The sequence below is a fragment of the Brassica rapa genome, unplaced genomic scaffold (assembly GCF_000309985.2).
Source record: "Brassica rapa cultivar Chiifu-401-42 unplaced genomic scaffold, CAAS_Brap_v3.01 Scaffold0363, whole genome shotgun sequence".
Classification (NCBI taxonomy): Eukaryota; Viridiplantae; Streptophyta; class Magnoliopsida; order Brassicales; family Brassicaceae; genus Brassica; species Brassica rapa.
The window spans coordinates 1-57,206 of NW_022610305.1; the positions used below are offsets into that span (position 1 = coordinate 1).

General features: G+C 31.9%; 2 protein-coding genes and 5 long non-coding RNA genes across 10 annotated transcripts; 5 read left to right on the forward strand and 2 right to left on the reverse strand.

Moving 5' to 3' along the window:
- The first annotated feature begins 3,584 nt into the window (after positions 1-3,584).
- Positions 3,585-4,160, forward strand: LOC103833573 (agamous-like MADS-box protein AGL80). Its single transcript, XM_009109656.2, has one exon. It carries the CDS (start codon positions 3,585-3,587, stop codon positions 4,158-4,160), a length of 576 nt encoding a protein of 191 aa, XP_009107904.2.
- A 10,412-nt stretch (positions 4,161-14,572) lies between these two features.
- On the forward strand, positions 14,573-16,706 carry LOC117130218. 2 transcript variants are annotated; one of them, XR_004453660.1, is made up of 3 exons: positions 14,573-15,847; positions 15,918-16,007; positions 16,091-16,706. It is a non-coding gene; the product is annotated as an uncharacterized LOC117130218 (long non-coding RNA). The 2 variants fall into 2 exon arrangements; XR_004453659.1 differs by having other exon boundaries at positions 14,573-16,007.
- A 484-nt stretch (positions 16,707-17,190) lies between these two features.
- Positions 17,191-21,209, reverse strand: LOC117130220. Its single transcript, XR_004453664.1, has 4 exons — positions 19,969-21,209; positions 19,705-19,889; positions 18,064-19,631; positions 17,191-17,982 (listed from the first exon to the last, which is right to left on the reverse strand). It is a non-coding gene; the product is annotated as an uncharacterized LOC117130220 (long non-coding RNA).
- Positions 18,871-46,153, forward strand: LOC117130221. The gene is made up of 2 exons (XR_004453665.1): positions 18,871-19,073; positions 45,891-46,153. It is a non-coding gene; the product is annotated as an uncharacterized LOC117130221 (long non-coding RNA).
- LOC117130219 lies at positions 41,015-43,667 on the forward strand. Of its 3 annotated transcripts, none has more exons than XR_004453663.1 (4): positions 41,015-41,145; positions 41,216-41,305; positions 41,388-41,456; positions 41,534-43,667. It is a non-coding gene; the product is annotated as an uncharacterized LOC117130219 (long non-coding RNA). The 3 variants fall into 3 exon arrangements; XR_004453662.1 differs by lacking the exon at positions 41,015-41,145 and having other exon boundaries at positions 41,534-41,579; positions 41,668-43,667; XR_004453661.1 differs by lacking the exon at positions 41,015-41,145 and having other exon boundaries at positions 41,668-43,667.
- On the reverse strand, positions 44,152-48,673 carry LOC117130217. Its single transcript, XR_004453658.1, has 4 exons — positions 46,897-48,673; positions 46,633-46,817; positions 44,992-46,559; positions 44,152-44,907 (listed from the first exon to the last, which is right to left on the reverse strand). It is a non-coding gene; the product is annotated as an uncharacterized LOC117130217 (long non-coding RNA).
- A 5,722-nt stretch (positions 48,674-54,395) lies between these two features.
- LOC117130222 (agamous-like MADS-box protein AGL80) lies at positions 54,396-54,971 on the forward strand. Its single transcript, XM_033283226.1, has one exon. It carries the CDS (start codon positions 54,396-54,398, stop codon positions 54,969-54,971), a length of 576 nt encoding a protein of 191 aa, XP_033139117.1.
- Positions 54,972-57,206: the final 2,235 nt, after the last annotated feature.

Genomic DNA, 57,206 nt, shown 5'->3' on the forward strand with positions numbered 1-57,206 from the left:
TTTTTTTCTTTTTAGCATTTACATTAAGACTACAAATTACTCAGTATCTACAATTTCAAGAGATTTTTTTGAGTGTGTGTGTCCTATTTTTGCAGACGCTGGTCTTTCTAGGGATGGCAATTGGTAACCACCGCCCCGCTGCGGTCTCTATCTCAGTGGATCTTTGCGGGTCAGCCTGCCATGACCCGCGGTACCCAAACCCGCGGGTTAGTAAAAAGATGATGTTTCGTTGTGGTGAGAAGATTATGTTTCCACATGTTTTCTTGAACGAGGACGGCTCTCAACTCAATACTGTAACTTAATAACAGCATGTGCACTACTAGGACTTAACAGAAACGAAGCAAACAAACTTCTTCCATATAAAGTAGGACTTAACAGAAACGCATCATTGCCCACAGAGAAAGGAAGGTAAATTCTATCTCCTACATTCAAGGACTCCTTTCAAGGCTGCCACCTTCAAACAGACAACATCAGCTTCTTAAAAAACAGTTCTTGTCCTAACCAAGAATTAACAGAAGAGCTATTTACCCTTTTAAGTTGGCTTCTTTGTAGTTCATCACCGTCATAAGTCACATGCCCTTCTCTTTTTTAACCTGAAACACATTTACAAATCTCTTAATCATGTAACTCAATGGTTCGATCGAATCATCAAAATAAAATATTTTAGCTGAAGAGATCACGGACCTGTCTTAAACGAAAGAGTTTCTGTACGAGGTTTCTAGGTAAGTCCAGACGAAGAATCCACCTCAGCTCCGGTGGTGGGATCTCCAAGAAGAGAAGCTATGGGGGTGGAAAGAAAACGGAGAGAAGCTTCACTGGTGGTTCGACGAAGAAGAGAAGCTCCGGTGGTGGCCTTAATCAAAGAGAAGAAGAACCGGTTGGTGGTGATGCTCCTCTGGTGCTCGACGGTGACTCGGTGGAGTCGTGGAGAACATGAATCGCCATTTTGTGATCTCTCTTTTTTTTTCAGGTGGAAACAAAACAAAACAGGAAGTGGTGCGGGTTCTTTCTGCCCCGCAAGACCCGCGATAGTCCAAACCGCAAAGGCCCAAACCCACATGAGACTTAACCCGCGACACCCGCTCACAAATGGGCCTCAATATCTCTACCCAAACCCGCCCCGCATGGGTCTTCTACGGGCCCAGCCCGTGGGCTGCGGTTTATTTGCCATTCCTAGTTTTCCCATAAGTGTCCAAGTTATTCACTCCCACCCATTAGTCCAACGCTTTCAGTGTAATGATAAAAGAAAGCCAAAGTGGAGAGGGATAGAGAGAGTAGAATTACACCCCAAAGATTCCAATAGCATTAATCTTCTTAATCGCTTCCCTCATCGCAAAACCTTCTGCCATTAGTGGTGACATAACAAAGTTAGTGGAGATTGAAAATCTCTGAGTCTCTCTTGAAGTTTTGATAGTCCATCCCAGTCTAGCAGCCCCTGATGTTTCAGTCTTGAAGCACGATTTAACATATGTTTTTAATAGGAAAGAAATAAACCACATGTGGAACATGTGCTAGGGGAAAACAATGTCCCTGTAAAAATGGACTAGACACCACGTAGTGGCAGCTGATCAAGCTCAGTTACTAGCTCCGTCAACTTAACCTGATTTTCATTCCTGCATTGAACCAACTGCCTCCTTAGATCTTGGACCTGGTAATTAAGCCTTTGAATCTTATTTTCTTGTGAGAAAATTCTCTGCCATAAATAGAGATAGTCATATCATTATTAGATCATACTATGAAGGCATATGTGAAACTAAGAGTGGGTGGTTTTCAGATAACTATGGTTAATGTAAGTTTCCTCAGAATCAAAGCAGCTAAAGAGAAGTGAAACGGATAAAGACAAACCTTTTCTTGCACAGACTCTTTGCCATGTAGTATATGATGTTGCTCTTAATCTGATTGAATCAAGGAACGACTAAAGTTTTCTTATATGGAGAAGTTTTCTTCATCGTTTATTGCCATTCTTGATTTCCCTCGAACGCTGGATCTTTCGTTGCTTGTTACGGATTTTCTTGTCTCTGACTAAACGTGCGTGTTATGAAAATAGTAACCTACTAGGCAGTAACTCGCGATGTGAGCGGAGTAAAATAGTTTATTAGATTATTTATAGTATGTTGTACTAAAAGATTTGTCATATAGCTTTTTTGGAATAAATATTCATATATATGTTCGAATTCAGTTGATCTATCGGGATTTCACACTTTTAGAGTTAGATATTTAAATCTTATTCAGATATTTACAAATTTTGGTTTAGATTTGGTTTCGAATCTTTGCGGGTTCAGTTCGGATTCGAGTTCGGATATCCATTTTAATCAGGTATTTTTTAACAAAAATATAAATATACTTAAATGCTCAAAATCCAAAAATAAAATAATATAAAACATAAAAAATTAATAATGTAAGACTAACTATTTAAATTTACATAAAAATTCATTCAATTTAAATATTTGGATGGAGAACAAATAAATATTATCAGTATTTTTAACATTTACTGTTATTTTTAGATATTTACTTGTGTCTATGTTGATAATTTTGAGATACTTTCATATTTTTGAATATCTAATGAATATAAAATTTAAAATAATTAATATATTTAAATATATAATTGAGATTTAGATATTTTGGTATCCAAAATATTTTATTTTGGATTAGATTCGATTCTGGTTATCTAGATATTAAACTTTTAATCCATCTGAATATACTGAATCGTTTTAGTTTGTGTTTAGTATTACTTTCAAATCTAGTTCGATTCAGTTTCAGATCCAGATGAGTTAATCAAATAAATAGTGTGTGAGCACATTAAATTATTTGCGGTAGAGTTAAAAAAATTAGTGTGTGAATGCATTAATTGTTAAATGATTGTGAGGCCGACACGTCAGCATACTCAAATTGAAATCAATGTGAAGCTATAACATAGAAAATATAGTGTGAACGCATTAATTACAAATGTTTCTCTTTTAATATATAGGAGATACTAAAATACGATAATAGAAAAAATAGACTTAATAATTAGAAAAATCAATATATTTAATATACTACCAGAACAAAATATTTAGGGTCAAACTGGTAACCACTATAGGAACACTAGGAATGAGTAGGAGAAAAATGTAGAGAAATAAAATTATAGGAAGAAAAGAAAGATTATTCCTTACTGATTTTAATGAGAAACAAATTTGTTCTATATTCCTCTAGAATAAAAGGAATTTGAATAATAAAAAAGAAAAATTATTTCTTATAAATGGTAAAAATAATTAGAAATAGTAATAAATTCATCATTCCCTTTCATTCAGTGGTCACCAGTTAGACACTCAGTATAGTCAAACTTTTTATTCCTAGACTACTAATTTGAGATATATTCAAAATTAATGGTACTTGAACAATTACTAAAATAATACAGTCAAATTATTATTTACCATACTACTATATGAAATATGTTGAAATTTAATGGTAATTGAATACATTCCCAAAGTAGTCCATTTTGTGTTCTTGACTCTTCCTCTCGACTCTCTCTATATATATAAGATTGCAAGTGCATGACTATATTTCAACATCACAAATAAAAGATAGAACTAAAAGCGACAGCCATGGGAAGACCAAAAGTGAAGTTGGCTTGGGTCGAGGAACGAAAGAGAAGAGCTACTGTTTGCCAGCGGAGAATGAAAGAATTGATTCAAATGGCTGAAGAACTAACCATCGTTTGTGATATGAGTGCATGTTTGGTCTTTTACAACCGTAAAAATGGTAAGCTGGTGGCGTGGCCATCTCTGGAGGAGGCTCAATCTCTCATCGACTGCTATAACGCATTACCGGAAACCGAGAGGAACATGAAGGCGGATGATGAAGAGTCATCATTCATCAAGACCATTACCAAGGAGATCGAGAAGAAACTAGAGCTTTCTCGGAAGGCTATCGAGGAGTTGAAGATGGATAATCTCATGCTCCAAATCAAAAATGGTAGTAGAATGATTGCTGATCTTTCTCAAACCGAGATTGAGAAGTTAAAGTCATATACAAGTAAGAAAATTGTGTATTATGATAGAGAGTTACGTAAGCAACATCCGAATACGAGTGGCAATGAGCCATTTCTTGAGGATGACGATGGGGAGATGAAGACCTATGAAGGAGAGAGCAGCGAGTCTGATGGTGCGGACAATGCCTAATGAAGCAGCTAGCCGTCGAATAATAAAATTAATGTGTCTTGGAATAAAGTTGTTACTGTTGTGTCTTTGCATTCTCGTTTCATATTTCTAGTTTTTGTTGCTTTGGTCATGTTTCTTGTTTTTTTTTGTTTTTGTTTCTTGTTGTGTCTTAAACTTGTGTCTTTGTTTGCATATGTTAACCTAAATTAATGCAATGTTTTCCCTTTCAATCATTGAAGAGCTCATCTCGTATGTAACACTATATGTTTTCTAGGGTTCAACATAGCAAATTCTTTAAGAATAAGCTATATTTTGATAAAGCATCGTATTTAACTGAGATTATCATTGGCATGCATGTCAAACTATAGGTACATTAATTTTCATGAATAATTTGATATGGAAAAAGTTTCTCCAACGTTTCTTTTATGATGCTTAAACCTTAATTTCACACGTAAGATTCATTGTTGTCTTTCTTGATTTTCCCCGACCGCTGGATCTTTGGTTGCTTGCTACGTAGTGAAACTTTTTTAAGCATATACATGAAGAATACAAATTACTCAGTAACTACAATTTCAAGAGATTTGTTGAAGTGTGTGTCCTGTCCAAGTTATTGACTTCACTCATTAGTCCAACGCTTTCAGTGTAATGATAAATGAAACCAACGAGAAGAGAGATAGAGAGAGAGTAGAATTACACCCCAAGATTCCAATAGCATTCTTAGATACACATACTTGATGTAGTACACCTATAAGGACATCTATAAGGACCACTCTTCTTTGATTGCTTCTTCAAAGTACACAGAACTTTCAAGTGCGCAGTGTTTATAAACAAGGCTTTTGGGGTATTAGGTTGATTAAAGAATCTTGATTAACATTTCAAGCCTGTGAAGTGTGTGAGAGAAAGCTTCAATCTGCACACACCAAACATGTGATTCAGAATACAGTACTCATGAGGATTCAGTAGGGTGAAAAAAATGCCCTTCTACTGTAAAACCTTTATGCAGAGAAAGCTATGGGCGTTCCCCAGTCAAAAAAAAAATATGCTTCTAAAAAAGTTTCAGAAGGATATTGCAACTACTTACCTATATCTACTGAGAGATATTCAGAGACAGACACAACATAATGTGTTCATGAAGGTTTATATATAAAGTGTCCACTGAACTTCGACATGGATATACTTAGGAGAAACGTTTCATCTTCTAGCAAATTCGTTCTTCCCTTTATAATATCTCTAGCCAGACTATGTTCAAGTTTTCAACTACCTCTAACAGTGTTCCCGGGGGAAAAACCAAATTCTCCAATGTCCAAATCTATTGAAATCTCTAAGGTAAAAGGTCGAGACAGCAAGCAAGCACTCAAGAAAAAAGTATGCATGTGGCTCGGATCAATAGGTATGATATTCATATGGAAAATTCATTTTGATAACCCTGGACCAGATATTAATTTAGAAACCATGCTGCCATATTCTGTCAATCATATCCAATAAGATCAATATCTCATAGTGCATCAAATTAGTTGGCAATTGATTCTAGCCATCAAATAGGTAATTCTTGAAGCATGATTTTTTTTTTGGAAAGCAACTTCATTGATTAAAAACAAAATTGATTAAATCCGTTGTTACATGGCGTAAGGCCTCCTTAGCTAAGAAATCAGCATCATAATTCCTCTCTCGAGGAATCCAACAGAAAGAAATAGCATCAAAAGAGCTAGCATCTATTCTAATATCTGAGATTATCCCACAAATCTCCAAAGGCTCAGTAGATATTAATTAAGTGCTTTGGTCAGCTGTGAGGAGTCTGATTCGCATCTTAGTCACCGGATCCCCAGTTCCTTGCTCTTCCTAATAAGTGGTGACATAACAAAGTTAGTGGAGCTTGAAAATCTCTGAGTTTCTCTTGAAGTTTTGTTAGTCCATCCCAGTCCAGCAGCCCCTGATGTCTCAGTCTTGAAGCATTATGATTTAACATATGTTTTTAACTGGAAAGAAATAAACCACATGTGGAACATGTGCTAGGGAAAAACAATGTGCCTGTAAGAATGGACTAGAGACAACTTAGTGGCAGCTGATCAAGCTCAGTTACTAGCTCCGTCAACTCAACCTGATTTTCATTCCTGCACTGAACCAACTGCCTCCTTAGATCTTGAACCTGCTCATTAAACCTCTGAATCTTATTTTCTTGTGAGAGAATTTTCTACCATAAATAGAGATAGTCATATCATTATTAGATCATACTATGAAGGCATATGTGAAATTAAGAGCGGGTGGTTTTCAGATAACTATGCTTAATGTAAGTTTCTTAAGAATCAAAGCAACTAAAGAGAACTGAATCGGATAAATTTAAAATAGGTTTGTGAGTTTGTAATAGTTTCCTAGTTTCTATTTCTTTTCCACACAAACGATCCATTGATTGTAAAATAGGTTTTTGTGATGAATAAATTTAACATTCATTCAAAAAAAAAGTGAAGCGTAAAAAGACAAACCTTTTCTTGCACAGACTCTTTGCTGTGTGGTATATGATGTTGCTCATCTGACTGAATCAAGGAACGACTAGCTTCAATTTCAGTCTCAAGTTGCTCGTTTGGAAACAACAAGCTATACTTAGATAAATCGTCATATTTAACTGGATTATCATTGGCATACACGTCAAGCTATAGGTACATTAATTTTCATAAAGTTGATGTGGAGAAGTTTTCTTCATCGTTTATTTTATGATGCTTAAACTTTAAATTCACACGTACATTTATTTATTGTCTTTCTTGATTTCCCTCGAATGTTGGGTCTTTCGTAGCTTGGTACGGATTTTCTTGTCTCTGACTAAACATGGGTGTTATGAAAATAGTAAACCTATACTAAAATACGATAATAAATAAACATTAGACTTAATAATTAGAACAACAAATATATTTAATATACTACCACAACAAAATGTATAGTCTAGTCAACCTTTTTATTCCTTGACTACTAATTTGAGATATATTCAAAATTAATGGTAATTGAACAATTACCAAAATATTACAGTCAATTATTATTTACCATACTACTATATGAAATATGTTGAAAATTAATGGTAATTGAATACATTCCTAACGTTGTCCATTTTGTGTTCTTGACTCTTCCTCTCAACTATCTGTATATATAAGATTACAAGTGCATGACTATATTTCAACATCACAAACAAAAGATAGAACTAAAAGCGACAGCCATGGGAACACCAAAACTGAAACATATATATAACTAGAGTCGGCCCGCCCGTATTTTACTTGTAATCTAGATTATTATTTTTTGTATGATTTTTTGTGTCTAGGATAGAAATTAACGCCCTACAAACTTTCAATTTTGAATTATTGCCTATACACTATCTAGCCCTTGAGTAATTTGCCAATAATGATTTCAAGAATTTTAATCATATTTTTCTTCCTCCCAACAAGCTAGGCATTTCGAATCGTGACTGTGACCAGTTTTACAAGTGCATCACATCCGTCTTCTCGAAGTCCATGCCTCTCCACATTTGCCTTGCATAACTACCTCAATGTTTCCGTTGTAGAAGACGCTCTGGTATGGATTCCTTCCACGGGGAAGATGATATAACCCACCAGATCAAATATTCCAGGCTCTGCAACAGGGAGGAGTTTGATCAATTGCTCTGGTATGGCTACGCTTTCCATTTTCCAGTTTTTCTGTATATCACTCTCTCCTGCCGTGAACCACAAAACATATCACTCAACCTGAACAACATTAAAAAGCTGAACTTTAAAACACATCGAAAGATCACTCCTTCTCTACACAGCTAAAGTCAGAAACATTGGATAAAACAGTAAACTTTACAATTTAAAACGAAGTTTGTCTCCTAAAGAAAGCTATTAAGTAAACAGAATAAGATTCAACTTTCATGGCAAATCCTTTCCATCCACTTCATCTACCAAAAAAAGAGAAAAAATCAGAATCAAACTTCATGGCAAATCCTTACCATGGTCTTTTTCTAGCCTATATAAACTATATATAACCCATCATCTTCAAATCACAAACCTACAAAAATAGAAATAATATTCATCAAGAGTTTCAACTAAGAGCAAAATTCAGATCTAATAAAACTCAAACAAAACCCAGATTTGTCTATTCGACGGTGGTAATCCTCCATACAGCCTCTCCTCTCTTCCTCCACACTCCTCTCTGCTCCTCTACACCGTATCGATCCTCTGGTTCGTCTTCACACTTCGATTATTCAAACTTCACCAAAATCAAAGCCACACAGAAGAGATGATGAGAAAGTAAATAATTTGTAGATCTAAAAAGGAGGAGGGGATTCATTACCATTAATTGATAGAAACGGTAGTGGAGATGGAGAGACATGAGAAGAGATCTCCTGATGGTGGAGAGACATGGAGCAGAGATCCGAGGGAATAGAAGAACAGACGTGGAGAGCGAGAGAGAGAGACGGGAAGAGTAGAGACGTAATAGCCGGAGAGGAGCGGAGCTGTCACGAAGTAGGAGAGGAGGCATCACGGTGCTTAATAACTTCACGTAGGAGAGAGGCAGAGGAGGAGAGGAGGTGTCACAAAGTTATGATCTGTAACTTAAATGAAATGCTAGTTTTTGGGATGGTTGGACACGTGTCGTGCTCACAAAGCTCGACTTATCTAGGTGGAATCCTAGGTGTCCTAAGGAGAAGAGAACAAACTGTTTCTTTATATATAAAAGAGTGTTTTGCTCTCTCCTGAGGCTGCCACCTAGGATTCCACTTAGGAAAGTCGCTTCACGAGGAGTCAACACGTGTCCCGCCTCCTCGAAACACAGCGTTTCATTAAAGGAATCAGCGATCCATATGGGCTAAGTTTGTGAATGGGCTTTTCCGCGAAAACCTAAAAACTATTTTTTTACGCCAAAACCTCAAAAATGCATTTTTCCGCAAAAATTGCAAAAACGTGTTTTCCCGTCAAAATTGCAAAAACGTGTTTTTCCGCAAAAACCGAAAAACATGTTTTCATGCCAAAATCACAAAAAAACTTGTTTTCACGCCAACACTCCAAAACACATTTTTCGGCCAAAACACAAAAACACGTTTTTCCACCAAAATTGCAAAAAACGTGTTTTCCCGCCAAAACAAAAAAAAACGTGTTTTCCTGCTAAAACCGAAAATCTCGTTTTCCCGCCAAAGCTGAAAAAACTCATTTTCCCACCAAAACCGAAAAATCTCGTTTCCCGCAAAAACCGCAAAATACGCAAAAAGGCGTTTTCTTGCCAAAAACGTGTTTTCCCGCTAAAACCGCAAAAACAAGTTTTCCCCGCCAATAACGAAATATCTCATTTTCTCGCCAAAATCGAAAAATTTTATTTTCCCGCGAAAATCGCAGAAACGTGTTTCCCTCCAAAACCGCAAAAACGCGTTTTCCTGCCAAAAACGTGTTTTTCCGCCAAAACCGCAAAAATGTGTTTTCTCACCAAAATTGAAAATTTGTATTTTCCGGCCAAAACCAAAAAAAATCTCGTTTTCCCGCCAGAACCGAAAAAATCTTGTTTTCTCGCCAAAATCGAAAAATGTGTTTTCTCGCTAAAACCAAAAAAAAATCTTTTTTTTTCCCGCCCAAACCGCAAAAAGAAAACTCGTTAATTTTGAAATAATTCAAATGTAAATATATTAAACTAAATAATTAAATGTAATATAGTTAAAATTAATATAAAACATATGATTAAATCAACACAAGAGTATTTTTGTAATTTGTTTACTAAAATCATTTGAATGGAAATGAAAATAAAAAAACAAACATAAGATCCATTTAGATGATTCATCTATAAGAGCTATGTGGATGGACAAACAAATAATCACAAAAATCTGAATGAATCATTTGAATAGATCATACAAATGAATCATTTGGATGGAGATGACAAATGGTGAAACAAACAGCCCCTATGTTATTACAAAATGGGTGGAGAATATTAACAATTCTAATAAGTAAATATACAACATAAGAAATAGAAATATTACATTAAACATTTATAGGTAAATATACAATATAAGGAAAAATAAATGAAAAGTAAATATACGTTATAAGAAATAGAAATATTACATTAAACATCTATAATAATTTATCATCTAATATAAAAGCAAGAAAATTAGAATAAGTAAATATATAATAAAAAAATAAAAAAAATATATTAAACATCTATCTGAAAAATGTATCTATACTAATAAAATGGAGCTTTTGAGGCTCAATAGAGCGTCCACATCAGCGAAAAAAAAACATTTTGTGAAAGATGACACGTGTCATTAGTAAAAAATAAAAAATAAATATACATATAAAGAAAAATAAATAATAAGTAAATATACAATATAAAAAATAAAATTATTACATTAAACAATAATAAGTGAGGCTCCATAGAGCGTCGACATCAGCGGTAAAAATGTTTTCTAAAAAATGACACGTGGCATTAACAAAAAATAAAAAATAAATATACATATAAAGAAAAATAAATAATAAGTAAATATGCAATATAAGAAATAGAAATATTACATTAAAAATAATAGGTAAATATACAATATAAGAAAAAAAATGAAAAGTAAATATACATTATAAGAAATAGAAATATTGCATTAAACATCTATCATAATTTATCTTCTGATATAAAAGCAAGAAAATTAGAATAAGTAAATATATAATTAAAAAATAAAAATACTATATTAAACATCTATCTGAAAAATGTATATATACTAATAAAATAGAGCTTTTGAGGCTCCATAGAGCATCTACATCAGCGAAAAAAAAAACTTTTTCTAAAAGATGACACGTGTCATTAATAAAAAATAAATATACGTATAAAGAAAAATAAATAATAAGTAAATATACAATATAAGAAATTGAATTATTACATTAAACAATAATAAGTAAATATACAATATAAGGAAAAATAAATTAAAAGTAAATATACAATATAAGAAATATAAATATTACATTAAACATCTATCATAATTTATCATTTGATATAATTAAGAAATGAGAAAAAACTAAATTAAAATCTATTTGAAAAATGTATAGTGTAATAAATAATAACTAAATACACAACATAAAAATAGAAATATTATATTTTATAATTATCGTAATATTAGAATAAATAAATGAAAATATAAGAAAAAAATAAATATTAAGTAAATATAGTATATAAGAAATAAAAATATTACATTAAATATATATCGTAATATTATCATTGATATAAAAACAAGAAATTTAGAATAAATAAATATACAAAATAAGAAAGATAAACAATAAGTAAATATACAATATAAAAATGGAAAAACTAAATTGAGCATATATCTGAAAAATGCATAGTGAAATAAATAATAAGTAAATATACAACATAAAAATATTAGATTAAACATTTATTATAATATTAAAATAACTAAATATAAAATATACGAATCTATACTAACAAAAATGAGCTTTTGAGGCTTCATAGAGAGTCTACATTAGCAAAAAAAATCTTCTTCTAAAAGATGACACTTGACATTAATAAAAAAATATATACGTATAAAGAAAAAGAAATAATTAGTAAATATACAATATAAGGAAAAATAAATTAAAAAATACAATATAAGAAATAGAAATATTACATTAAAAGCAAGAAAATTAGAATAAGTAAATATACAATTAAGAAATGAAAAAAAAAACTAAATTAAACATCTATCTGAAAAATGTATAGTTAAATAAATAATAACTAAATACACAATATAAAAAATAGAAATATTATATTATATTATACAATTATCGTAATATAAGAAAAAATAAATATAAAATATAACAAAAAAATAAATATTAAGTAGGAAAATTACCACAAATAGCACATTCATAGTACCACTTTTCATGTTTACACTAACCACTTTTACCATCACTTTTAATGAAGGGTAAAAGACAATTATACCCTTAGTGTTAACTAATCTAGATTTAGGGTTTAGAGTTGAGGGGTGGGGTAAGGTTTTTGGAATGTGAAATTTAGGATTCTAATAAATATATAAATAAATACTTAAAAAATATAAATAAATAGTTTCAAAGATAATTTTCGTTTTTCAAAAAGAAATTTGAAGAAAAAATAAAAAAAAATCGAAAAAAAAATTTCAAAAAAAAAACGTTTTATAGAAAAGTTCGAATTTGAAAAAGTATAACTCAAAAACAAAAAAAAAATTTACTTTTTTTTAATTTATTTTTTTATTTAAATAATAATTTATTATATATATGAATAACAAAGACATAAGAGTCTTTTGCCACTTAATGAAGAAAGTATTTTTGAAAATGTCTTTTTAGTAGTGGTAAAAATGAAAAGTGGAAAACATGTAATTTCCCCTGTTAAGTAAATATAGTATATTAGAAATAAAAATAATACATTAAATATATATCGTATTATTATCATTGATATAAAAGCAATAAAATTTAGAATAAATTAATATATAAAATAAGAACGATAAACAATAAGCAAATATACAATATAAAAATGGAAAAACTAAATTAAACATATATCTGAAAAAATGTATAGTTAAATAAATAATAAGTAAATATCCAACATAAAAATATTAGATTACACATATAATATAATTTTGGAATATGTAAATATAAAATATAAAAAAATAATAATAAGTAAATATATAATATAAGAAATACACAAAATACATTAGACATCTATCTAAAAAATCTATAATAAAATAAATAATAAGTAAAATAAAATATAAGAAATAAAAATACTACATTAAACATATATCGTAATATTACAATTTGATATAAAATAAAAATAGTTAGATAAGTAAATATACAATTAAAAAAGTAAATGCACAAGATAAGAGACAGAACAACTACATTAAACATCTATTTGAAAAATGTAGATTTTTTACATTTTTATGACTTTCAAATATTTTTATAAGTAAATATACAATATAATAAAAATAAGCATACAATATAAGAAATATAAATTTTACATGAAGCATCTATTATAATAATATCATTTGATATAAAAGCAAGAAAATTAGAATAAGTAAATATACAATATAACAAAAATAAAAAAATAGGTAAAATACAATTAATAAATGAAAAATCTAAATTAAACATCTCTCTAAAAAATGTATAGTAAAATAAATAATAAATTAGTATACAATATATTAAATAGAAATATTATATTAAGCATCTATCGTATTATTAGAATAAGTAAATATACTATATAAGGAAAATAAAAACAAATCTGAGAAACATACAATAAAATAAATTATAAGTAAATATAAAATATCAGAAATATAAATATTAGATTAAACATTAATAAATAATATTATCATTTGATTTAAAAGTAAAAAAAAAAATAGAATAAGTAAATATACAATATAAGAAAAATAAACAATAGGTAAAATACAATGAAGAAGTGCAAAAACTACATTAAACATCTATCTCAAAAAGGTATTGTTTTACATTTTCATTATTTAAAACTACAATAAGTGAATATTAATGCTAAATATTATAATAAGTAAATATAAAATATACGAAAGAATAAATAATAAGTAAATATAATATATAAGAAATAAAAAAATATTACATTAAATACATATCGTAATATTATCATTGATATAAAAGTAAGAAATTTAGAATAAGAAAATATAAAAAATAAAAAAAAGATAAACAGTAAGTAAATATACAATATAAAAAATGGAAAAACTAAATTAAATATTTATCTGAAAAATATATAGTTAAATGCAAAAATGTATATTTAAATAAATAATAAGCAAATATAAAGTATAAGAAATATAAATATTACATTAAACATCTATCGTAATATTATCATTTGATTTAAAAACAAGAAAATTAGAATAAATAAATATACAATATTGAAAAATTCCCTTGGATAGCCATTTTTAAGTTTTTGCTACAAAATAGCTATAAATGAGAAAAATAATCAAAATAAGTCTTATTAAAGAGTAAAAATACATTTATACCCTATGGTTAACTAACATAGACTTATGGTTTAGAGTTAAGGGGTGGGATTTTGAGGATAGGATTTCAAATTTTTAAAAATTAAAATTAAAAAATTAAATTTTTTAAAATAAAAGAGACTATTTTGGTCACTTTCTTTATTGAATACTATTTTGTGACAAAAAAACTTAAAAGATCTATTTGAGAGAATTGTCTTACAATATAAGAAAAAATAAATAATAAGTAAATATACAATATAAGAAAGGAAAAACTATATCAAACATCTATCTTAAAAATGTATAGTTTTCTGATTTTTTCTAAATAAATATGTATTCACACATACATACAATTCAGAATTTGTTGTTGTTCAGAATACAACGTTCAAAAAAATAACTATATGGTTAACATTTGAAAATAAAAATAGCCCCGCACGTAGCGCGGATTAACTCCTAGTCTTTACATATAAAAGATGTTTTGCTCTCTCCTGAGGTTGCCACCTAGGATTCCACTTAGGAAAGTCGCTTCACGAGGAGTCAACACGTGTCCCGCCTGCTCGAAACACAGCGTTTCATTAAAGGAATCAGCGATCCATATGGGCTAAGTTTGTGTGTGGGCTTTTTTTTAATTTGGCACAAGAAAAGCAGCCCGATAGCAGTCAACCCTAATAGCACAATGTTCATCTCCGTTCTTTGTTCTTCGTCATCTGATCTTCTTTTTCATCGACCAAAAACGTTACCAGTTACAGATTCGTCTCATTAAACCTCTTCTTAACTCCATCAACCACGATCTGGTCTTGAATGTGAACTTCTCTTCTCCGAGGCGGTGTCACTGCGAATATAAAAAGTTAAGCCTTCCTCTTATCAAAACCATCTTCTTGATCTGTTGAACCAACAAAGTAAAGTTATTTTCACATAAATGGCTAACTCGAAAGTTCTTATTTCTCATTTGAAATCTGGTAAATTTTCTTCTCCGGTTGAGGTTAGGTTGATGCGTTGACTTCCTCTGCCTAGAAAAGGGAAACATGAACGGTTAGTGGCTACACTCAGTCAATTCGTCTGGACTTCTTCTTAAATCGTTATGGGCGTCAATATGCTTCTCCTTGAAGCCAAGGTTGCTCCGGCGATTTAGAAAACAAACTCAAGTTTTTTCTGTAAGATTTACAAGTAACGTGATCTTAATTAATTTGTGATCTTAGTCATACGATGTTTGCTTCTTCATTTTGTTAAGCTCCTCGGTCTTTTTAATCTGACAATGGCTCGAACAAATGCAGATGATGATTTAAAGTCAAAGTCTTTACAAGCTGAGTTTGGCGAAAAGAGGAGCTTTGGTCGCGGTTTCTGTATTACAGTCAAGAGATTGCAACATATAAAAAAATTACTAATGCTCTGCTTCATAGAAGGTATGAAGCTACATATGGAGAAATTCAATGATGGTATTGTACTAAGATAAAGGCTCCTTAGTATATTGAAACGAGAGTCTATAGTGGGGACATGTAAAGTTCCTATGTTATAAATACCATTTGAGTCAAATATCATATGTAAATTTTTTCCTTGAGTCGATTTTAGTTTTCAACAATGTTTTTGTTTTAAAAAATAGATTATTGTATGATAGTTTTAAGCAATCTGCAGGATATTACTGAAGAAAACAAATCTCCTCCATGCCCAACAGAGTGGTTATTCCGTGTTGATATTGTTAATAAATGGAAAGAGTCTAACGGTTTCAGTGCTACCCAGATGTTTAGAGAATATCAAGATGTCTGATACGGCCTTACTGGTGAGAAGAGCATTGTCTTTAAGCCAATATACTTTGTTTATGGATCTTCCATAGATTCTTTTGTGAAAAGGGGGATTAGAAGTCTTTTGGTTCAATGGAAAATTAGCTCAGCAGTCCAGTGAGAAAGTGTTGAAGGATGCAATGAAACCATCACAAAACAGTAAGTAAATTGATAAGTTTCTGACAAAAAAACTGTGAATCAAAAATAAAATTAAATAACTGTATGATAATATGACGTATCAGGTTCTGCTTATGTCTATGAAAGCTGGCGTCGAACTGAATCTAACCGCTTCTTCACACGTCTTCTTAACGGTACAGTTTATCTTTACGATTACGTTTAAGTTCCAAATACGTTCCAACTAAAAACTCTAACAATGTGATTTCACCATTTATTTATAATATCCCATAAAATAAAATAATAAAATCAAAAAGAACTAAAAAATATCCTAACAAACAATGATTTTAAACTCATTTTCAAATGGAAATAATGTTTCATAAGCTCAAACCAACGAAAAGATCTAATCTCACAAATATTTTTTCTTTTGTGTTACCAAACTCAAAAACCAAAAAAATAATATGAAAATTAATGGAAAAGCAAAATGAGGAATTATACATAATCAAACATATAGTTAAAAAAGAGTAACACTATCTAATAAATAAAATAAAATACAAATAGCATACATATTACTATCTCCCAAATATCAACACACTTTTAAATAAAGCAAAATGGCATCGTAACATCGTCTCTTGCATTTTTTAATTAAAGAAATTAATTACAAAGTTTTGGCGAACCGCAATACACAAGAAATCTAAAAATAACATATGATAATGGATTACCTCAAATAAATAAATTTAAAAATAAAAATAAAATACATCGTCGCAATAAAGATAAAATATTATATCATTCCAAGAACCACAACAATATAATTATGCAATTTGGTCAACAACAGCTAATTCAGCTCTATATATCATTAGATATTATATAAATAAAGATCACATGTAAATAATGTTTCACAAAAACAGAAAATTATGCTTTTGAAAATAAAAATATGTCGATCTAAACACTTAATTACGTCAAAATCCCGCGCGGTGCCCTAGTATTGCATAACTAAGAGTTTAATTACTTTCTCGCTTTCAACCTACATGAATTCTTAAGTTGGTGCATAATTACTCTGAAACTTGTTTTTATCTAAAAAGTATTATTAAAATATAAATTGAAAATTGTTCATTCAATAATAAAATAAACTACAAAATATCATTAGTTATGAAATTTTTGATAAAAGTAAAAATTACATTGAAAAAATGGAAACATCTTCTATTTTTAAACATCAAAAACTTCCTTGTTTAAAACAGATGGGGGTATAACTTTATTACATTATATTAAGAAAACAAAGAAACTTGTCCTATGATAGCATCAAAACTTGGAAATGTGTAATACAAATATGACAATGGCCAGCCGAACAAATTAGTTAGCAGGCCCTCTTCGTAGGGCACAAAAGCATGTTTTTGAGAGTTCAGAGACTAATCGAAACTGATACGACGCATCTTACAAACAAGATTACCCGTAGGGAAATCAAGTTCACTACCAGCGTCTGATTTCATCACATCTTTGAGCTCATCTCTTGGTGTAGCCACACACGTCTGGAAAGTTGCAAGCACAGGAGGAATCGGCATGGACAAGGCTGCAAGCACATTGCTCAAGTACTCTATATCTATACACAGTTGCTGTGCTCCTCGGTCTGAAATGTATTGGATTCCTCTCAGTTGCTCCATGTACAGAGCCGTTGCGCCTTCTGCTACCTTGAACATCCACTCGGTTGCAAAGAACTGTGCGTCCTCGTTGTTTGAATCACCATTGGTTGAGATTCCTTCAGCTAGAGGCTCAAGCTGCTGAGGTAAAGTCAGGAGATATTATCCAACGCTTGTAACGTAAGCCTGAGGGTATGAGCTGAAGTTTGGTAGAGCAAACGCAGTTTGTTCCTCCACAGAAGACCAGATTGGTAGGCAAGATACTTCCCCGAGTCTTTGCCTGACTTTTGATATGAGGATGTCATATACAAGTTTGTTCACTGTGTCCTCAAACGCAGCTACTCTCTGAGATGCCAAAGGCAGTGCGTGGAACTTGGATCTTTTGACTGCAAAAAAAAAACAGCAAAAGGAAATGATACATATGAACAGTGTATATTAATTTATGAATCTTTGTCAATTAAGACTACCTGTTCCAACAGGTTTAGGAGTTTGCGAGCCTTCTCCGGAACATCAACCAACCGAATAGCTGCCACATCCAGGGAAGCTCATCCAGCCATAGACAAATCTCCAGCTGTTTGTTCACTTGTCAAATGTGACAGGTTCTGATCCAGATTTGTGCCAAATAGTGAAATAGACAAGCTGGAGTTTAGTCTAGCCAGAGTGGCTCTCAAAGAAGCTTCAAACACAGAAGACCTGCTCAAGTCAGCTTCTCACCGTCTTTATAGGAGCTTTCGTCTAATATTTTAAGCCTTCTGGTGTTGTCAATCGAGACATGGTAACATAAAACTGTCCATGGGTAAATACAGGCCGGGGAAGATATAAAGCTGACTTGCTTTAGGCTTTGGCCTTGACTTTTATTTATTGTCATGGCATAGCTAAGTCGGATTGGGTATTGCCGTCTACGAAGTTAAAAGGATGTATGCTGTCAGTTGGGCTTAGCTGTATCCTAGGGAGTAATATTCGTTCACCAACTTCTGGTCCGGTCATTTTTATCAAAAAAAACAAAAAAAAAAACTTCTGGTCCGGTCATAATCTCCACTTCGACAATCACCAAGCCATGATCCTGATTAACGTTGCGCAGTGAATTCAAAGGAGTAGCATGAATGTAGTTTACTCAAACCGTGCCCAAACTGATCCGATTCGATTGTATTTTATAAATTCCTTACTAACATTTTCTTGTATTCCTCCTGTGTATTAAAATAATTTTAAAATAAAATCTAAAAATTAAACCCGGGTGGAATTATTCATACGTTAGTCTCCCAATTAATCTTGAAATTTGAATAGTTACAAAACAACTAAAATTTTAATAAATCAACAATTCCAATTTAGTTATATAATTATAACTTTATTTTTCTTAATCTTAGGAAGATTGTGAATGAATTTACTTGTTCCGTAGTCATTTGTATCTAAACCGAAACATATAGTAAAAAAAAACTAAATATTAGGAATTAGTAAATCAGAGTATTTCGGTTGGAATGTCACGTAAGATGATAACTCGAATAATACTGAAAGTCTGTATAGTAACTAATTATTTAAATATTCTATTATATCATTACTCAAAAGTTAGTTATAGGATGACAAAAAGTTTCCTTTTAGTATTGTTATGATTTCAACGTCAAAAGCCAAAAACGCAAAGGAGTAGCATGAATGGAGTTTACTCAAACCCTGCCCAATCTGATCCGATCACAATTCTAATGGATTTTCCACTTTTATTTCAGTTAAAAGAATTGAAAAAACTATATAAGAGGGAATAAATTGAAATAGTTTTTTATTATTGACTGAAACAAAGATAATCAAAGGTGCGAAAGTACTGCAGATAAATAAGAAGTATTTAAACTTGGAACATGAAACCATAACTGCTGGTATCCACTTTCTTGGCCATCTTGGTAGATGAGTGGGTCCTCTTCTTCGCCGAAGCATCGCCTGGTTTCGCATCAGTATTCTTATCTGCATCACTACTGCCTTCTCCAGTTTCAACACGAACAGGAACCAGACCACCATCTGCCATGTCAGCATCATCACCATCGTTTCTCCCCTGATACATTCGGAAAGTGTTACATACTAACAGACATACATAGATAATCAAAGGTTCGCAAAATCACTCTTACCTTAACGACAAAGTCAGGAACTGGAACACGCTCATGCTCCTTAAGGATGCGGGTGATGGTGAGGTCTAATGGTGTGCAGTGAAGTTAAACGTGCTAACTCTGACCTGGAAGGTGAATGTTTTTCCTTCCATGTCTGTGATAAACAGCGGCACCTAAGAGTCCTCAGGACTTACTCCTTCCTCAGCCTGTTCGTCAGAATTAAAGCACCATGTATGTTAGCATTTATATTTAATAATCCTTTAAGAAGACTAATGCACATCTTACCAACACTGACCGGCTTCACTTGCTCGGAGGTTATGCAGCTTAGTCATCACACCATCAAAACACACGAATGCACCTTCAACTGTGCTGTCAGCGATTGCCAACTCCACACGATAACTGATGGAGTTTACGGAAAAAATGAAGACGTCCATGCCTCTCCAAGGATAGAAATTAACGCCCTACAAACTTTCAGTTCTGAATTATTGCCTATACACTATCTAGCCCTTGACTAATTTGCCAATAATGAATTCAAGAATTTTAATCATATTTTTCTTCCTCCCAACAAGCTAGGCATTTCGAATCGTGACTGTGACCAGTTTTACAAGTGCATCACATCCGTCTTCTCGAAGTGGACTTTTATTTAGACGTCACCGTGCTATCACATACGAGTTCCTGGAGCTTTGTTTTCAAGAGTTTAACATGTGTGTTATAGGTTTCTACGGCGTTACTTTTCTGATTTTATGATAAAGAGGTTTAAGACAGAATTTTTACATAAACTTTGGTTATGATCTGGTATCTGTATTTCAAGTGTTTCCCTACATGGAATCACTTCCAAAACAAACAAACAAAAATTAACTATATGATTTCCCTACTTATTTCTACCCAGAAACAAACTAATATCTTAAAACATGAACGGTTGTTATTGCAAAAAAATCAAACAGATTTATTAGTTTGATGGGATTTATTGTTTTCAAACTCTAGCATTTATAATATAGAATAAATACTTTAAAAATATAGTAGATCAAGATGAGATGGTCAACATTTTAAGGAAAACAAGTGAAGAAAGATGACTGAAAAGAATAAGAGAAATTCTTGGGTTCACCCTCTAGGTGAATCTATAGGTTCACCAACCAATGAAAATTGGTTATTTTATATACAAATTTTTTCAAAAAAGGAAACAAAATTTTTAAAATTTATTTTTTTAAATAAAAGGATATAAAATACATAAAAAACGAATAATAACAATAAAAGATGATTTTTTCATATTGTTAAAGCTGTTCATATTAAACACTAAATCCTAAACCCTAAACATGAAACCCTAAACCCTTGGATAAATCCTAAACCCTTGGGTAAAGAGATATTCCAACGGTTATGAGTTTATCCATGGGTTTAGGATTTACCCAAGGGTTTAGAGTTTAGGGTTTAGGGTTTAGGGTTTAGGGTTTAGTATGAACGGCTTTAACAACATTAAAAAATTCTTTTCTTACAGCAGCTACTATTTTTTTATTTATTTTTTATATTTTACCTAAGGGTTTAGGATTTATCAAAGAGTTTAGGGTTTAAGGTTTAGTGTTTAGGATTTATCAAAATTTGTTTATTACAATTAATATTTTACCATTAGATATATTAAAATAATATTCTAGATCGATATTCAATTTTCAGTTTTTAACTATTACACGTAAAAAATATTATTAAGTATCTTTTTTTGAAAAGGGGGTTTTATATTTTAAGTAGGTTATTGAAGTACTTTTTCTTTTTGTGAATTTATTTGAAATGAGATTTCGATCTTTTAAACTATGATAATTTATGTTCTATACATAATTATATATTATTTACGTAACTCTAAAATCTCGGACTTGATTCTTCATATTTTATTAGTTAATTGTGTTACATATACTAGAAATACTTACTTCAAACTTAAAATATAAAAAAAATCAAATTTAAAATTAGTTATATATAATTTAATATACAAGAATTTACATACAAATAAAAATGATAAATGTAATAAATTTAAATATATTATCCGCGCGTAGCGCGGAGAAAGGATCTAGTTAAAATGATGACTAAATAACAAAAAAGTTAATAACAAATCTATGTTTTTTAGTTTTATTTTCCTTTAAGTCTTGTTTATTGAAGTTTGATTAGTTATCGTTATCTTTTATTCATTCCATATTAAATAATGAAATATTTAAGATCTAGTTTTTTTTTGTTTTAAAATAATTCTACAAGTTTTATACACTTGGATATCAAGTTAACAACAATGAAAAATTAGTCCCAAAGAGTTAAAAAAGTTATGGGCCCATACATATGAATAGTAGGAATGGGTCCAAGACCGGCACTGATTGACCCAACTGCCTCCTTGGATCTTGGACCTGCTCATTAAACCTCTGAGTGTTATTTTCTTGTGAGAGAATTTTCTGCCATAAATAGAGATAGTCATATCATTATTAGATCATACTATGAAGGCATATGTGAAATTAAGAGCGGGTGGTTTTCAGATAACTATGGTTAATGTAAGTTTCTTAAGAATCAAAGCAACTAAAGAGAAGTGAATCGGATAAATGTAAAATAGGTTTGCGAGTTTGTAATAGTTTCCTAATTTCTATTTCTTTACCACACAAACGATGCATTGATTGTAAAATAGGCTTTTGTGATTAATAAATTTAACATTTATTCCAAAAAAAAGTGAAACGGATAAAGACAAACCTTTTCTTGCACATACTCTTTGCCGTGTGGTATATGATGTTGCTCTTTATCTGACTGAATCAAGGAACGACTAGCTTCAATTTCAGTCTCAAGTTGCTCGTTTGGAAACAACAAGCTATACTTAGATAAATCGTCATATTTAACTGGATTATCATTGGCATGCACGTCAAACTATAGGTACATTAATTTTCATAAAGTTGATATGGAGAAGTTTTTTTCATCGTTTATTTTATGATGCTTAAACTTTAAATTCACATGTACATTTATTTATTCTCATTCTTGATTTCCCTCGAACGCTGGATCTTTTTTAGCTTGCTACGGATTTTCTTGTCTCTGACTAAACGTGGGTGTTATGAAAATAGTAAACCTATTCTAAAATACGATAATAAATAACCATTAGACTTAATAATTAGAACAACAAATATATTTAATATACTACCACAACAAAATATATAGTCTAGTCAACCTTTTTATTCCTAGACTACTAATTTGAGATATATTCAAAATTAATGGTAATTGAACAATTACCAAAATATTACAGTCAAATTATTTTTTACCATACTACTATATGAAATATGTTGAAAATTAATGGTAATTGAATACATTCCTAACGTTGTCCATTTTGTGTTCTTGACTCTTCCTCTCAACTATCTGTATATATAAGATTACAAGTGCATGACTATATTTCAACATCACAAAACAAATAAAAGATAAAACTAAAAGCGACAGCCATGGGAACACCAAAACTGAAGTTGGCTGTCGAGGAGTTGGAGATGGATCATCTCATGCTCCAGATCCAAAATGGTAGAATGCTTGATGACCTTTCTCAAACCGAGACTGAGAAGTTAAAGTCATATGCAAGTAAGAAGTTCCAAACTCTTATGGGTGAGATCCCAAAGGCACCATTCCCAATGATACAGGGGGGAAGTGTCTATTTGATGGATAAGTGGATCAAGGATCCATCTGATAAGGAGGATGAGATGAAGAAGACCTGTGAAGGAGAGAGCAGCAAGTCTGGTGGTGCGGACGATGCCTAATGAAGCAGCTAGCCGTCGAATAATAAAATTAATGTGTCTTGGAATAAAGTTGTTATTGTTGTGTCTTTGCATTCTCGTTTCATATTTCTAGTTTTTGTTGCTTTGGTCATGTTTCCTGTTTTTTGTTTCTTGTTGTGTCTTAAACATGTGTCTTTGTTTGCATATGTTAATCTAAATAATGCAATGTTTTCCCTTTGCAATCATTAAAGAGCTCATCCCGTATTTAACACTGTTTTTCTAGAGCTCAACATAAAGCAAATTGTTTGAGAACAATAAGCAATATATATACACATTAATTTTCATGAATAGTTTGTATGGAAAAGTTTTTCTCATCGTTTCTTGTATGATGCTTAAACCTTAAATTCACACGTAATATTTATTATTGTCTTTCTTGATTTTCCCTCGAACGCTGGATCTTTGGCTGCTTACTACGTAGCATTTTTTTTTTCTTTTTAGCATTTACATTAAGACCACAAATTACTCAGTATCTACAATTTCATGAGATTTGTTTTAGAGTGTGTGTGTCCTATTTTTTGCAGACGCTGGTCTTCCTAGGGATGGCAATTGGTACCACCCGCCCCGCTGCGGTCTCTATCTCATGTGGATCTTTGCGGGTCAGCCCGCCATGACCCGCGGTACCCAAACCCGCGGGTAGTAAAAAAGATGATGTTTCGTTGTGGTGAGAAGATTATGTTTCCACATGTTTTCTTGAACGAGGACGGCTCTCAACTCAATACTGTAACTTAATAACAGCATGTGCACTACTAGGACTTAACAGAAACGAAGCAAACAAACTTCTTCCATATAAAGTAGGACTTAACAGAAACGCATCATTGCCCACAGAGAAAGGAAGGTAAATTCTATCTCCTACATTCAAGGACTCCTTGGCTGCCACCTTCAAACAGACAACATCAGCTTCTTAAAAAACAGTTCTTGTCCTAACCAAGAATTAACAGAAGAGCTATTTACCCTTTTAAGTTGGCTTCTTTGTAGTTCATCACCGTCATAAGTCACATGCCCTTCTCTTTTTTAACCTGAAACACATTTACAAATCTCTTAATCATGTAACTCAATGGTTCGATCGAATCATCAAAATAAAATATTTTAGCTGAAGAGATCACGGACCTGTCTTAAACGAAAGAGTTTCTGTACGAGGTTTCTAGGTAAGTCCAGACGAAGAATCCACCTCAGCTCCGGTGGTGGGATCTCCAAGAAGAGAAGCTATGGGGGTGGAAAGAAAACGGAGAGAAGCTTCACTGGTGGTTCGACGAAGAAGAGAAGCTCCGGTGGTGGCCTTAATCAAAGAGAAGAAGAACCGGTTGGTGGTGATGCTCCTCTGGTGCTCGACGGTGACTCGGTGGAGTCGTGGAGAACATGAATCGCCATTTTTGTGATCTCTCTTTTTTTTCAGGTGGAAACAAAACAAAACAGGAAGTGGTGCGGGTTCTTTCTGCCCCGCAAGACCCGCGATAGTCCAAACCGCAAAGGCCCAAACCCACATGAGACTTAACCCGCGACACCCGCTCACAAATGGGCCTCAATATCTCTACCCAAACCCGCCCCGCATGGGTCTTCTACGGGCCCAGCCCGTGGGCTGCGGTTTATTTGCCATTCCTAGTTTTCCCATAAGTGTCCAAGTTATTCACTCCCACCCATTAGTCCAACGCTTTCAGTGTAATGATAAAAGAAAGCCAAAGTGGAGAGGGATAGAGAGAGTAGAATTACACCCCAAAGATTCCAATAGCATTAATCTTCTTAATCGCTTCCCTCATCGCAAAACCTTCTGCCATTAGTGGTGACATAACAAAGTTAGTGGAGATTGAAAATCTCTGAGTCTCTCTTGAAGTTTTGATAGTCCATCCCAGTCTAGCAGCCCCTGATGTTTCAGTCTTGAAGCACGATTTAACATATGTTTTTAATAGGAAAGAAATAAACCACATGTGGAACATGTGCTAGGGGAAAACAATGTCCCTGTAAAAATGGACTAGACACCACGTAGTGGCAGCTGATCAAGCTCAGTTACTAGCTCCGTCAACTTAACCTGATTTTCATTCCTGCATTGAACCAACTGCCTCCTTAGATCTTGGACCTGGTAATTAAGCCTTTGAATCTTATTTTCTTGTGAGAAAATTCTCTGCCATAAATAGAGATAGTCATATCATTATTAGATCATACTATGAAGGCATATGTGAAACTAAGAGTGGGTGGTTTTCAGATAACTATGGTTAATGTAAGTTTCCTCAGAATCAAAGCAGCTAAAGAGAAGTGAAACGGATAAAGACAAACCTTTTCTTGCACAGACTCTTTGCCATGTAGTATATGATGTTGCTCTTAATCTGATTGAATCAAGGAACGACTAAAGTTTTCTTATATGGAGAAGTTTTCTTCATCGTTTATTGCCATTCTTGATTTCCCTCGAACGCTGGATCTTTCGTTGCTTGTTACGGATTTTCTTGTCTCTGACTAAACGTGCGTGTTATGAAAATAGTAACCTACTAGGCAGTAACTCGCGATGTGAGCGGAGTAAAATAGTTTATTAGATTATTTATAGTATGTTGTACTAAAAGATTTGTCATATAGCTTTTTTGGAATAAATATTCATATATATGTTCGAATTCAGTTGATCTATCGGGATTTCACACTTTTAGAGTTAGATATTTAAATCTTATTCAGATATTTACAAATTTTGGTTTAGATTTGGTTTCGAATCTTTGCGGGTTCAGTTCGGATTCGAGTTCGGATATCCATTTTAATCAGGTATTTTTTAACAAAAATATAAATATACTTAAATGCTCAAAATCCAAAAATAAAATAATATAAAACATAAAAAAATTAATAATGTAAGACTAACTATTTAAATTTACATAAAAATTCATTCAATTTAAATATTTGGATGGAGAACAAATAAATATTATCAGTATTTTTAACATTTACTGTTATTTTTAGATATTTACTTGTGTCTATGTTGATAATTTTGAGATACTTTCATATTTTTGAATATCTAATGAATATAAAATTTAAAATAATTAATATATTTAAATATATAATTGAGATTTAGATATTTTGGTATCCAAAATATTTTATTTTGGATTAGATTCGATTCTGGTTATCTAGATATTAAACTTTTAATCCATCTGAATATACTGAATCGTTTTAGTTTGTGTTTAGTATTACTTTCAAATCTAGTTCGATTCAGTTTCAGATCCAGATGAGTTAATCAAATAAATAGTGTGTGAGCACATTAAATTATTTGCGGTAGAGTTAAAAAATTAGTGTGTGAATGCATTAATTGTTAAATGATTGTGAGGCCGACACGTCAGCATACTCAAATTGAAATCAATGTGAAGCTATAACATAGAAAATATAGTGTGAACGCATTAATTACAAATGTTTCTCTTTTAATATATAGGAGATACTAAAATACGATAATAAAAAAAATAGACTTAATAATTAGAAAAACCAATATATTTAATATACTACCACAACAAAATATTTAGGGTCAAACTGGTAACCACTATAGGAACACTAGGAATGAGTAGGAGAAAAATGTAGAGAAATAAAATTATAGGAAGAAAAGAAAGATTATTCCTTACCGATTTTAATGAGAAACAAATTTGTTCTATATTCCTCTAGAATAAAAGGAATGAGAAGAATAAAAAAGAAAAATTATTTCTTATAAATGGTAAAAATAATTAGAAATAGTAATAAATTCATCATTCCCTTTCATTCAGTGGTCACCAGGTAGACACTCAGTATAGTCAAACTTTTTATTCCTAGACTACTAATTTGAGATATATTCAAAATTAATGGTACTTGAACAATTACTAAAATAATACAGTCAAATTATTATTTACCATACTACTATATGAAATATGTTGAAATTTAATGGTAATTGAATACATTCCCAAAGTAGTCCATTTTGTGTTCTTGACTCTTCCTCTCGACTCTCTCTATATATATAAGATTGCAAGTGCATGACTATATTTCAACATCACAAATAAAAGATAGAACTAAAAGCGACAGCCATGGGAAGACCAAAAGTGAAGTTGGCTTGGGTCGAGGAACGAAAGAGAAGAGCTACTGTTTGCCAGCGGAGAATGAAAGAATTGATTCAAATGGCTGAAGAACTAACCATCGTTTGTGATATGAGTGCATGTTTGGTCTTTTACAACCGTAAAAATGGTAAGCTGGTGGCGTGGCCATCTCTGGAGGAGGCTCAATCTCTCATCGACTGCTATAACGCATTACCGGAAACCGAGAGGAACATGAAGGCGGATGATGAAGAGTCATCATTCATCAAGACCATTACCAAGGAGATCGAGAAGAAACTAGAGCTTTCTCGGAAGGCTATCGAGGAGTTGAAGATGGATAATCTCATGCTCCAAATCAAAAATGGTAGTAGAATGATTGCTGATCTTTCTCAAACCGAGATTGAGAAGTTAAAGTCATATACAAGTAAGAAAATTGTGTATTATGATAGAGAGTTACGTAAGCAACATCCGAATACGAGTGGCAATGAGCCATTTCTTGAGGATGACGATGGGGAGATGAAGACCTATGAAGGAGAGAGCAGCGAGTCTGATGGTGCGGACAATGCCTAATGAAGCAGCTAGCCGTCGAATAATAAAATTAATGTGTCTTGGAATAAAGTTGTTACTGTTGTGTCTTTGCATTCTCGTTTCATATTTCTAGTTTTTGTTGCTTTGGTCATGTTTCTTGTTTTTTTTTGTTTTTGTTTCTTGTTGTGTCTTAAACTTGTGTCTTTGTTTGCATATGTTAACCTAAATTAATGCAATGTTTTCCCTTTCAATCATTGAAGAGCTCATCTCGTATGTAACACTATATGTTTTCTAGGGTTCAACATAGCAAATTCTTTAAGAATAAGCTATATTTTGATAAAGCATCGTATTTAACTGAGATTATCATTGGCATGCATGTCAAACTATAGGTACATTAATTTTCATGAATAATTTGATATGGAAAAAGTTTCTCCAACGTTTCTTTTATGATGCTTAAACCTTAATTTCACACGTAAGATTCATTGTTGTCTTTCTTGATTTTCCCCGACCGCTGGATCTTTGGTTGCTTGCTACGTAGTGAAACTTTTTTAAGCATATACATGAAGAATACAAATTACTCAGTAACTACAATTTCAAGAGATTTGTTGAAGTGTGTGTCCTGTCCAAGTTATTGACTTCACTCATTAGTCCAACGCTTTCAGTGTAATGATAAATGAAACCAACGAGAAGAGAGATAGAGAGAGAGTAGAATTACACCCCAAGATTCCAATAGCATTCTTAGATACACATACTTGATGTAGTACACCTATAAGGACATCTATAAGGACCACTCTTCTTTGATTGCTTCTTCAAAGTACACAGAACTTTCAAGTGCGCAGTGTTTATAAACAAGGCTTTTGGGGTATTAGGTTGATTAAAGAATCTTGATTAACATTTCAAGCCTGTGAAGTGTGTGAGAGAAAGCTTCAATCTGCACACACCAAACATGTGATTCAGAATACAGTACTCATGAGGATTCAGTAGGGTGAAAAAAATGCCCTTCTACTGTAAAACCTTTATGCAGAGAAAGCTATGGGCGTTCCCCAGTCAAAAAAAAAATATGCTTCTAAAAAAGTTTCAGAAGGATATTGCAACTACTTACCTATATCTACTGAGAGATATTCAGAGACAGACACAACATAATGTGTTCATGAAGGTTTATATGTAAAGTGTCCACTGAACTTTGACATGGATATACTTAGGTGAAACGTTTCATCTTCTAGCAAATTCGTTCTTCCCTTTATAATATCTCTAGCCAGACTATGTACAAGTTTTCAACTACCTCTAACAGTGTTCCCGGGGGAAAAACCAAATTCTCCAATGTCCAAATCTATTGAAATATCTAAGGTAAAAGGTCGAGACAGCAAGCAAGCACTCAAGAAAAAAGTACGCATGTGGCTCGGATCAATAGGTATGATATTCATATGGAAAATTCATTTTGATAACCCTGGACCAGATATTAATTTAGAAACCATGCTGCCATATTCTGTCAATCATATCCAATAAGATCAATATCTCATAGTGCATCAAATTAGTTGGCAATTGATTCTAGCCATCAAATAGGTAATTCTTGAAGCATGATTTATTTTTTTTGGAAAGCAACTTCATTGATTAAAAACAAAATTGATTAAATCCGTTGTTACATGGCGTAAGGCCTCCTTAGCTAAGAAATCAGCATCATAATTCCTCTCTCGAGGAATCCAACAGAAAGAAATAGCATCAAAAGAGCTAGCATCTATTCTAATATCTGAGATTATCCCACAAATCTCCAAAGGCTCAGTAGATATTAATTAAGTGCTTTGATCAGCTGTGAGGAGTCTGATTCACATCTTAGTCACCGGATCCCCAGTTCCTTACTCTTCCTAATCGCTTCCCTCATCGCTAAACCTTCTGCCATAAGTGGTGACATAACAAAGTTAGTGGAGCTTGAAAATCTCTGAGTTTCTCTTGAAGTTTTGTTAGTCCATCCCAGTCCAGCAGCCCCTGATGTCTCAGTCTTGAAGCATTATGATTTAACATATGTTTTTAACTGGAAAGAAATAAACCACATGTGGAACATGTGCTAGGGAAAAACAATGTGCCTGTAAGAATGGACTAGAGACAACTTAGTGGCAGCTGATCAACTCAGTTACTAGCTCCATCAACTCAACCTGATTTTCATTCCTGCATTGAACCAACTGCCTCCTTAGATCTTGAACCTGCTCATCAAACCTCTGAATCTTATTTTCTTGTGAGAGAATTTTCTACCATAAATAGAGATAGTCATATCATTATTAGATCATACTATGAAGGCATATGTGAAATTAAGAGCGGGTGGTTTTCAGATAACTATGGTTAATGTAAGTTTCTTAAGGATCAAAGCAACTAAAGAGAACTGAATCGGATAAATTTAAAATAGGTTTGTGAGTTTGTAATAGTTTCCTAGTTTCTATTTCTTTTCCACACAAACGATGCATTGATTGTAAAATAGGTTTTTGTGATGAATAAATTTAACATTCATTCAAAAAAAAAAGTGAAGCGGAAAAAGACAAACCTTTTCTTGCACAGACTCTTTGCTGTGTGGTATATGATGTTGCTCTGTATCTGACTGAATCAAGGAACGACTAGCTTCAATTTCAGTCTCAAGTTGCTCGTTTGGAAACAACAAGCTATACTTAGATAAATCGTCATATTTAACTGGATTATCATTGGCATACACGTCAAGCTATAGGTACATTAATTTTCATAAAGTTGATGTGGAGAAGTTTTCTTCATCGTTTATTTTATGATGCTTAAACTTTAAATTCACACGTACATTTATTTATTGTCTTTCTTGATTTCCCTCGAATGTTGGGTCTTTCGTAGCTTGGTACGGATTTTCTTGTCTCTGACTAAACATGGGTGTTATGAAAATAGTAAACCTATACTAAAATACGATAATAAATAAACATTAGACTTAATAATTAGAACAACAAATATATTTAATATACTACCACAACAAAATGTATAGTCTAGTCAACCTTTTTATTCCTTGACTACTAATTTGAGATATATTCAAAATTAATGGTAATTGAACAATTACCAAAATATTACAGTCAATTATTATTTACCATACTACTATATGAAATATGTTGAAAATTAATGGTAATTGAATACATTCCTAACGTTGTCCATTTTGTGTTCTTGACTCTTCCTCTCAACTATCTGTATATATAAGATTACAAGTGCATGACTATATTTCAACATCACAAACAAAAGATAGAACTAAAAGCGACAGCCATGGGAACACCAAAACTGAAACATATATATAACTAGAGTCGGCCCGCCCGTATTTTACTTGTAATCTAGATTATTATTTTTTGTATGATTTTTTTGTGTCTAGGATAGAAATTAACGCCCTACAAACTTTCAATTTTGAATTATTGCCTATACACTATCTAGCCCTTGAGTAATTTGCCAATAATGATTTCAAGAATTTTAATCATATTTTTCTTCCTCCCAACAAGCTAGGCATTTCGAATCGTGACTGTGACCAGTTTTACAAGTGCATCACATCCGTCTTCTCGAAGTCCATGCCTCTCCACATTTGCCTTGCATAACTACCTCAATGTTTCCGTTGTAGAAGACGCTCTGGTATGGATTCCTTCCACGGGAAGATGATATAACCCACCAGATCAAATATTCCAGGCTCTGCAACAGGGAGGAGTTTGATCAATTGCTCTGGTATGGCTACGCTTTCCATTTTCCAGTTTTTCTGTATATCACTCTCTCCTGCCGTGAACCACAAAACATATCACTCAACCTGAACAACATTAAAAAGCTGAACTTTAAAACACATCGAAAGATCACTCCTTCTCTACACAGCTAAAGTCAGAAACATTGGATAAAACAGTAAACTTTACAATTTAAAACGAAGTTTGTCTCCTAAAGAAAGCTATTAAGTAAACAGAATAAGATTCAACTTTCATGGCAAATCCTTTCCATCCACTTCATCTACCAAAAAAAGAGAAAAAATCAGAATCAAACTTCATGGCAAATCCTTACCATGGTCTTTTTCTAGCCTATATAAACTATATATAACCCATCATCTTCAAATCACAAACCTACAAAAATAGAAATAATATTCATCAAGAGTTTCAACTAAGAGCAAAATTCAGATCTAATAAAACTCAAACAAAACCCAGATTTGTCTATTCGACGGTGGTAATCCTCCATACAGCCTCTCCTCTCTTCCTCCACACTCCTCTCTGCTCCTCTACACCGTATCGATCCTCTGGTTCGTCTTCACACTTCGATTATTCAAACTTCACCAAAATCAAAGCCACACAGAAGAGATGATGAGAAAGTAAATAATTTGTAGATCTAAAAAGGAGGAGGGGATTCATTACCATTAATTGATAGAAACGGTAGTGGAGATGGAGAGACATGAGAAGAGATCTCCTGATGGTGGAGAGACATGGAGCAGAGATCCGAGGGAATAGAAGAACAGACGTGGAGAGCGAGAGAGAGAGACGGGAAGAGTAGAGACGTAATAGCCGGAGAGGAGCGGAGCTGTCACGAAGTAGGAGAGGAGGCATCACGGTGCTTAATAACTTCACGTAGGAGAGAGGCAGAGGAGGAGAGGAGGTGTCACAAAGTTATGATCTGTAACTTAAATGAAATGCTAGTTTTTGGGATGGTTGGACACGTGTCGTGCTCACAAAGCTCGACTTATCTAGGTGGAATCCTAGGTGTCCTAAGGAGAAGAGAACAAACTGTTTCTTTATATATAAAAGAGTGTTTTGCTCTCTCCTGAGGCTGCCACCTAGGATTCCACTTAGGAAAGTCGCTTCACGAGGAGTCAACACGTGTCCCGCCTCCTCGAAACACAGCGTTTCATTAAAGGAATCAGCGATCCATATGGGCTAAGTTTGTGAATGGGCTTTTCCGCGAAAACCTAAAAACTATTTTTTTACGCCAAAACCTCAAAAATGCATTTTCCCGCAAAATTGCAAAAACGTGTTTTCCCGTTAAAATTGCAAAAACGTGTTTTCCGCAAAAACCGAAAAACATGTTTTCATGCCAAAATCACAAAAAACTTCTTTTCACGCCAACACTCCAAAACACATTTTTCGACCAAAACACAAAAACCCGTTTTTTCCGCCAAAATTGCAAAAAAACGTGTTTTCCCGCCAAAACAAAAAAAAAAACGTGTTTTCCTACTAAAACCGAAAATCTCATTTTCCCGCCAAAGCTGAAAAATCTCATTTTCCCGCCAAAACCGAAAAATCTCGTTTCCCGCAAAACCGCAAAATACGCAAAAAGGCGTTTTCTTGCCAAAAACGTGTTTTCCCGCTAAAACCGCAAAAACAAGTTTTCCCCGCCAAAAACGCGTTTTCCGCCAAAACCGCAAAAACGCGTTTTACCGCCAATAACAAAATATCTTATTTTCTCGCCAAAACCGAAAAATTTTATTTTCCCGCGAAAATTGCAAAAAACATTTTTATCTCCAAAACCGCAAAAGACGTGTTTTCCTGCCAAAAACGTGTTTTTCCGCCAAAACCGCAAAAACGTATTTTCTCACCAAAATTGAAAATTTGTATTTTCCCGCCAAAACCAAAAAAAATCTCGTTTTCCCGCCCAGAACCGAAAAAATCTCGTTTTTCGCCAAAATCGAAAAATGTGTTTTCTCGCTAAAACCAAAAAAACTTTTTTTCCCGCCCAAACCGCAAAAAGAAAACTCGTTAATTTTGAAATAATTCTAATGTAAATATATTAAACTAAATAATTAAATGTAATATAGTTAAAATTAATATAAAACATATGATTAAATCAACACAAGAGTATTTTGGTAATTTGTTTACTAAAATCATTTGAATGGAAATGAAAATAAAAAAAACAAACATAAGATCCATATAAATGATTCATCTATATGAGCTATGAGGATGGACAAACAATTAATCACAAAAATCTGAATGAATCATTTGAATAGATCATACAAATAAATCATTTGGATGGAGATGACAAATGGTGAAACAAACAACCCCTATGTTATTACAAAATGGGTGGAGAATATTAACAATTCTATGAATGGTTCCATTGTATTTTGAGCATCCTTAATATCATTTGATTTAACATACATAAAATAAAAAGATTTCACAACACAAAAGACACTTTTTAAGAGGAAAATCTATACTAATAAAAGGAAGCTTTTGAGGCTCCATAGGGCGTCCACATCAGCGGTAAAAAATTCTTCTAAAAATGACATTTTGGCATTAACAAAAAATAAAAAGTAAATATACATAGAAAGAAAAATAAATAATAAGTAAATATACAACATAAGAAATAGAAATATTACATTAAACATTTATAGGTAAATATACAATATAAGGAAAAATAAATGAAAAGTAAATATACATTATAAGAAATAGAAATATTACATTAAACATCTATAATAATTTATCATCTAATATAAAAGCAAGAAAATTAGAATAAATAAATATATAATAAAAAATAAAAAATTATATTAAACATCTATCTGAAAAAATGTATCTATACTAATAAAATAGAGCTTTTGAGGCTCAATAGAGCGTCCACATCAGCGAAAAAAATATTTTGTAAAGATGACACGTGTCATTAGTAAAAAATAAAAAATAAATATACATATAAAAAAAAATAATAAGTAAATATACAATATAAAAAAAAATTATTACATTAAACAATAATAAGTGAGGCTCCATAGGACGTCGACATCAGCGGTAAAAATGTTTTCTAAAAAATCACACGTGGCATTAACAAAAAAAAAAAAATAAATATACATATAAAGAAAAATAAATAATAAGTAAATATGCAATATAAGAAATAGAAATATTACATTAAACAATAATAGGTAAATATACAATATAAGAAAAAATAAATGAAAAGTAAATATACATTATAAGAAATAGAAATATTGCTAAAAGATGACACGTGTCATTAATAAAAAATAAATATACATATAAAGAAAAATAAATAATAAGTAAATATACAATATAAGAAATAGAATTATTACATTAAACAATAATAAGTAAATATACAATATAAGGAAAAATAAATTAAAAGTAAATATACAATATAAGAAATATAAATATTACATTAAACTTCTATCATAATTTATCATTTGATACAATTAAGAAATGAAAAAAAAACTAAATTAAAAATCTATCTGAAAAATGTATAGTGAAATAAATAATAACTAAATACACAACATAAAAATAGAAATATTATATTTTATAATTATCGTAATATTAGAATAAATAAATGAAATATTAGAAAAAATAAATATTAAGTAAATATAGTATATAAGAAATAAAAATATTACATTAAATATATATCGTAATATTATCATTGATATAAAAAAGAAATTTAGAATAAATAAATATACAATAATAGAGATAAACAATAAGTAAATATACAATATAAAAATGGAAAACTAAATTGAGCATATATCTGAAAAATGCATAGTGAAATATAATAAGTAAATATACAACATAAAATATTAGATTAAACATTTATTATAATATTAAAATAACTAAATATAAAATATATGAATCTATACTAACAAAAATGAGCTTTTGAGGCTCCATAGATGACACTTGACATTAATAAAAAAATATATATGTATAAAGAAAAATAAATAATTAGTAAATATACAATATAAGGAACAATAAATTAAAAAATATAATATAAGAAATAGAAATATTACATTAACTGTCTATCATCATTTATCATTTGATATAAAAGCAATAAAATTAGAATAAGTAAATATACAATTAAGAAATGAAAAAAAAAACTAAATTAAACATCTATCTGAAAAATGTATAGTTAAATAAATAATAACTAAATACACAATATAAAAAATAGAAATATTATATTATACAATTATCTTAATATAAGAAAAAATAAATATAAATATAACAAAAAAATAAATATTAAGTAGGGAAATTGCCACAAATAGCACATTCATTGTACCACTTTTCATGTTTACACTAACCACTTTTACCATCACTTTTAATGAAGGGTAAAAGACAATTATACTCTTAGGGTTAAGTAATCTAGATTTAGGGTTTAGAGTTGAGGGGTGGGATAAGGTTTTTGGAATGTGAAAGTTTTCTAATAAATATATAAATAAATACTTAAAAAAATATAAAACATAGTTTCAAACATAATTTTCGTTTTTCAAAAAAAAAATGTGAAGAAAGAATAAAAAAAAATTCGAAAAAAAAGTTTCAAAAAAAAATTTATAAAAAAGTTCGAATTTGAAAAACTATAATTCAAAAACAAAATTTTTTTTTTAATTTATTTTTTTATTTAAATAATGATTTATTATATATATGAATAACAAGGACATAAGAGTCTTTTGCCACTTAATGAAGAAAATATTTTTGAAAATGTCTTTTTAGTGGTGGTAAAAATGAAAAGTGGAAAACATGTAATTTCCACTATTAAGTAAATATAGTATATTAGAAATAAAAATAATACATTAAATATATATCGTAATATTATCATTGATATAAAAGCAATAAAATTTAGAATAAATTAATATATAAAATAAGAACGATAAACAATAAGCAAATATACAATATAAAAATGGAAAAAACTAAATTAAACATATATCTGAAAAATGTATAGTTAAATAAATAATAAGTAAATATCCAACATAAAAATATTAGATTACACATATATTATAATATTAGAATAAGTAAATATAAAATATAAAAAAATGAATAATAAGTAAATATATAATATAAGAAAGACAAAAAAATACATTAGACATCTATCTAAAAAATCAATAATTAAATAAATAATAAGTAAATATAAAATATAAGAAATAAAAATAATACATTAACATATATCGTAATATGAAAATTTGATATAAAATAAAAATAGTTTGATAAGTAAATATACAATTAAAAAAGTAAATACACAAGATAAGAGACAGAACAACTACATTAAACATCTATTTGAAAAATGTAGAATTTTACATTTTTATGACTTCCAAATATTTTATAAGTAAATATACAATATAATAAAAATAAGCATACAATATAAGAAATATACAATCTATTAAATAATATATTATATAAAAGCAAGAAAAATTAGAATAAGTAAATTACAATATAAGAAAAATAAGTAAAATACAATAATAAATGAAAAATCTATATCTCTCTAAGAATGTAAAATAATAAATTAGTATACAATATATTAAATAGAAATTATATTAAGCATACGTATTATAGAAAAGTAAATACATATAAGGAATAAAAACAAATAGAAACATATAAAATAAATATAAGTAAATATATAATATTACATTAAACATTTATAAATAATATTATCATTTGATATAAAAGTAAAAAAAATAGAATAAGTAAATATACAATATAAGAAAAATAAACAATATGTAAAATACAATATGGGATATTGCCACAAATACCACATTCATAATACCATTTTTCATGTTTACACTAACCACTTTACCTCACTTTTAATGAAGGGTAAAATACAATTATACCCTTAGGGTTAACTAATCTAGACTTAGGGTTTAGAGTTGAGGGGTGGGGTAGGGTTTTTGGAAAGTGAAATTTATGATTCTAATAATATATAAATACTTAAAAATATATAAAAAATTTTAAAAATAGTTTCAAACATAATTTTCGTTTTTCAAAAACAAATTTGAAAAAAATAAAAAAAAAATTCGAAAAAAAAATTCTAAAACTTTTTTTATAAAAAAGTTCGAATTTGAAAAATATAATTCGAAACATAAAAAAATGTAAAATTTCTTTTTATTTTTTTTTTTTTATTTTTTATTTTTATTATTTATTTTTTTATTATTTTATTATTCTTTTTATTTTTATTATTTTTATTATTTTTATTTTTTTATTTTTTTTTTTTTATTTTTTATTTTTTATTTTTTTATTTTTATTTTTTTATTTTTTATTTAAATAATAATTTATTATATATAAATAATAAGGGCATAAGACCATCCGCATCAGCGGTTTATGGGAGGGTCATGGGCTCGGGATCTTAGGCCCGATCAATTAAAAGAATATATAAAATGGGTATATATCGCTGAACCGGGCCTTAGTTATGAACCCGTAAGGGGCGAGTTCAAGCCACGCGTCACGCACAGATTGGCTGGTCGATTCCGCGTTGACGTTGTGGAAAGACCGGATTTCGCGTTTCTCTCCTCTCTCAAAAAAGCTAGGGTTTCTCATCCCTGCGGCGATCTTCGGTGCGACGGCGAATTTCGTAGGTTTTGTCCATCGCATCGACGACGGTCTCTGTTCTCGACGCTCTAAGGTGAGTATATATAGTTGATTAAATATGGATTAGAGTCGATTTGGGGGGTTTTTTCGAATTGCGAATTGTGTGATTCAAAATCGATTTGGGGGTTTTTTTTCTTAGGGTTCTTAATCGATAAGGGAGTTCGATTGAGAGTTCGTTTAATCATATTCCATCTTTATTATGTTTTAAGGTTCATTTCTTTGGGATCTAAATCGAATTGTGAAAAAAAAAATATTGGGGGTTTTTGGTGAGGGATCTAAATCGAGTAGTAGTATGTTTAATGGTTCTGTTCTCATCGATTTCTAATCGATTTTCCGTTCTTGGTTTGCATTTTTTTGTTTAAATCGTTAGGAAGGTTCGATTTCGGTTTGCATTTTTTCATTTTGTTGTGTTAAATATTGTCGATTTTGTGTGTTCTTGTGTGGTCATGCTCATGCTCTAAGAGTCATTTGGCATTTAGTAAATAATGTATTTTTGAAAATGTCTCATTAGTGGTGGTAAAAATGAAAAGTGGTACCATGAAAGTGGTAAACATGTAATTTACCCAAATACAATTAAGAAGTGCAAAAACTACATTAAACATCTATCTCAAAAAGGTATTGTTTTACATTTTCATTATTTAAAAACACAATAAGTGAATATTAATGCTAAATATTATAATAAGTAAATATAAAATATAAGAAAGAATAAATAATAAGTAAATATAATATATAAGAAATAAAAAATATTACATTAAATACATATCGTAATATTATCATTGATATAAAAGCAAGAAATTTAGAATAAGTAAATATAAAAAATAAAAAAAAAAGATAAACAGTAAGTAAATATACAATATAAAAAATGGAAAAACTAAATTAAATATTTATCTGAAAAATATATAGTTAAATGCAAAAATGTATATTTAAATAAATAATAAGCAAATATACAGTATAAGAAATATAAATATTACATTAAACATCTATCGTAATATTATCATTTGATTTAAAAACAAGAAAATTAGAATAAATAAATATACAATATTGAAAAATTCCCTTGGATAGCCATTTTTAAGTTTTTGCTACAAAATAGCTATAAATGATAAAAATAATCAAATTAAGTCTTATTAAAGAGTAAAAATACATTTATACCCTATGGTTAACTAACATAGACTTATGGTTTAGAGTTAAAGGGTGGGATTTTGAGGATAGGATTTCAAATTTTTAAAAATAAAAATTAAAAAAATTAATTTTTTAAAAATAAAAGAGACTATTTTTGTCACTTTCTTTATTGAATACTATTTTGTGACAAAAAAAACTTAAAAGATCTATTTGAGAGAATTGTCTTAGAAAAAATAAATAATAAGTAAATATACAATATAAGAAACGAAAAACTATATCAAACATCTATCTAAAAAATGTATAGTTTTCTGATTTTTTCTAAAGAAATATGTATTCACACATACATACAATTCAGAATTTGTTGTTGTTCAGAATACAACGTTCAAAAAAATAACTATATGGTTAACATTTGAAAATAAAAATAGCCCCGCACGTAGCGCGGATTAACTCCTAGTCTTTATATATAAAAGATGTTTTGCTCTCTCCTGAGGCTGCCACCTAGGATTCCACTTAGGAAAGTCGCTTCACGAGGAGTCAACACGTGTCCCGCCTGCTCGAAACACAGCGTTTCATTAAAGGAATCAGCGATCCATATGGGCTAAGTTTGTGTGTGGGCTTTTTTTAATTTGGCACAAGAAAAGCAGCCTGATAGCAGTCAACCCTAATAGCACAATGTTCATCTCCGTTATTTGTTCTTCGTCATCTGATCTTCTTTTTCATCGACCAAAAACGTTACCAGTTACAGATTCGTCTCATTAAACCTCTTCTTAACTCCATCAACCACGATCTGGTCTTGAATGTGAACTTCTCTTCTCCGAGGCGGTGTCACTGCGAATATAAAAAGTTAAGCCTTCCTCTTATCAAAACCATCTTCTCGATCTGTTGAACCAACAAAGTAAAGTTATTTTCACATAAATGGCTAACTCGAAAGTTCTTATTTCTCATTTGAAATCTGGTAAATTTTCTTCTCCGGTTGAGGTTAGGTTGATGCGTTGACTTCCTCTGCCTAGAAAAGGGAAACATGAACGGTTAGTGGCTACACTCAGTCAATTCGTCTGGACTTCTTCTTAAATCGTTATGGGCGTCAATATGCTTCTCCTTGAAGCCAAGGTTGCTCCGGCAATTTAGAAAACAAACTCAAGTTTTTTCTGTAAGATTTACAAGTAACGTGATCTTAATTAATTTGTGATCTTAGTCATACGATGTTTGCTTCTTCATTTTGTTAAGCTCCTCGGTCTTTTTAATCTGACAATGGCTCGAACAAATGCAGATGATGATTTAAAGTCAAAGTCTTTACAAGCTGAGTTTGGCGAAAAGAGGAGCTTTGGTCGCGGTTTCTGTATTACAGTCAAGAGATTGCAACATATAAAAAAATTACTAATGCTCTGCTTCATAGAAGGTATGAAGCTACATATGGAGAAATTCAATGATGGTATTGTACTAAGATAAAGGCTCCTTAGTATATTGAAACGAGAGTCTATAGTGGGGACATGTAAAGTTCCTATGTTATAAATACCATTTGAGTCAAATATCATATGTAAATTTTTTCCTTGAGTCGATTTTAGTTTTCAACAATGTTTTAGTTTTAAAAAATAGATTATTGTATGATAGTTTTAAGCAATCTGCAGGATATTACTGAAGAAAACAAATCTCTTCCATGCCCAACAGAGTGGTTATTCCGTGTTGATATTGTTAATAAATGGAAAGAGTCTAACGGTTTCAGTGCTGCCCAGATGTTTAGAGAATATCAAGATGTCTGATACGGCCTTACTGGTGAGAAGAGCATTGTCTTTAAGCCAATATACTTTGTTTATGGATCTTCAATAGATTCTTTTGTGAAAAGGGGGATTAGAAGTCTTTTGGTTCAATGGAAAATTAGCTCAGCAGTCCAGTGAGAAAGTGTTGAATGATGCAATGAAACCATCACAAAACAGTAAGTAAATTGATAAGTTTCTGACAAAAAACTGTGAATCAAGAATAAAATTAAATAACTGTATGATAATATGACGTATCAGGTTCTGCTTATGTCTATGAAAGCTGGCGTCGAACTGAATCTAACCGCTTCTTCACACGTCTTCTTAACGGTACAGTTTATCTTTACGATTACGTTTAAGTTCTTCTTGATCATGAAGAGTTGATGACATAACATGAAAATTAATAGCGTAGGGCAGAAAAGAATGGCATGTGGAAGAAGCTTCATTGTTAAAGTACTACTATAAATTGCATTCTCATTGAGTTTCTTGCATCGTAAGTAATATATTTCTCAGTAACATGGTATGTTTTTGGATGATCCAGACCAGGTCACCTTCTACACTCCTGGGCGTGACAAGTCAGATAATAGGAAAACAAAAGCTTGCTACATGTCTCTCTAAGGTAGTTTTGTTTCTTCCTGAATTGGTCTAAACAAGCAGAAGAAGGCTAAGGGAAACCGGAACATTATCTTCTGGTTGGACACAGAAGGTAAACCAAATCAATTTTTTAACCATCTGAACTTTTTTTTCTAATCAAACTGGTTTTACTTAACGGGGTTATGATTTTGTTGTAATATCTTTAAGCGCTTGGAATGCATTGGATCGTTTGGTGCAAGAAAATTTTGATGTATAAGAAACCACAGGAGAAGAAGGTGGTCAAGTAAAGTGATGGAAGATCTAACTCCATTAATGGAGCTATAATAGGAGGAAGCTTTATGCTTGGATCAACAAGTCTCCACCCATAAATTTAGACAAGACAATCCGTTTTTTTTTTTTTTTGCAATTATTATTTGTTCCCAATAGTCCAAAAACTACCGTTGACGAAGTCTTTTTCTTTTGTATTTCTCATTCACTATAAATAAAAATTTCAAATTTCTTCTTGATTTTGCCTTTATGTGATAGATTAAAACAAAATATTTTGTTTGGTATGTACAAGCAAATGTTACTTTTATGTTAGTTTCGACTGCGATTAGCGTTTGATGTTGTTTGAAATGTCAATTTGATCTCTTTCTTTTGCAATGGTGCAACTGAGAAGTTTCATGCAGGCATAAAAGTATTCAAATCTGTTTTAAATTTGTGGCCAATATAGTGGATATTTACTCTTGGATATAGAGGAACTCTATTATAGAAGTATACATTGGAGCAAATCCACCTCTATAATAGAGATCTCTATTTTAGAGGAAAATATAGAGATATACATTGGAGATGCTCTAATATAGTGGATATTTACTCTTGGGTTGCAATAGCTAATGTGATTCACGATATTGGTTGCAAAGGGAACAATGGTACATGATCAAGCAACGGGCTATTGGTGGCCACGAGCCACATGAGCCACGTTAGTTGCATCAGTGATTTTACATAAAAAATTTTGAAGTGTGATTTTACAAGTTTTCTGAATATTAATATTACGTTTGAATCATTGGAAAATGGTAATAACTTTCATGAGAATAACAGAGCATAAACCCATATGAAATTAAGTTGTGAAGGTTTTAGGAAAATTGGATATTTAGTTCCAAAATAGAGCAACGATATTAAGATTTTTGTTTTTGTTAAAGAACAATGTTAAGATTTGTTATCATATAAATATATGTACTAATAGTGTTGTCATATAAACATATGTACTTATAGCAAATCACACTTCAAAAATGTTCAATTGTATAAAAAATGATAGGATACATATTTATTTGTGTATGTACATGACTTTTATCGTATCTCCCTTCAAAACTATAGTATGCAATAATGCTGACTTTCATTTTACTATTGAACAAACTTCCAAATACGTTCCAACTAAAAACTCTAACAATATGATTTCACCATTTATTTATAATATCCCATAAAATAAAATAATAAAATCAAAAAGAACTAAAAAATATCCTAACAAACAATGATTTTAATTCAAATGGAAATAATGTTTCATAAGCTCAAACCAACGAAAAGATCTAATCTCACAAATATTTTTTTTTTTGTGTTACCAAACTCAAAAACCAAAAAAATAATATGAAAACTAATGGAAAAGCAAAATGAGCAATTATACACAATCAAACATATAGTTAAAAAAGAGTAACACTATCTAATAAATAAAATAAAATACAAATAGCATACATATTACTATCTCCCAAATATCAACACACTTTTAAATAAAGCAAAATGGCATCGTAACATCGTCTCTTGCATTTTTTAATTAAAGAAATTAATTACAAAGTTTTGACGAACCGCAATACACAAGAAATCTAAAAATAACATATGATAATGGATTACCTCAAATAAATAAATTTAAAAAAAAAAAGAAAATACATCGTCGCAATAAAGATAAAATATTATATCATTCCAAGAACACAACAATATAATTATGCAATTTGGTCAACAACAGCTAATTCAGCTCTCGATATCATTAGATATTATATAAATAAAGATCACATGTAAATAATGTTTCACAAAAAGAAAATTATGCTTTTGAAAATAAAAATATGTCGATCTAAACACTTAATTACGTCAAAATCCCGCGCGAAGCGCGGGCTTGCCCTAGTATTGCATAACTAAGAGTTTATTACTTTCTCGCTTTCAACCTACATGAATTCTTAAGTTGGTGCATAATTACTCTGAAACTTGTTTTTTATCTAAAAAGTATTATTAAAATATAAATTGAAAATTGTTCATTCAATAATAAAATAAGCTACAAAATATCATTAGTTATGCAATTTTTGATAAAAGTAAAAATTACATTGAAAAAATGGAAACATCTTCTATTTTTAAACATCAAAAACTTCCTTGTTTAAAAAAGATGCGGGCATAACTTTATTACATTATATTAAGAAAACAAAGAAACTTGTCCTATGATAGCATCAAAACTTGGAAATGTGTAATACAAATATGACAATGGCCAGCCGAACAAATTAGTTAGCAGGTCCTCTTCGTAGGGCACAAAAGCATGTTTTTGAGAGTTCAGAGACTAATCGAAACTGATACGACGCATCTTACAAACAAGATTAGCCGTAGGGAAATCAAGTTCACTACCAGCGTCTGATTTCATCACATCTTTGAGCTCATCTCTTGGTGTAGCCAAACACGTCTGGAAAGTTGCAAGCACAGGCGGAATCGGCATGGACAAGGCTGCAAGCACATTGCTCAAGTACTCTATATCTACACACAGTTGCTGTGCTCCTCGGTCTGAAATGTATTGGATTCCTCTCAGTTGCTCCATGTACAGAGCCGTTGCGCCTTCTGCTACCTTGAACATCCACTCGGTAGCAAAGAACTGTGCGTCCTCGTTGTTTGAATCACCATTGGTTGAGATTCCTTCAGCTAGAGGCTCAAGCTGCTGAGGTAAAGTCAGGAGATATTATCCAACGCTTGTAACGTAAGCCTGAGGGTATGAGCTGAAGTTTGGTAGAGCAAACACAGTTTGTTCCTGCACAGAAGACCAGATTGGTAGGCAAGATACTTCCCCGAGTCTTTGCCTGACTTTTGATATGAGGATGTCATATACAAGTTTGTTCACTGTGTCCGCAGACGCAGCTACTCTCTGAGATTCCAAAGGCAGTACGTGGAACCTTGGATCTTTTGACTGCAAAAAAAAAAAAACAGCAAAAGGAAATGATACATATGAACAGTGTATATTTATTTATGAATCTTTGTCAATTAAGACTACCTGTTCCAACAGGTTTAGGAGTTTGCGAGCCTTCTCCGGAACATCAACCAACCGAATAGCTGCCACATCCAGGGAAGCTCATCCAGCCATAGACAAATCTCCAGCTGTTTGTTCACTTGTCAAATGTGACAGGTTCTGATCCAGATTTGTGCCAAATAGTGAAATAGACAAGCTGGAGTTTAGTCTAGCCAGAGTGGCTCTCAAAGAAGCTTCAAACACAGAAGACCTGCTCAAGTCAGCTTCTCACCGTCTTTATAGGAGCTTTCGTCTAATATTTTAAGCCTTCTGGTGTTGTCAATCGAGACATGGTAACATAAAACTGTCCATGGGTAAATACAGGCCGGGGAAGATATAAAGCTGACTTGCTTTAGGCTTTGGCCTTGACTTTTATTTATTGTCATGGCATAGCTAAGTCGGATTGGGTATTGCCGTCTACGAAGTTAAAAGGATGTATGCTGTCAGTTGGGCTTAGCTGTATCCTAGGGAGTAATATTCGTTCACCAACTTCTGGTCCGGTCATTTTTATCAAAAAAACAAAAAAAAAACTTCTGGTCCGGTCATAATCTCCACTTCGACAATCACCAAGCCATGATCCTGATTAACGTTGCGCAGTGAATTCAAAGGAGTAGCATGAATGTAGTTTACTCAAACCGTGCCCAAACTGATCCGATTCGATTGTATTTTATAAATTCCTTACTAACATTTTCTTGTATTCCTCCTGTGTATTAAAATAATTTTAAAATAAAATCTAAAAATTAAACCCGGGTGGAATTATTCATACGTTAGTCTCCCAATTAATCTTGAAATTTGAATAGTTACAAAACAACTAAAATTTTAATAAATCAACAATTCCAATTTAGTTATATAATTATAACTTTATTTTTCTTAATCTTAGGAAGATTGTGAATGAATTTACTTGTTCCGTAGTCATTTGTATCTAAACCGAAACATATAGTAAAAAAAAAACTAAATATTAGGAATTAGTAAATCAGAGTATTTCGGTTGGAATGTCACGTAAGATGATAACTCGAATAATACTGAAAGTCTGTATAGTAACTAATTATTTAAATATTCTATTATATCATTACTCAAAAGTTAGTTATAGGATGACAAAAAGTTTCCTTTTAGTATTGTTATGATTTCAACGTCAAAAGCCAAAAACGCAAAGGAGTAGCATGAATGGAGTTTACTCAAACCCTGCCCAATCTGATCCGATCACAATTCTAATGGATTTTCCACTTTTATTTCAGTTAAAAGAATTGAAAAAACTATATAAGAGGGAATAAATTGAAATAGTTTTTTTATTATTGACTGAAACAAAGATAATCAAAGTTGCGAAAGTACTGCAGATAAATAAGAAGTATTTAAACTTGGAACATGAAACCATAACTGCTGGTATCCACTTTCTTGGCCATCTTGGTAGATGAGTGGGTCCTCTTCTTCGCCGAAGCATCGCCTGGTTTCGCATCAGTATTCTTATCTGCATCACTACTGCCTTCTCCAGTTTCAACACGAACAGGAACCGGACCACCATCTGCCATGTCAGCATCATCACCATCGTTTCTCCCCTGATACATTCGGAAAGTGTTACATACTAACAGACATACATAGATAATCAAAGGTTCGCAAAATCACTCTTACCTTAACGACAAAGTCAGGAACTGGAACACGCTCATGCTCCTTAAGGATGCGGGTGATGGTGAGGTCTAATGGTGTGCAGTGAAGTTAAACGTGCTAACTCTGACCTGGAAGGTGAATGTTTTTCCTTCCATGTCTGTGATAAACAGCGGCACCTAAGAGTCCTCAGGATTTACTCCTTCCTCAGCCTGTTCGTCAGAATTAAAGCACCATGTATGTTAGCATTTATATTTAATAATCCTTTAAGAAGACTAATGCACATCTTACCAACACTGACCGGCTTCACTTGCTCGGAGGTTATGCAGCTTAGTCATCACACCATCAAAACACACGAATGCACCTTCAACTGTGCTGTCAGCGATTGCCAACTCCACACGATAACTGATGGAGTTTGCGGAAAAAATGAAGACGTCCATGCCTCTCCAAGGATAGAAATTAATGCCCTACAAACTTTCAGTTCTGAATTATTGCCTATACACTATCTAGCCCTTGACTAATTTGCCAATAATGATTTCAAGAATTTTAATCATATTTTTCTTCCTCCCAACAAGCTAGGCATTTCGAATCGTGACTGTGACCAGTTTTACAAGTGCATCACATCCGTCTTCTCGAAGTGGACTTTTATTTAGACGTCACCGTGCTATCACATACGAGTTCCTGGAGCTTTGTTTTCAAAATTTTAACATGTGTGTTATAGGTTTCTACGGCGTTACTTTTCTGATTTTATGATAAAGAGGTTTAAGACAGAATTTTTACATAAACTTTGGTTATGATCTGGTATCTGTATCTATTTATTTCAAGTGTTTATGCACCTCCCTACATGGAATCACTTCCAAAACAAACAAACAAAAATTAACTATATGATTTCCCTACTTATTTCTACCCAGAAACAAACTAATATCTTAAAACATGAACGGTTGTTATTGCAAAAAAATCAAACAGATTTATTAGTTTGATGGGATTTATTGTTTTCAAACTCTAGCATTTATAATATAGAATAAACACTTTAAAAATATAGTAGATCAAGATGAGATGGTCAACATTTTAAGGAAAACAAGTGAAGAAAGATGACTGAAAAGAATAAGAGAAATTCTTGGGTTCACCCTCTAGGTGAATCTATAGGTTCACCAACCAATGAAAATTGGTTATTTTATATACAAATTTTTTCAAAAAAGGAAACAAAATTTTTAGAATTTATTTTTTTTAAATAAAAGGATATAAAATACATAAAAAACGAATAATAACAATAAAAGATGATTTTTTTAATATTGTTAAAGCTGTTCATACTAAACACTAAATCCTAAACCCTAAACATGAAACCCTAAACCCTTGGATAAATCCTAAACCCTTGGGTAAAGAGATATTCCAACGGTTATGAGTTTATCCATGGGTTTAGGATTTACCCAAGGGTTTAGAGTTTAGGGTTTAGGGTTTAGGGTTTAGAGTTTAGTATGAACGGCTTTAACAACATTAAAAAATTCTTTTCTTACAGCAGCTACTATTTTTTTATTTATTTTTTATATTTTACCTAAGGGTTTAGGATTTATCAAAGGGTTTAGGGTTTAAGGTTTAGTGTTTAGGATTTATCAAAATTTGTTTATTACAATTAATATTTTACCATTAGATATATTAAAATAATATTCTAGATCGATATTCATATTTCAGTTTTTAACTATTACACGTAAAAAATATTATTAAGTACGTTTTTTTGAAAAGGGGTTGTATATTTTAAGTAGGTTATTGAAGTACTTTTTCTTTTTGTGAATTTATTTGAAATGAGATTTCGATCTTTTAAACTACGGTAATTTATGTTCTACACATAATTATATATTTTTTACGTAACTCTAAAATCTCGGACTTGATTCTTCATATTTTATTAGTTAATTGTGTTACATATAATAGAAATACTTACTTCAAACTTAAAATATAAAAAAATCAAATTTAAAATTAGTTATATATAATTTAATATACAAGAATTCACATACAAATAAAAATGATAAATGTAATAAATTTAAATATATTATCCGCGCGTAGCGCGGAGAAAGGATCTAGTTAAAATGATGACTAAATAACAAAAAAAGTTAATAACAAATCTATGTTTTTAAGTTTTATTTTCCTTTAAGTCTTGTTTATTGAAGTTTGATTAGTTATCGTTATCTTTTATTCATTCCATATTAAATAATGAAATATTTAAGATCTAGTTTTTTTTTTGTTTTAAAATAATTCTACAAGTTTTATACACTTGGATATCAAGTTAACAACAATGAAAAATTAGTCCCAAAGAGTTAAAAAAGTTATGGGCCCATACATATGAATAGTAGGAATGGGTCCATGACCGGCACTGATTGACCCAACTGCCTCCTTGGATCTTGGACCTGCTCATTAAACCTCTGAGTGTTATTTTCTTGTGAGAGAATTTTCTGCCATAAATAGAGATAGTCATATCATTATTAGATCATACTATGAAGGCATATGTGAAATTAAGAGCGGGTGGTTTTCAGATAACTATGGTTAATGTAAGTTTCTTAAGAATCAAAGCAACTAAAGAGAAGTGAATCGGACAAATGTAAAATAGGTTTGCGAGTTTGTAATAGTTTGCAAATTTCTATTTCTTTACCACACAAACGATGCATTAATTGTAAAATAGGCTTTTGTGATTAATAAATTTAACATTCATTCCAAAAAAAAGTGAAACGGATAAAGACAAACCTTTTCTTGCACATACTCTTTGCCGTGTGGTATATGATGTTGCTCTTTATCTGACTGAATCAAGGAACGACTAGCTTCAATTTCAGTCTCAAGTTGCTCGTTTGGAAACAACAAGCTATACTTAGATAAATCGTCATATTTAACTGGATTATCATTGGCATGCACGTCAAACTATAGGTACATTAATTTTCATAAAGTTGATATGGAGAAGTTTTTTTCATCGTTTATTTTATGATGCTTAAACTTTAAATTCACACGTACATTTATTTATTCTCATTCTTGATTTCCCTCGAACGCTGGATCTTTTTTAGCTTGCTACGGATTTTCTTGTCTCTGACTAAACGTGGGTGTTATGAAAATAGTAAACCTATTCTAAAATACGATAATAAATAACCATTAGACTTAATAATTAGAACAACAAATATATTTAATATACTACCACAACAAAATATATAGTCTAGTCAACCTTTTTATTCCTAGACTACTAATTTGAGATATATTCAAAATTAATGGTAATTGAACAATTACCAAAATATTACAGTCAAATTATTTTTTACCATACTACTATATGAAATATGTTGAAAATTAATGGTAATTGAATACATTCCTAACGTTGTCCATTTTGTGTTCTTGACTCTTCCTCTCAACTATCTGTATATATAAGATTACAAGTGCATGACTATATTTCAACATCACAAAACAAATAAAAGATAAACTAAAAGCGACAGCCATGGGAACACCAAAACTGAAGTTGGCTGTCGAGGAGTTGGAGATGGATCATCTCATGCTCCAGATCCAAAATGGTAGAATGCTTGATGACCTTTCTCAAACCGAGACTGAGAAGTTAAAGTCATATGCAAGTAAGAAGTTCCAAACTCTTATGGGTGAGATCCCAAAGGCACCATTCCCAATGATACAGGGGGGAAGTGTCTATTTGATGGATAAGTGGATCAAGGATCCATCTGATAAGGAGGATGAGATGAAGAAGACCTGTGAAGGAGAGAGCAGCAAGTCTGGTGGTGCGGACGATGCCTAATGAAGCAGCTAGCCGTCGAATAAAAAATTAATGTGTCTTGGAATAAAGTTGTTATTGTTGTGTCTTTGCATTCTCGTTTCATATTTCTAGTTTTTGTTGCTTTGGTCATGTTTCCTGTTTTTTGTTTCTTGTTGTGTCTTAAACATGTGTCTTTGTTTGCATATGTTAATCTAAATAATGCAATGTTTTCCCTTTGCAATCATTAAAGAGCTCATCCCGTATTTAACACTGTTTTTCTAGAGCTCAACATAAAGCAAATTGTTTGAGAACAATAAGCTATATATATACACATTAATTTTCATGAATAGTTTGTATGGAAAAGTTTTTCTCATCGTTTCTTGTATGATGCTTAAACCTTAAATTCACACGTAAGATTTATTATTGTCTTTCTTGATTTTCCCTCGAACGCTGGATCTTTGGCTGCTTACTACGTAGCATTTTTTTTTCTTTTTAGCATTTACATTAAGACTACAAATTACTCAGTATCTACAATTTCAAGAGATTTGTTTTAGAGTGTGTGTGTCCTATTTTTTGCAGACGCTGGTCTTCCTAGGGATGGCAATTGGTACCACCCGCCCCGCTGCGGTCTCTATCTCATGTGGATCTTTGCGGGTCAGCCTGCCATGACCCGCGGTACCCAAACCCGCGGGTAGTAAAAAGATGATGTTTCGTTGTGGTGAGAAGATTATGTTTCCACATGTTTTCTTGAACGAGGACGGCTCTCAACTCAATACTGTAACTTAATAACAGCATGTGCACTACTAGGACTTAACAGAAACGAAGCAAACAAACTTCTTCCATATAAAGTAGGACTTAACAGAAACGCATCATTGCCCACAGAGAAAGGAAGGTAAATTCTATCTCCTACATTCAAGGACTCCTTGGCTGCCACCTTCAAACAGACAACATCAGCTTCTTAAAAAACAGTTCTTGTCCTAACCAAGAATTAACAGAAGAGCTATTTACCCTTTTAAGTTGGCTTCTTTGTAGTTCATCACCGTCATAAGTCACATGCCCTTCTCTTTTTTAACCTGAAACACATTTACAAATCTCTTAATCATGTAACTCAATGGTTCGATCGAATCATCAAAATAAAATATTTTAGCTGAAGAGATCACGGACCTGTCTTAAACGAAAGAGTTTCTGTACGAGGTTTCTAGGTAAGTCCAGACGAAGAATCCACCTCAGCTCCGGTGGTGGGATCTCCAAGAAGAGAAGCTATGGGGGTGGAAAGAAAACGGAGAGAAGCTTCACTGGTGGTTCGACGAAGAAGAGAAGCTCCGGTGGTGGCCTTAATCAAAGAGAAGAAGAACCGGTTGGTGGTGATGCTCCTCTGGTGCTCGACGGTGACTCGGTGGAGTCGTGGAGAACATGAATCGCCATTTTTGTGATCTCTCTTTTTTTTCAGGTGGAAACAAAACAAAACAGGAAGTGGTGCGGGTTCTTTCTGCCCCGCAAGACCCGCGATAGTCCAAACCGCAAAGGCCCAAACCCACATGAGACTTAACCCGCGACACCCGCTCACAAATGGGCCTCAATATCTCTACCCAAACCCGCCCCGCATGGGTCTTCTACGGGCCCAGCCCGTGGGCTGCGGTTTATTTGCCATTCCTAGTTTTCCCATAAGTGTCCAAGTTATTCACTCCCACCCATTAGTCCAACGCTTTCAGTGTAATGATAAAAGAAAGCCAAAGTGGAGAGGGATAGAGAGAGTAGAATTACACCCCAAAGATTCCAATAGCATTAATCTTCTTAATCGCTTCCCTCATCGCAAAACCTTCTGCCATTAGTGGTGACATAACAAAGTTAGTGGAGATTGAAAATCTCTGAGTCTCTCTTGAAGTTTTGATAGTCCATCCCAGTCTAGCAGCCCCTGATGTTTCAGTCTTGAAGCACGATTTAACATATGTTTTTAATAGGAAAGAAATAAACCACATGTGGAACATGTGCTAGGGGAAAACAATGTCCCTGTAAAAATGGACTAGACACCACGTAGTGGCAGCTGATCAAGCTCAGTTACTAGCTCCGTCAACTTAACCTGATTTTCATTCCTGCATTGAACCAACTGCCTCCTTAGATCTTGGACCTGGTAATTAAGCCTTTGAATCTTATTTTCTTGTGAGAAAATTCTCTGCCATAAATAGAGATAGTCATATCATTATTAGATCATACTATGAAGGCATATGTGAAACTAAGAGTGGGTGGTTTTCAGATAACTATGGTTAATGTAAGTTTCCTCAGAATCAAAGCAGCTAAAGAGAAGTGAAACGGATAAAGACAAACCTTTTCTTGCACAGACTCTTTGCCATGTAGTATATGATGTTGCTCTTAATCTGATTGAATCAAGGAACGACTAAAGTTTTCTTATATGGAGAAGTTTTCTTCATCGTTTATTGCCATTCTTGATTTCCCTCGAACGCTGGATCTTTCGTTGCTTGTTACGGATTTTCTTGTCTCTGACTAAACGTGCGTGTTATGAAAATAGTAACCTACTAGGCAGTAACTCGCGATGTGAGCGGAGTAAAATAGTTTATTAGATTATTTATAGTATGTTGTACTAAAAGATTTGTCATATAGCTTTTTTGGAATAAATATTCATATATATGTTCGAATTCAGTTGATCTATCGGGATTTCACACTTTTAGAGTTAGATATTTAAATCTTATTCAGATATTTACAAATTTTGGTTTAGATTTGGTTTCGAATCTTTGCGGGTTCAGTTCGGATTCGAGTTCGGATATCCATTTTAATCAGGTATTTTTTAACAAAAATATAAATATACTTAAATGCTCAAAATCCAAAAATAAAATAATATAAAACATAAAAAATTAATAATGTAAGACTAACTATTTAAATTTACATAAAAATTCATTCAATTTAAATATTTGGATGGAGAACAAATAAATATTATCAGTATTTTTAACATTTACTGTTATTTTTAGATATTTACTTGTGTCTATGTTGATAATTTTGAGATACTTTCATATTTTTGAATATCTAATGAATATAAAATTTAAAATAATTAATATATTTAAATATATAATTGAGATTTAGATATTTTGGTATCCAAAATATTTTATTTTGGATTAGATTCGATTCTGGTTATCTAGATATTAAACTTTTAATCCATCTGAATATACTGAATCGTTTTAGTTTGTGTTTAGTATTACTTTCAAATCTAGTTCGATTCAGTTTCAGATCCAGATGAGTTAATCAAATAAATAGTGTGTGAGCACATTAAATTATTTGCGGTAGAGTTAAAAAATTAGTGTGTGAATGCATTAATTGTTAAATGATTGTGAGGCCGACACGTCAGCATACTCAAATTGAAATCAATGTGAAGCTATAACATAGAAAATATAGTGTGAACGCATTAATTACAAATGTTTCTCTTTTAATATATAGGAGATACTAAAATACGATAATAAAAAAAATAGACTTAATAATTAGAAAAACCAATATATTTAATATACTACCACAACAAAATATTTAGGGTCAAACTGGTAACCACTATAGGAACACTAGGAATGAGTAGGAGAAAAATGTAGAGAAATAAAATTATAGGAAGAAAAGAAAGATTATTCCTTACCGATTTTAATGAGAAACAAATTTGTTCTATATTCCTCTAGAATAAAAGGAATTTGAAGAATAAAAAAGAAAAATTATTTCTTATAAATGGTAAAAATAATTAGAAATAGTAATAAATTCATCATTCCCTTTCATTCAGTGGTCACCAGTTAGACACTCAGTATAGTCAAACTTTTTCTTCCTAGACTACTAATTTGAGATATATTCAAAATTAATGGTACTTGAACAATTACTAAAATAATACAGTCAAATTATTATTTACCATACTACTATATGAAATATGTTGAAATTTAATGGTAATTGAATACATTCCCAAAGTAGTCCATTTTGTGTTCTTGACTCTTCCTCTCGACTCTCTCTATATATATAAGATTGCAAGTGCATGACTATATTTCAACATCACAAATAAAAGATAGAACTAAAAGCGACAGCCATGGGAAGACCAAAAGTGAAGTTGGCTTGGGTCGAGGAACGAAAGAGAAGAGCTACTGTTTGCCAGCGGAGAATGAAAGAATTGATTCAAATGGCTGAAGAACTAACCATCGTTTGTGATATGAGTGCATGTTTGGTCTTTTACAACCGTAAAAATGGTAAGCTGGTGGCGTGGCCATCTCTGGAGGAGGCTCAATCTCTCATCGACTGCTATAACGCATTACCGGAAACCGAGAGGAACATGAAGGCGGATGATGAAGAGTCATCATTCATCAAGACCATTACCAAGGAGATCGAGAAGAAACTAGAGCTTTCTCGGAAGGCTATCGAGGAGTTGAAGATGGATAATCTCATGCTCCAAATCAAAAATGGTAGTAGAATGATTGCTGATCTTTCTCAAACCGAGATTGAGAAGTTAAAGTCATATACAAGTAAGAAAATTGTGTATTATGATAGAGAGTTACGTAAGCAACATCCGAATACGAGTGGCAATGAGCCATTTCTTGAGGATGACGATGGGGAGATGAAGACCTATGAAGGAGAGAGCAGCGAGTCTGATGGTGCGGACAATGCCTAATGAAGCAGCTAGCCGTCGAATAATAAAATTAATGTGTCTTGGAATAAAGTTGTTACTGTTGTGTCTTTGCATTCTCGTTTCATATTTCTAGTTTTTGTTGCTTTGGTCATGTTTCTTGTTTTTTTTTGTTTTTGTTTCTTGTTGTGTCTTAAACTTGTGTCTTTGTTTGCATATGTTAACCTAAATTAATGCAATGTTTTCCCTTTCAATCATTGAAGAGCTCATCTCGTATGTAACACTATATGTTTTCTAGGGTTCAACATAGCAAATTCTTTAAGAATAAGCTATATTTTGATAAAGCATCGTATTTAACTGAGATTATCATTGGCATGCATGTCAAACTATAGGTACATTAATTTTCATGAATAATTTGATATGGAAAAAGTTTCTCCAACGTTTCTTTTATGATGCTTAAACCTTAATTTCACACGTAAGATTCATTGTTGTCTTTCTTGATTTTCCCCGACCGGCTGGATCTTTGGTTGCTTGCTACGTAGTGAAACTTTTTTAAGCATATACATGAAGAATACAAATTACTCAGTAACTACAATTTCAAGAGATTTGTTGAAGTGTGTGTCCTGTCCAAGTTATTGACTTCACTCATTAGTCCAACGCTTTCAGTGTAATGATAAATGAAACCAACGAGAAGAGAGATAGAGAGAGAGTAGAATTACACCCCAAGATTCCAATAGCATTCTTAGATACACATACTTGATGTAGTACACCTATAAGGACATCTATAAGGACCACTCTTCTTTGATTGCTTCTTCAAAGTACACAGAACTTTCAAGTGCGCAGTGTTTATAAACAAGGCTTTTGGGGTATTAGGTTGATTAAAGAATCTTGATTAACATTTCAAGCCTGTGAAGTGTGTGAGAGAAAGCTTCAATCTGCACACACCAAACATGTGATTCAGAATACAGTACTCATGAGGATTCAGTAGGGTGAAAAAAAAATGCCCTTCTACTGTAAAACCTTTATGCAGAGAAAGCTATGGGCGTTCCCCAGTCAAAAAAAAAATATGCTTCTAAAAAAGTTTCAGAAGGATATTGCAACTACTTACCTATATCTACTGAGAGATATTCAGAGACAGACACAACATAATGTGTTCATGAAGGTTTATATATAAAGTGTCCACTGAACTTCGACATGGATATACTTAGGAGAAACGTTTCATCTTCTAGCAAATTCGTTCTTCCCTTTATAATATCTCTAGCCAGACTATGTTCAAGTTTTCAACTACCTCTAACAGTGTTCCCGGGGGAAAAACCAAATTCTCCAATGTCCAAATCTATTGAAATCTCTAAGGTAAAAGGTCGAGACAGCAAGCAAGCACTCAAGAAAAAGTATGCATGTGGCTCGGATCAATAGGTATGATATTCATATGGAAATTCATTTTGATAACCCTGGACCAGATATTAATTTAGAAACCATGCTGCCATATTCTGTCAATCATATCCAATAAGATCAATATCTCATAGTGCATCAAATTAGTTGGCAATTGATTCTAGCCATCAAATAGGTAATTCTTGAAGCATGATTTTTTTTTTTGGAAAGCAACTTCATTGATTAAAAACAAAATTGATTAAATCCGTTGTTACATGGCGTAAGGCCTCCTTAGCTAAGAAATCAGCATCATAATTCCTCTCTCGAGGAATCCAACAGAAAGAAATAGCATCAAAAGAGCTAGCATCTATTCTAATATCTGAGATTATCCCACAAATCTCCAAAGGCTCAGTAGATATTAATTAAGTGCTTTGGTCAGCTGTGAGGAGTCTGATTCGCATCTTAGTCACCGGATCCCCAGTTCCTTGCTTTTCCTCATAAGTGGTGACATAACAAAGTTAGTGGAGCTTGAAAAATCTCTGAGTTTCTCTTGAAGTTTGTTAGTCCATCCCAGTCCAGCAGCCCTGATGTCTCAGTCTTGAAGCATTATGATTTAACATATGTTTTTAACTGGAAAGAAATAAACCACATGTGGAACATGTGCTAGGGAAAAAACAATGTGCCTGTAAGAATGGACTAGAGACAACTTAGTGGCAGCTGATCAAGCTCAGTTACTAGCTCCATCAACTCAACCTGATTTTCATTCCTGCATTGAACCAACTGCCTCCTTAGATCTTGAAGCTGCTCATCAAACCTCTGAATCTTATTTTCTTGTGAGAGGATTTTCTACCATAAATAGAGATAGTCATATCATTATTAGATCATACTATGAAGGCATATGTGAAATTA

Coding starts and splice junctions, on each gene's coding strand:
- LOC103833573 (XM_009109656.2), top strand. CDS start 3,585: ATGGGAAGACCAAAAGTGAAGTTGGCTTGGGTCGAGGAACGAAAGAGA.
- LOC117130222 (XM_033283226.1), top strand. CDS start 54,396: ATGGGAAGACCAAAAGTGAAGTTGGCTTGGGTCGAGGAACGAAAGAGA.